Genomic DNA, 72,089 nt, shown 5'->3' on the forward strand with positions numbered 1-72,089 from the left:
AAACAGTAGTTGTGAAGCCCCTATCATAGAGCCACCAATGCGCAATGACTCACATTCAGTTTTGGCCCTCTACAGTTTCACATATCATTTGAATCATTAAGTTCAATTCTGTACATGTATGTTTGCACTTACTGTAGATGCTGAAAGGGCAGGAGAAGTTCGCTGTCATTTCAGATCATACAGCAAATGCTGTGCTGTCACTGTATTGATGTCAATCATACCTTGGTCAGCATTCTCTCCTTGAGTAAATGGATTGGGCAGGTAGGCTCACAATGTCACAAAATGCATCAGCATGTTTATTTATGCTTAGAGTGCAATATAAAGTACATTAAAAATGTATTTCATGACAGATGGCAGTCTGGTCAGTGGCCAATCGTGGACATGTATGGAAGGGATGGTAATGTCATTGATGTCACCTCTGTCTAAAACTGGATTATGATTGTTGTTCTTGTTATTGACTGTTATGTCACTGTACTCTTGTTATTGACTGTTTATGTCAAGGTAAACTGTAGATGTTTGTGAGACTGTTCTTTGAAATCTCAACCATCGTCAGCTGATCTGAAATTGATTATGGGCTGTTTGACACAGCTGTGGCAAAATATGTTAATCGCTTATACAGATGCATGTGGCCAGACACGCATTTCTCTGCACACACGTGGAGAAGTCGAGTTTTTGCATGACTAACATCTAGACTATGACAGTTGCTTTGGTAATTCTTTTTTCTGTCATAAGACATAAGCATGGCAAATCATGTCATTGCATGCACATTTTTCTGTCATCAGTATTGTGGTGATTTTGGTTCTATAGCAATTTATGGCAAATGGATCTAAGCATAAAATAGTTCTTATATGTGTCTTAAGGTTATGCGACTTTAAGACTTTTGTGCGTAGTGGTATAATTCTCATCCTGTGATGCAGTAACATCATGCCTCCATATGTTTGCAGAGGTTTTTTATTCTTTCTCGTTGGTACACTGATGCACTCTCCAAGCTACCATTCGGCCCTGAGGAGTTGTAAACTTTGAAAGTGGCATAGTGTTTTATGTGCTCTGGCGATGCCAGTGTTTTGGCGCTGATGTGAGAGTGACTCAGCAGCAAGTTGATTTCAGGTTACAAAAACTTCCAGTTCCTTGTGGTGAGATCACATTTTATTCTTAGGCCCGCGTCCCAAAATCGTTAAATATTTCAGGCACCTTAAGGGCTCGAGCTTGCAGCACAGAGAACAGACAGAGAGGAAGAGGGCAAGAGGAACAGCTGGAGGAGAGACACACGTAAACAAAAACATCAGCGGTTTGACAAACATGTGATGCTTGGATGTCTGAGAGCTTGAAAGCCCCTTGAACTTCAATGTCTTTGAGTACCTGGCTACATCCTGTCATTGCCTAAGTGATGGTGCTCCTGAGAAATATGATATCATCCCCTGCAGCCAACCAATTCAATTGCGACTAGCCGGTGGAGCCAAAATAAAGTTCTTTTAGAAAATATATGATAAATAAATAAATGAACAGGAGAAAAAGACAAATGTTTTTTCTGGTGGCAGACGAATCAGCTGTACTGAACGTCCTTGTCATGGTTTGATGGGAAGGATGGTTGGGTGTGTGTGTGGGGGGGGGGGTGTTGTTGTGGGTGGATCGGAGAGGATGGGCGGGTGGGTGGCATCAGAAGAGACCTCCTCCCTCCACCCCTCCCTGCACCCCTCCCTTCCCAGCCCTCTTAATTAGGTTAGCATGCTCCATGGCAGTCTGTGTGTTTACTGGATGAGGGAAGAGGAGCACAGCCTCACTCCTCTGTGGACTGTTAGCCTGCACGGATGCTGTGAGACGCCTCGCTCGCTCTCTCTCTCTCTCGCTCTCACTCTTACTCTCACTCACTCTCTCTTTCACACACACACACACACACACATACTCTCAGTCAGCTCTCTGAGACAATTTCCTGGTTCTGCGACACACACTCTCTCTCTCTCTCTCTCTCTCTGTACCGTTCACCGTGTGGTCGAGAAGTGAGGGGAAAGGGGAGATTTTGGCTCCTGAGATCTCCCTGGGAGAGGCTAGAGTGGGGTGGGAGAGCGTCTGAACTCAACTGCCGGCACAGGAGCCTCTGCAGCAGCAACAACAACAACAGCAGCAGCAGCAGCAGTAGCAGCAGTAGCATCAGCGCCGAGAAGAGTTTTTGTTTTTGTTTTTGGTCAGGACCGCGTCGGACGCCCATCCCCAGGACCTCCCACAGCAACGCAGGCGGACGAGGAAGTCCATAGAGGAGCGCCACCATGTGTGACTGCTTTCACCTGGCATTCCCCAACTGGCATGGGCCAGGCACGGGTGGGCATCTTTATCTTTCCCCCCTTCCCCCCTCTACTACTCCTCTCCCCTCTCACCTCCACCTTTTATATCCCTCTGTTTTAATCTGGCTATTTTTATCCATGACTCAGCAGACTCAGTGTGTGTGTGTGTGTGTGTGTGTGTGTGTGTGTGTGTGTGTGTGTGTGTGTGTGTGTCTGTGTCTGTGTGTGCCTGTGCCTGTGTCTGTGCATGTGTGACAGAGACAGAGAGGCAGAGAGAGAGAGAGAGAAAGAGGGAGAAAAGGAGGGGGACAAAAGGGGAGAGAGGAGAGAGAGGATGGTTGTTGCTAGGTGCGAGTGCCGATGCTCCGCTCTGCTCTGCACTGCTGTGAGCTATTGAGGATGAGGTGCACTTCACTTGCCGCCGCCTGCAGCGAGAGCTGGCCAGGCTGGGTGTGCCTGCAGTCTTGTGGGTGTGTCCAAAGCATGTAATGGGCAGGTCCTGCCAGTGCTGAAGGTGTGACGTTGGTGCAGTGTGTACGTGTGTATGTGTGTGCGTGTGTGTGTGTGTGTGTGTGTGTGTGTCTATGTGTGTGCGTGCCCCCAACATAACTGTTCAGCTGCGTCTGCGGAGTTTAAAAGTGTGATGGTCTGCACACCTATGCAAGGTGCAGCACACACAGTGTTCCTTTAACGGCCTGCCAGAGTGAGAAGGGTGTGAGTTTGTTTACTGTATGGCAGCCTGCAGTATGAAGGGTGGAGTCTGCAGTATGAAGGGTGGGGTGGGGTCTGCAGTGATTTTGTGGGGTGTGTCTGCAGTGCAGTGGGTGTGCTCCGTAGTTGGGTGGGTGTGGTTGCGGAGGGAGTTATGGGGCCCATGACCAGGCCAGTACTCTGACAGGACTGTGGTGGCTCAATTTTTTTTTTTTTTAAATCTTAAATGTAACATTATAAGAACAATGATAAAGCCCTTCAGACATTTGCATGAAAACAGATATAGATGATGCTCTTGAAATTCTAAATTTAACACAGATTTATTTCCAATACTAACACAAACATTGTTTTCAATGCATGCCCTGCTTTCAGAGATTTTCAGAATTACTGTAAATCAAACTTCTGGGCAATTACTTTTGTTCCCTTTTCCACTTTTTGTTCCACTTTTGTTGCTCTGTGAAATTGTTAGGCTATAGTACAGGGAGACACTTGTAGAATAAACTAAACAGGAATTTCCATCACAAAGGCATTTAAGAACATGTTGCTATTCTGCTGCAGAGTAAAGCTCATTTTCTCAGACATTCAGAACCGACCACAAGCATAAGCCACTGTGCAATTGCTTTTGTTCCCGTCTAGATCCAGTATCTGGAGTCATTGTTAGGCTGTCAGAGCGGACCATGGGCGAGGAGGAATACTGTGTGGTGTTTACGTGTTTGACGTGATTCTGTTATGCTCAGTTTAAAAAAAAAAAAGAAAGAAAAGGAAAATTATCTTCAAGAGTCAATGGCATTCTCACCTCCGCTCTCCCCATGGCCAAACACTCAATGTTGTTTTTCCTCAGCTTGAGTTGCCTTTTGTCCCAGACAGAGCTCATGAGACATGAGGTGACATTCAAATCCAATAGAGTTTCAAACCCAAACGACCCTGAGTGACCCCAGCCTAGAGTAACATTCCTCAAAATTCTGGGAAAGAACATCATTGTCCCCCTTGATAGGCATCGTTTGGCAGCAAAATAAAACGTTTCTTTAAGTGTCTGTGCCTTAAATAAGCAAACAGCTGCTCTTGGTAGCTCTTTTTCTTCTGTTGTGCACATTACAAGTCTGTCATTGTATTTTCCAATGACTTATTCAGTCTCTGGGTGCATACTTGACTGAAGCTAATGCCGAATTAAGGGCAACTCAGTTCCTTTTATTATTATTCAGAGGAAATTTATCTTTAAAATAGCCAGCCCAGAGCAAATGAAGTCTTTGAAACACGGCTCTTATTTGAATAGCTGTCTGCACCGTACAGAGACTTGCTCTGTCAGGCGAGGCATCCTTATTCACGTCTGGCTGTTTGACATTAGCTCAAGGTTAGAGGGAGTGGAGCTGGGACACTGCCAGGGAAATGCCATCGACATTTACAGACATCCAATCAGGATATGCAGGGCGACGACCTGAAGGGTGATACCTTAACAAAACAGCAAAATAAACCTGTGAAACCCTATGACCTATAAAGAAATTAATTTAATTGATTTGTAATATTCTAAAAACTAGGCTACAAATTCTGTAAACATTTATTTACATGTAAAGACCATACAGATAAAACTGTAATTACAACTAACAGCAAACTTGGTCATAAACATTACCTGTTCTTAGTGGTTGAAATGAGGCCATTTAAAAAAGTCTGATTACATTATAGGTCCCAAAATGCCTCTAGTCTCCAGTCCTACACAAACTCAAATGGATGCCTCATGAAAAATTAATGACAGGAGCTCTGCCTTCCCTGTGGTTCTGCTAAAAGTCTAACTCCCAGATGTTATTCAGCATGTGAAATTTTATTCAGATAGCTAGAAAATGCTAGTGAAAAAAAACCCTTCAACCCTGAATCTCAGTCTGAAGTCTGATCCTCCAAAAAAATTGTCTGATCCTCGATTTCCAACCCTGTAATGATGTTGCTAGCACTTTATTTTCCGTGCTGCCAATTAATGTTCCCTAAATGATTGGAAGCATGAGGAATGTCAGTCCCATGTTCCTATAATCCGTCTGAAAATCCAATTCTGTTTTTTTTTTCCATCCCCCCCCCCCCCCCCCACTCCCCCCCCATTGCAAAACTCAATTATATTTTGGATACAAACAAGCCCTGGCTAGAGGGGTGACAGAGACTCGAGTGTGCTCTTATCAATACAGGCTGCAATCAAGGTTACTGGTTCCCCCGTACTCACCGAAAAGCTGATTAACCGTATTACCTCAGATAGTGCGTGGGTCAGTGGGCCCTCCCAGATGGTCAAAGAGGCAGCCAAACAAGCTGTAATGTATGTAATCTCGGTCATGGGTATGCTGGTTAGTCACATTCACAAACGGTTCAGGCAAACCAAGGAGAAGGGGAGGTGTGTGGATGGGGGATCTTTCCTGGAAAAACAAACCTTTTTTTATTGATTGTGTGAAGTTTCAGTTGTGACTGATCAAAGCTTTTTTTCAATCTATCTAGCACTTTTTATCTTTGAGTATGTGCAGACCAATTAGGACAGTGAATTTAGCTCAAGAGGGGACTTAAATTCTGTAAGGGTCCTTAACCAAGTCTTGGGGCAAAACTTCAATGCAAATCTCATTTTCAACTATTACACAGGCCCAGTTAGATCATTCAACGTTAGATGTGTGAGGATGATTTCTGATTTCTTGACTTTTCAAAGCAACTTAAGTCAGTTAAGCTATTTGGCTTTCAAGACAGGAGGACCCAGTGTGGTGGTAACCTTGGCGGTTATTGTGGCTGAATTGGGATGTCTACTTTGCAGGTAGAGCAATATGTTCATTGAATTAAGTTATCAGCCACCTAAGACTGGATAATTACAAGGTTGACCCAAGGAGGGATTGAAGTAAAACTACATTGCAGGACAGTGTGTGGAGCCAGTGATGGGGAATTGAGTGTGTAGGGAGTGTGCTCGTCTGACTACAATGGTGCAGAATTTGATCATCATGAGTCATAATCGATTTATCAGTAGCAGGTCCACCTGCATCAGAGGACACAAAGGCATACTCGAACACACAAATATACACGCTCATTTACACACTACACACACACAAGCATAAAACATGCACACATGCACACACACACACACACACACACACACACACACACACACCTCCAAGCCAATTTGGATATGTTAATGTGGATACACACACACACACACACACAGGCGTGCGCGCATGCATACAGATAGAAAGTGAAAAAGACTTAGATGAAACACACTTTCACATACAAGTATAAGAGTTTCTATTTTGTAATGGACATGATCGATACTGTACCCATTGTTGAGACTAAAGTGATAGCTATACCATGTATAAATAATGAAATACTGGAAGACCTTGGCATATATCAGGGTACTGGTTCTCAAGAGAATATGACATGCCGTAAGCTCCATACAACAGTGCAGTGGAAGATTTCATCCTTTCCAGTATTAGGGATGCGAACACAAGCTAAGTTATCCCATAACATCATCATGATTTGGGCTCCAATACCTCTCCCTCAGACTCTCTCTGCCACCCTCGATCCTCTAAGTAGGCTACATTTGGGAAATACAAAGTCGTTATCAACCCTTTTTGCAGCACCCTGATGGTAAATATTTGATGAGGGAGTACCTTCCCTGTGAATAGCATTTTGCACTTCAAGAGGATTTTTCAGCCCTTGCGAAACTAATCCACATGTTTCATATGTCTATATGTAATAGATTTTGCATGTTAGTCTAAGGACACCTAGTGAGCCTGTGAACTGTAGAGAAGGAACTTACTCTGTGAAAACAGTTGTGGTCAAGTGTTTTTTTTTTTTTTTGCTTGATAATTCAATTCCACAGGAATTTCTTTGAGGGAAAGGCTGAAAGTGTGTGATAATGAATGCACATATGGAGTCAGTAGACACACACACACACACACACACACACACACACACACATACAAGACAATATATGGGGGTTTTTTTATACATATGGCAGGGGTTGTTAATCTTGACATTTGAAAGACCAGTGCCAGCTTAGCCACATTTGTTGTTGATGCTGGTGCATGTCAGCCACACACACTGAAGTGCAAGCAAAGAGAAAATATGAATGTTGCAAAGAATTTGGAGAACTTGTCTGGTCGCAGTGCAATATTCATGATGGATAGTGGATGTTGATAGATAACTAGGTTGATGACAGCAAACAATGCAACACAAATACAACATTTATTTATTTCATTATTAAGTAGTCTTTTCCAAACCTTTCACAAAGTCACTTTTGTTCCCCTTTTCATGCAGACTGACACCGAAATGAGACACACTGGGAAACTCTGGTGTTTACATATTTGTATATCTAGCTTGGGTGAAGAAAGTAGAATGAGGTATAAAACAAGCAACACAAATATGTGTGTGTGTGTGTGTGTGTGTGTGTGTGTGTGTGTGTGTGTGTGTGTCAGCTTGAATCAGTGGTGTAGTCCAGTTAGCTGTAGTGGATATACTGTGATGTAGTAGCTGTAGTGGTATACTGTGATCAACCCCAAATGTTAATATCCTTGCCTATTTTAAGTGGGTATACTGAGATGGTGATACCTTTTAAGTGGGTATTCTGCATAGTCCTGCGTATCACGTAGACTACACCACTGGCTTGGATGGGAACCCAGCGTGTGGGTGAGGGAATGTGAAAGCAGCCTTATATGTCTAACAGAGGGCAGGCCCATTCTGGCTCCTCCTGGTCTAAAACACAGGCAAGCTGTTCAATGCTAGACAGGACAGCCTTGCAACTGTACTGTATCTTTGTAGTGCATGCACTCGTGTGTGTGTGTGTGTGTGTGTGTGTGTGTGTCAGAGACAGGTAACTAGGACAGGGAACACCGACAGACACACAGGTAGAGCAGATCGTCAGCAGGTGAGCAGCTCTCTCTCTCTCTTATCTGTGTCATTCCACTGGTTTCATACAGTACTTGTGAGGGCAGGCTGTAGCTGCAGTTGCACCTGGATGGTGAGGTCTTCATAACTTACTTTCATACTGTCTCTGGCTTGAGGTGGCATTCTATATCTGGAGTCCTGTCACCGATATCTGTCTGATAATTTGGTCATTTCGTTGTATATGTAAAAAAATATTACATGATATGAAATGTGACAAATGATATGGCATACTGTAATACATGGCATTTCCGTATATTTGTGTATGAAAGTGATTCATATATCAATGTACTTTAGAGTGGAATAAGTAATTTGCTGAATTTATCAAGCACTAACTCAAGCCTCTAGATGTTACTGAAAACACAACCCATTCTTGTGCAACAGAGATTATGCTTGTCTGATCTCTACTTTTTTGCATGTGTGGAAAGCACTGCATTATGTTTCTGACTGTGATACCACTTCAAGCAGTCTTTGTGCCAACTCAATATGCACACATAGTTTTTCATTCAAAATCGAAATAGGAAAAGTGATCAGAAATAGGATATAGGACAAGTGTTTTTGTTTGTTTGTTTGTTTTTTGTAGCCTTAAAGCTTTGTGTTTGGTTAAATGCTGACACTTGGGTCTTGCTGTTTGGTGATTGATGGGCAAGTGAGTGGAGGTGTTGACTCAACTGGACTACTGTGCAGTTCAACACACATTTCTCTGCGTCCAAGGACTTGAACCTCTGCCTTAACCAATCACAACTAAGGGAGACACACCCTTTCTATGGGAAGCAAGCACACACAAAAGGATCCCATATATCATCACACATACAGTTTGGATGTACTGGTGCAGTGTACATACATACAGTACACACAGAAGGTGGAACATCTTCTTGGTCCTTTTGTGCCATACTGCATGTCAGAAGCAAACATATAGCTTTCGTGTCCATAGTGCTGTAAGTCAGGCCAGCCATATAGTGTCTGTGATGACTAACCAGGATGTTTGCTAAAGGGGAGCATATCGCTTGATTTGTTTAAAGTGCTCTATAGGTTTGCAATGTTTTGCTTAGATATGTCAGTTACAGAAAATTAACAGGCTGAGATTATGCAGGTATTTGTTACAGATTTTGTGGCACTGTACATGTTTCTAGCTGTTTCAATTGATTTTGTGTTTTCAACATACATTTTTAATCTGTCAATGTCAATATTCAGTAGCAAGGTGCACAGTATAGTTCAATTTGGCCTTCAAAGGATATACCTGCAGTCTTCCACAAACACGAAGCACAGCACATAACCCCAATCAATAATGTGTAATGCACCATAATGTATCTGCATACTCTGCAGACTAGTCCCTGGATATTGGCTGAATGACAAGAGACTGCTTAGTGTGACAACTGACACGTCTGCTTAGATTTATTTTAAAAAATAAATCTTTTGCTCATAGTACATATTGTTAGTGCACTCAAGCATTTTGACGCTCAGCCATTTCTTAATATTTCATTGATGTATCATGGCATTTCTTTAGATCATCAGCTGTAAGATATATAACTTAAATCTGTTTATTAAATATTGTATTGTAAAAAAGGCCATCCTTAGCCTAATCTGTAACCTGCTCACATCTGCTATTGTTGCAGGATAACATTTAGATAGACCAAAAAAGCTCCTTTACTTAATTTTAAGTCGAGTCCTCCTGAAAGAGGAGTTGAAACTTCTGCCAAGAGCCAGAAACACTAACTGGAAAATGTCTTTGTTTTGAAGATTGTTGTCACAGTCTTAAGGACGGCCTCGGCATGTTGCATTCTTCTTCAGTCACACCGGGTCACTTCCTATGTTAGCTAACAATAAACACGAGCAATCTGAGTGACTGCTGAATGGAAACCCACAGCTAGCCACAGACTCGTGTGGTCAGAGTTTTATGGTCAGGGTGGTGAATGCAAGGCGTCCAGAAAAGCATTGTTTTCATATGTACTCAAATGTGCATGGTGTGTGTGTGTGTGTGTGTGTGTGTGTGTGTGTGTGTGTGTGTGTGTGCGTACACACATACAGTACATTCTCTTTCTTTCATGGTCACCCATAAAAACACTATTTATGAGGAAGTTGAATCTGTGGCAAGATTTCAAGTGAGATATGGATTAAAGTGGTAATAATACTAACAGGTATCAGCACCAATCATCTGATAATTCAGCGTTTCCCTGGCAGCAGGGCTGAGGGTATCCTACTCTCCCCCCTTGTTTCTTCCTTCTAAGTCACGTTGTGTTTGAGCGCCAGCCATCAAATCTATATGGCAATTGTGATGCATATTCATTTAGGGATTTTACCAAGCGTTTTACAGTTAAACATATATTACATTCCAATTACATTTTCAACCTGTTGACAGATACATTTACAGCTTGTATGTGAATTGAAAGTACTCACATAAAAAACACCCATCAAAGTATCTTATCTATGGTACGATTCTGTCTTATTTTTCCTTAGAGAAATGATTGATAAAAGTGATTCAATCACTGTGTATACTGTATAGTACAAGGATGCTGCAAGCTGAATTTGAGTGTGTTCTAAGTACATGTTTTAAATATAGACCAACTGACAAGTGATATTGGATCTAAAAAATAGAATTGCTTTTATATTCTGCTGTGTTATTTGGAGAAGAACATGATTTTGTTAAGAGAAACTTATCTCCCTCAACTGATATCAATAACATGGAATCAAATATGGCACCACACTCTTTCTGTCTGCCTGAGACAGCTAAGGCCTCCCTGTATGCAGTAAGATGATGGGGGTCGATCGATACGCAGATTCACTTTACAGGCAGCTCCGGAAACAGGCAGACAGGCAGACCCTCTGGGAGCTCTTTCCAGGAAGAGTCTCCCACCTCGAATGATCTCATGCTGCCTTGCACTGTTTTTTTTGCCGACACTACCAAAGGCAGACAAAATCATGCCCTTAGGAAATTATACTCTTAATATGCCTTCTGACATTATTTTATAAGGCTGCCAACATAATTCAGCCTCTATTGTGAAAAAGAAAGCAGAGACGTTGACTTCACCAGTATAAATCCTTGGCAATGCAAATGTTTAGCTTTCCCAATGACCATGTTATTCTAATCATCTGTGTGACTGCAGAGTAAATGTCTGTGCATTGACTGATAATGGATTTCTTTGACATTGTTTTGACCAGGGGCTGGGAGAAGGCTGAGAGGACCAGAGCGAGAAACTGAAGATGATTCAGTGAGCTAACTGCATACAGCTTATTAAGGACAAACATTTCTACAAAAAGTACATACGTACATACAGTATTTTATCAACCTGGACCCCTTAACCTACTTGAACCCTCTGTAATGCCTTAACCCAAATTACATGCTTCACCATCATAGACTGGTCACCATGCTATAATTGTATGATATTTGCTATCATGTCATCTTAGGTGGCTACTATGGATATTATCATAGATTGATGCTATTAGCACAGATCTAGGCTGATATAACATTGTCAAAATGATCATGACAATTACCAAACATAACAACATAACATGGTTGTATCACTAGACATAATTCCGTGATCAAGAGATCAAGATATTCAGGGACTTAGTCCCATTGTTCATGTTGTCAGTCACTACTTATATTTGCCATGTTTTTCCTGTGCACCATGAGGTATGTGAGGAGCCAACCGAGTTTGTAGAGGGGGAGAGGCCACGCCCACAGGGATCCTCCCCAGTAGAGGAGTTTCCAGCAGCAGAGTACATTGAGAAACAGGTAGGAGCTCATTTTTACATTTCCAATTTTTACATTTCCAGCTTACTTTTGTCTTTGTAAGTATAATACCATTTACAATATGAATTAATCACTTGTCAAAAATCAAAGGTGAAGTTTGAGGATATGAATTCACAAGGACAAAAGTCACTCAACTCAATAAGCAAATGCACCCACTTACAATAGACAAATGTACACTTACACTCTTACTGTGGGTAAAAATTCTGAATCTATCAGTCATTGTGAACCGAAAGACATGAATGCTTTAAAGACCCGGAATAAGGGGATTAAATGCATACTTGAGATGGTTTTGTTGTCTTTTGAAAGGGTGAAGACAACTTCTATGACCCTCTCCACAAGACTGGGAGTGGCAAAAAAGGAAAGAAGGTCGGTTTTGGGTCCCTGTTTGACAAACGCTCCTCTGGGAAAATGAGCCAGATGGAGGTAAGGAAGGAAAAACTGAAGTAACAGTGTTGTCAAACTCTATTCTCTTTTCTTCAAATGGCTTAAATGGTTTTGTGCTTGGACCCCAAAGACCTAAGAAAATATCTGGTTTCAATTCATCAGGAGGAAAATCAAATGGTGAAATAAAATGTGTCTCACCAGCATAATACATCAGTTATAATACAGGCCAGTAGCAATTCGGTTATTAAATGATGATGTAATAATGGGATAATAAATCTCTCTCCGGGTCCAACGGCTCATTTTTCTCCATAGAAAGTATGTTAAGTATGCTATTCAGAGAAGCCTTCAAGAAAATTGTCATTCTACTACTCACTTGTTGCCTCAACCTAAAACAGTCCTATTTTTATGGCAGTTACCCTTGACATTACCCTTGATTGTATCATCTGGCTGCACAGTTACATTAATTAACTTTGTTAAAGTTCAGCAATTTTGTTTTACTCTTACTAAAACAGAGGTGATGTTGACAATGTTTACAAGTTGTGAAAACCAGCTGGTTGCACTAGTAAACGTATTGTGATGAAAAAGCTGTTGGACCTGTGACGTTTGCTGTGATGGTAGGATGAAAAAGATTCTCTCTTCACTATTTTTGTTGTTATTGGAGCTTCAGAATGGGGAGTCTGAAGTGCTTGTGAAAACAGCAAAGGAGGCCTGTGCTGAGGGCTTGGTTGTCAGAGGAGGAGGGAAGGATGGAATCTTCATTAAGGAAGTGAAGCCTGACTCACCAGCTTCAAAGCACCTTCGGGTTAAAGAGGGTAGGCAGCAATTAGGAATTTACTGGATATGCTTTTGTACAGCGCAAATTACTTTTACTTTCTATGTGTACAATGTTTCCCATGTCAATGATACTAAACAACTCCCATCTTTTCCAGGGGATCAGATCTTAAGTGCTACAGTTTACTTCGACAATGTGTCCTATGAAGATGCCCTTCAGATTCTTGAGCATGCCCAGGCTTATAAAATGGAGTTCTGCCTGAGACGCAAACCACCAGAACCCACAGTCCAGGAGGATGCAGAAGCAGCACGACCAGAGGTAACCATCGTAAATGGCTTAATTTAATTTAAATCTAATCACAGTATTATTTAAGAATGTATTGACACTACACTACCTGAATAAACCAATTGGTACTTCACAACATAAGTTATCTTCATGTCTCACAGGGTGCAGAAGGCTCTCCAAAAATGAGAGGACGCAAGACAAAGCGACAAGAGGCCAGAATCTCATGGCCAAAATTTCCATCCTTCAGCAAAGGCCGCAAGGGGTTTAAGAGGTCTCATAGTACATCTGAAGCAGAGGAGCAGAGGAAACTGGAAATGAGCCCTACAACAAGTGATACCGAATCACCAGTCAAATCTCCACTGAAATCCCCCGATGGAAAAGAAAAGAAGAAGAAGAGACTCAAACTGAAGGTCAAGATGAAGGGACTCAGAAGCAAGTCAGTGGAACATCCAACGAGAGACGATGAAGAGCCAACACTGGAGAATCTGGGTGGTGTGGAGAACGAAGTGGAGCAAAGCAGCACAGACATACAGTCTCCTGAAAAAATGCAACTACTAGGTGAACCTCAGGTTGTCGAGCAGGAGGATGCCGAAAGCCAAGAGTCCACTAAAGCCAGAGATGAATACACATTCCCAAGCTTAACAGGTCCTGAAATGGAGACAGGCTCACATAGAGTAGACCTAATCACCTTGGATAAAGCCCTGAAGACGACTGATATTTCAGATGCTCTTGCTGAGGGCAGTCCAAAAGAGATAAGCTCGGAAAGCGTAAAGACTGAAAGGTCTGAGCTAAGAGTAAACATCCAGGGGAAAGATCTAATGGATACTGTAAAAGAGAGCCAGACTAGATCATCTCCAGTGAGCCTAAAGGACCAATCAACTAGCATCAGGACCTCAGATTCATCCACCCATGACAACATTGTAATCAGTCCTAGTGTGATGTCCCACACAGATTTCAGTGATTATCAGTCGGATATCAACATCAAGACTCAGACAACAACCCAAGGAACAACAGAAAAAAGCATGGGACATGGAGAGATGGATATGAGTATGCCAAAAGTAGATGTTTCACTTGACATGTCAGATATAGGTTTGCTACGGAAATCTCCAAGAATTGGAGGTGAAAAGCAGTGGAAAGATAGAACAATCAACATTCCAGAGCCCGAGAGCTATGGGATCCGAACCAGAGGTCCTTTGGCAGATATGGCAACAACAAAGTCAACATTTGATGCAATAAATGGACTCCAGTTTACTTCTGACGGAGCTAGTGCTAGTAGCGCCCTAAAACCAGACAGTGATTTGACATTTAAAACTGTAGTTTCCCAACCTAAATCAAGCACACTAGATGTATGTACTGATGAGAGTAAGGATGGCACAGTAGACATTAAAGTTCCAAGAGCTTCTGAGATACCAATGGAAATAAGCATTGATAGAGTTTTAGCAGATGTCAGTACCACCGAGGGTAAAATCAAAGCAGAGTTCAAACTGCCAAAAGTTGACATCTCTGACTCAAATCTCTCTGACCCAATAAAGATGACAAAAGTGGATGATAATAGACTTCAACTTCCAAATCGGGAGGAACTGGAAATTCCAGGTATGGAGGATGCAACCTCAGCTGCAGCACTTCAAATTAAGGGGATGAAATTACCACAGATAGAGGAGAGAGATGATACCAAACTAACTGATGAGATACGGGCCAAAAGAACGGAAATTGAATTCAATCTTGAGGATGTGAAAGCACTTGTTGCTAAAATACCAACTTTCAAATTGCCAAGAATCGACATGTCAGGAATTTATACACACAGAGAAATCACACCTGATTCAGATAAGATACTAGCAACAGCTGAAACATCTCCTCCTGAACTCTCAGAAGCAAAGACAGAGGTGAGCCTCAAATTGCCTGATGATACAGTGGAAGCAGTAATGACACCTTTAATTGAAATGAAGCACCAAGATACAACAATCAAGCTGCCAAAAGTTGAAATGCCACCTTTTGATGACCATGAACCAATAACTGTGACTCGCATCGAAGACTCAAAACCAAAGGCAAGATCTATTATAGCTGAACTGAAGAGCATGACTGTGGAGGGTGAATCAGCTGAAATTAGATATAAGCTACCAAAACGTGAGGACATAGAAATTCCAGGAATGGAGGCAATCGTGAAAACAAGTGTTCAAACGCCAGATGTCAAGTCTGGTTTGGAGATCCAGGAAATTCAGAAACCTGATACTTCTCTGTCCCATTCAACTGACAGAAAAATTCAAATACCTTTCGCCTCAGCTGCTGATATTGACATAAAAGGTACAACTCTTATAAGTGATGGAAAAACAGAGACTCTTCCCACTGACAGGAAAGATCGTGAGAAGAAAACAAAGAAAACAAAGAAATCCAAGCCCAGTTTTGGAATTACAAAACCTGACATTCGCTTCCCTGATACTGGAATTGATTTACCACAAAAAAACACAACATCCCAAAAATTAGATGACAGCCAAGTCAAAGTAGACACCAAAATGTTCTCTGCTGGTGATGAAGTTGGAATTGGTATTAAAGATCTGTCAATTAAGGAAGAAATAGAAACTTCAAAAGTGAAGGGGGAAGGTCAAATTTATATACCGGAGGTAAATATTCCTACTGCAGACATAAAGATTCATGGAATTGGAATCTCTCTTCCAAAAGTAAAAGGAACTACAACAGTTGTTATGGATACAGGCAAAACAGACATCACTATATCACCACCTGAGCCTAAGGTACTGACTCCAAGTACAGAATGCCAAGTAACCATTCCAGAGGTGGAAGATGTTAGACAATCAATTGATGTTAAAAGTGCTGTTGGGGAAAATGATGTCCCTGAGAGTGAGACCAAGGAAATGGACATCAAATTAAAGAAAAGGAAAATATCATTCCCAAAATTCAGCTTCTCCAGAACTGAAGCTAAAGCAGAGGAAGTGGGCATTACCTCCCCAAAAGTTGATGTAAGTTTGCCAGAGACAAGTTTTGACACAAAAGACACAGAAATAGATGGCCCAGCCCCTGAAAGTGAAACTACACTGAAAGATAAAAATATCACTGGCTCCCCAACTAAATTCAAACTCCCCACGCTTAAATTCCCCAAATTTGCAATGTCTCCCCAAAAGGTCCTCCCCGAATCCACAGTATCTACAGAATCTGCAATAAAAACCTATGAAGACGAAATTTTGGAGGTAAAATTGCCAGAACACAAGCTTCAAGTGTCAGGGAAGCTACCCACTGTTGACCTGCATACGACTCCAAGTGCAGACACTGCAGTCCCGTATACAGTAAGTGAGATAGAGGGACCCAAGCTTTCATCAACTGAAATAAAAGGACCTAAACTGAATTTGAGCATCGACCAGCCAGAAGTGGAAATACCATCTATGAATATATTGACAACCCAAACAAAAGATGAACTTACGACAGAAAAGTTTGAAGGACTATCGGTTGAGGGAAAGATAGAGCCACCAGAAATGGAAATAAAGGTGCAAGATGGAAAAAGTTTCAAACTGCCTAAATTTGGAATCTCAGTACCCAAAATGAAAGGGCCTGACATGGATTTAAATGTACCAAAGGCAGACGCTGATATTTCACTTCCGGAAGGGAAAGTAGATATTGAACAATCAGATGTTCATATCCCCTCTGTGAAAGCAGCTATTGATATGCCAAAGGTAGATGTTGAGCTGCCATCATTTGATCTGAAAGGTGGAAGTGCAGACACAGATATCTCTGTTGGGGTTGAGGCCAAGGTGAGTGACACAAAACTGAAGAAAAGACGGATTTCATTTCCAAAATTCAGTTTTTCTCGATCTGAATCAAAGGGGTCCGATGTGGATGTTGGACCTCCAAAAGTAGACATCACTACTGCAAGTGTGGATGCAAAAGACTCAGATACAGATATTAAAACACTTGAAGGTGAAGCAGCACCAAAGGATAAAAGTATCAGCAGTTCACCAACAAAATTCAAACTGCCCACACTTAAATTCCCTAAATTTGGGATGTCCCCCACAAAAGTTCAAACAGAAGGGATGGATGCAAATGTTGTTAAAACTATAGCTGAGGAAGAAATTCTGGAAGTTACTGTTCAAGAACATGATCTATCCATATCTGGAGTACCCACAAAGGAACTCCACCTCTCTTCAAGTGGAAATGTTGACATCTCTACTGCTGATGTGGAGGCAAGAACAGATGTACCAGAGATCAAAATGGAGTCACATGAGCTGGATCCTAGAACCGCTGAAGGAAATAAGTTCAAAATGCCCAAATTTGGAATCTCACTACCAAAAGTCAAAGGGCCTGAAATAAGCATGAGTGTATCAAAACCTGATGATGGTGTTTCTGTGTCAAAGGAAAACTCAGAAATCCAATCTGAAATTAAAACACCATCTCTTGAAGCAGAGACAGATACTGGTCATTTAGAAAGTAAAGAAACTGATATCAAATTTACGATGCCAAAGATGTCATTTCCAAAATTTGGACTTGCAAAATCAGAGATCAAGGCAACTGAAACTGGTGTACCACAGCTAGACATTTCTCTGTCAGATGGAGAAGTGAAGATCAAAGAGGATTCAATACCACAGGCTAGTTTAGAAATCACTTCAACCAGCGCTGAGCAGAAAATTGGTGCTAAAGAGCCAGATTTGGATATTAAACTCCCAGATGTAGAACTAAAGGATAGTGCAACCCTGTCAAGTTCACCAAGCAAATTCAAACTTCCTACTTTCAAAATGCCAAAAATTGGGGTTGGAGTCACAAAACAAAAAGCTGATACAGCAGACATAACTGCTGATATTAAATCTCCAGAAGTAAAGTTATCTAGGGTAGAGGATGAAATAACTATGCCTGTGTCATCAGAAGTAACTGCCCCATCTATTGATTTATCCCTGTCAGCCAAGACGCCAGGAATATTGATGGACAAGCATGATATTAAGGTGTCATTACCAAAGATTACAAATGAAGTTGAAGGTTCCCAGATATCAAGCAACTTGAATTTACCGTCAATGAGCCTGACTGCTTCAAAAACAAACATTGATATTACAGGAACAGAAAGGACCTCTGGTGTGTCTGGTGAAGCCACTATCTCTACATCTGGAAAACTGCCTTCTTTTGACACCCCCAGGCCCAGTGTGGACATTGTCCACTCTTCAGCAGATGTTGCATTGAAAGGGTCAGATGTGACAATGGTGTCAAGTGATGTGCCTCCTCTAGATGGGAAAGAGGTCAAACTTCCCAAAGTTGAAGGGCTAGCAGTTGAGGGTGATGCCGAGGTACCTGAAATTAATATTAAAGGTCCTGATGGAACCCCATTCAAAATGCCAACATTTGGAATTACCTTACCCAAAGTGAAATTACCTGACATGAGTATGAGTGCATCAAAACCAGATGTTGACGTCTCTGTACCAGAGGGGAAGATTGATGTTAAAATCCCAGATTCTGAAATCACAGCCCCCACTATTGACACAGAACTGCCACAAGCAGAAGCTAAACTTAAAAAACGAAGGATATCATTCCCAAAATTTGGATTCTCGAAACCAGACATTAAAGCTCCAGAAATTGATGTCACTCTTCCAAAGGTTGATGTGTCTCTTCCAGAGGGCGAGGTCAAGGAGACAAAAGCTGCTGATAAGGTTCCAGAAGATATTGAATCAAAAGATGGTACTGGAATGGGATCTCCAACAAAATTCAAACTCCCTACATTCAAACTACCCAAGATTGGTGTTTCAGCATCTAAAGGGGTGGCAGAAGTTCCAGAAGTGGATAGTAATGTAAAAACACCCCAGGCAAGCCTACCAGAAACTGAATTGAATGTTTCAGGAAAAGTTCCAGCTTTTGATGGCGAAGGATCAGGTGTGGAGTTGGAGGTACCCTCAACAGATGTGGCTGTAGCTACAAAAGGACCAGAGGCAAAGGGAAACATAGCCTTAACTTTAACCAAACTTGAAGGTCCTGAAGTCCATGTTAGTGTCCCAAAATCAGATTTGGATGTTTCTCTACCTCAAGGAAAAGTAGAGATGCCTGGAGTAGATTCCAAAGGTCTCGATTTGAAAATGAAGAGACCAAGTTTTTCATTCCCAAAATTTGGATTTTCAAAAGCAGAAGTAAAGGCTCCAGATGTTGACATCCCAGAAGCAAAAGTAGAAGTTACACAGCCAGATCTTGATGTTAAGGTTCCAGAGGGAGAGGCTCAGTTGAAAGATATCAATGTTACTTCACCAACAAAATTCAAACTTCCCACAATGAAATTCCCTAAGATTGGAGTTTCTGCACCCAAGGGAACAGCTGAGATCCCTACTGTTGATGTTGATGTCAATGCACCTGAAGTCAGTCTGAACCAAGCTGAACTAACAATTTCAGGAGATATGCCAGAATTTGATGTTAAAGCCCAAGGGATAGATATTAAGGCTTCAGCCACTGACACAGCTATGAGAGTATCTGACACTGAGGGCCAAGGGACCAAGTTGAAGCTTCCAAAATTTGGAATATCTTTACCAAGCGTGAAAGGTCCTGAAGTAGATGTGAGTGTCTCTAAGACAGATTTGGATGTTTCCTTTCCGAAAGGCACAACAGACATTGAACCTCCACTTGCTGAAGATTTACCTGATCTTAATCTGAAAGACACTGACATAAAAGCAAAGAAACCAGGTTTTTCATTTCCCAAATTTGGATTCTCAAAGCCTGAAGTTAAAGGCACAGAACTTGATGCCAGTCTTTTGAAAGCTGAGGAGAAAGAAATAGAAATTCATGGTAAGATCCCAGAGGGAAGCATGGAAGTTAAAGATTCCAAGAGTATCGATGTAAAAATGAAGAGACCAAGTTTTTCATTCCCTAAATTTGGATTGTCAAAACCAGACGTTAAAGCTTCTGATATCGATGTCAGTGTCCCAGAAGTTGACATGTCTCTACCAGAGGGAAAAGTAGAGCTCAAAGAGCCAGAGATTGATGTTGAAATCCCAGAGGGAGATGTTCAGGGTGCGAATATTCACACTTCACCATCAAAATTCAAACTCCCAACATTCAAATTGCCCAAGATTGGAGTTTCAGCACCTAAAGGGGCAGTACAGGCACCTGAACTAGACATTGATGTTAAGGCACCTGAAGTCAGTTTACCAGATGCCGAGCTTAAAGTTTCAGCGGATTTTCCAGAGGTAGATATCAAAGGTCAAAAAGTAAATACAGACACAGAAGGACCTGAGGTTGACGGACAGGGAAGCAAGTTCAAACTTCCAAATTTTGGAATCTCTTTACCAAAAGGGAAAGCTCCTGAGTTTGATGTGAGCGTCTCAAAACCTGATTTGGATGTCTCGTTGCCTGAGGGAAAAGTAGATGTTGATGCTCCATTACCTGAGGTGAAGGCTGAGATATCTGGAGTTGATTCCAAGGCAATTGATGTAAAAGCTAAGAGGCCAAGCTTTTCTTTCCCAAAGTTTGGATGGTCAAAACCGGATGTTAAAGCTCCCACCATTGATCATGTCAATCTCCCAGAAATAGATACATCTCTACCCGAGGGGAAAGTAGAAATCAAAGGGCCAGAGATTGATGCTAAGATATCAGAGAGAGATGCTCAATATAAAGATACAAATATTCAAACTTCACCAACAAAATTCAAAATCCCAACATTGAAATTCCCTAAAACTGGAGTTGCAACACCAAAAGGGTTGGCTGAAGCACCAGGTCTAGATATTGATGTAAAGGGACCAGAGATCATTCTGCCAGATGCTGAGCTTAACATTTCAGGGAAAATACCAGAGGTTGACATCAAAGGCCAACACGTGGATGCAAAACTTCCCTCCGTAGATGTCAGTGCAAGCACAGAGGGACATGAGTTTGATGGACAAGGAAGCAAGATCAAACTTCCAACATTTGGAATCACAGGAGCAAGTGTCACAGAACCTAATTTGGATGTCTCTGTGCCTGAGGGAAAAGTCAATGTTGATGTTTCACTACCTGAAGGGAAGGTTGAGATACCTGCAGTTGATGTGAAAATGAAGAGGCCTAGTTTTTCATTCCCGAAGTTTGGATTCTCAAAATCAGATGTTAAAGCTGCTGAAATAGATGCAAATATCCCAGAAGTTGACATGTCTCTACCAGAGGGGGAAATGGAAATCAAAGGCCCAGAGATTGAAGCTCAGATTCCAGAGGGAGATATTCAACATAAGGACACAACTATCCATGCCTCACCAACAAAATTCAAGCTCCCAACATTCAAATTGCCCAAGATAGGAGTTTCAGCTACAAAAGGTTCTGTAGAAGCACCTAGAATAGATATCGATGTGAAGGCACCTGAGGTCAGTTTACCAGATGCTGAGCTTAAAGTTTCAGGGAATGTTCCAGAGGTGGATCTGAAAAATGAAAATATTGATGCACAAGCTCCATCAATAGATGTGAAAATGAAGAGGCCTAGTTTTTCATTCCCAAAGTTTGGATTGTCAAAACCAGACATTAAATCTACAGAAATGGATACAAGTCATCCAAAAGTTGATATTTCACTACCAGAGGGAAAAGTGGAAGTCAAGGAAACTGAGCTTAATTTGAAGATTGCAGAGGGAGACATTCAACTGAAAGATACAAGTACAATCACTTCACCAACAAAATTCAAACTTCCTACATTCAAATTTCCTAAGATTGGAGTTTCAGCACCAAAGGGTGAGGTAGATGTTGATGTGAACGCACCTGAAGTCAGTGGAACAGATGCTGAACTGAAAGTGTCAATGGAAGTTCCAACTGCTGATATTAAAGGCCAGCCAGTGGATGTACAGGTTGAAGGGCATGACATTGAAGGACAAGGAGGCAAATTCAGACTTCCAAAATTTGGAATCACTTCACCAAAAGTGAAAGATCCTGAAATGGATGTAAGTGTTTCAAAATCAGACTTGGACCCTTCCATTCCAGAGGGAAAAATTGATGTTGAAGCACCATCAGCTGAAGTGAAGGCAGAAATACCCAAAGGTCTTGATGTAAAATCAAAGAGACCAAGCTTTTCATTTCCCAAATTTGGTCTGTCAAAACAAGATGTGAAGGCTCCAGATGTTGATGTCACTCTTCCAGAAGCAGATGTTTCTCTTCCTGAAGGAGCCATAGAGATCAAGGACCCTGGAGCAGGTGTTCAAGTTTCTGAGGGTGACATTGAACTGAAAGATGCAAACATTTCTGGGTCACCATCAAAATTTAAACTCCCCACAATTAAATTTCCTAAATTTGGTGTTACAGATGCTAGTGTTAAAGGACCAGATATCAATGTGCCAGATTCCGAGGGGAAAGGAGGACCATTGTCTGTTGCTATTACAGGCCCAAGTGTAGCTATCAAAACCACAACAGCTGATGTGGACATGAAGACAAAGGAGGTTGATGTGGAGGGACAAGAAAGCAAGTTTAAACTTCCAAAATTTGGAATGGGATTACCTAGAGTGAAAGGCCCTGAGGCCAATGTAACAAAGACCGGTGCTGACATTACTTTACCAGAGGGGGCAATAGAAGTGAAAGTGGCTAGTACTGAGGTGGAGAGTTCTTCAGCTACAGCAAAAGTAGACTTACCAGCAGTGGATTCAAAGGGGATTGATGTCACTGTAAGAAAACCAAGCTTTTCATTTCCTAGGTTTGGGTTTTCAAAATCAGATAGGACCTCTGAAGTAGATAGCTCCCTACAAAAAGCAGACATTTCTCTGTCAGAGGGAAATGTGGATGTTAAAGAAGACAAACCTGACAGTGAACTTGAGGATGAAATGAAGGCAGCAGCTGTCAGTGGATCACCATCAAAATTTAAACTTCCCACAATCAAATTCCCCAAATTTGGAGTAACAGTTCCAAAAGTGGAGTCACATGATACAGATTTGCAGGTGAGAGTGAAAGATATACCAGACAATGAACTGCAAGTTTCAGGGAAGCCTGTTTCGATTGATATTAAAGTAACAGGTACACAAGGACAAGACACAGATGTTGATGGGCAGACAGTGGGGACAGATGAACATGGGAGTAAATTCAAATTACCCAAATTTGGGGTATCACTCCCTAAGGCCAAAGGCTCTGAAATACCAAAGCCAGAGGGGGACATTTCTCTACCAGAAGGTAAAGTGTACATGGAAAGAGATGTTGAGGATTCATCAATTGGAACAAGAGTAGATGTGCCAGAGGTTGATGTGACTGCAAGGAAACCTAGCTTCTCTTTCCCCAAATTTAGTTTTTCTAAATCAGAGGTTAAATCTTTTGTGACTGATGGAAAGACCCCACAAGATGATGTTTCAAAGCCAGAGAGTATTGCTGAGATACAAGATGTTACATTAGATGTTAAAAGTCCAGATGGAGAAACTGCTGTATCCTCCCCCACAAAATTCAAACTACCAACATTTAAACTACCTACATTTGGAGGGGCTGCATTAAAGGGTGCTGGGGAAGTTACTGTTGATCCCTCTCTGCTACAAGGAACAGCTGAAGTCAAATCTGTTGATGCAGACATCAAGGCTCCTGCATCTGAAGTGACAGTAGACTCGACCAACAGTGATCTTAATGTTGAAGCTAAGGAGGTTAAGAGAAGAATATCATTTCCTAAATTTGGTTTTTCCAAAACAGTGGTTAAAGCCCCTGAGGTTGATGTGACACTACCTAGTGCAGATGTTACTTTACCCGAGGGAAGTGTAGAACCAGAAGTAAATGTGAAGGTCCAAGAAACAGAACCCAAAGGCGAGGCTGTTGTCGGGGGGTCTCCAAGTAAATTCAAACTCCCAACTATCAAACTGCCCAAATTTGGTGCCACTACCCAAATACCTAACATTGAGGCTGAAGTTACAGTTCCTGAGATAGACAGTTCATCAGTGATGATCAGTGCTGAGACTGACGTTCCAGCAGTTGAAGGAACAGTTGCCCCAGATAATGACGTTTCAACACAGTCAGGTGACATCAAAGTTTTAAGCTCACCAAGCAAATTTAAATTACCTACTTTCAAAATGCCAAGGCTTAGCCTTTCAAAGGCCAAATCTGAAGAAGATTCTGTGACACCCACTGAGGTCAAACCCCAGGAGGACCCTCTGGAAGGAGACAAAGAGAATACACAGGTAACAGACAAATCACCTAAGTTCACTTTACCAACAATTCAGGATGTTCTGCGGGGCTTTGATGTTGAATTCCATGTCCCCACATTAGATGAAACAGATGAGCCAAAAGGAGGAGCCTCTCAACCAGGTGAAGGAGAACTGAAGCCAGCTGCTAGTGTGGTGGAACAAGATGTGAAAGCATCCACAGAGGCATCAAAGGAGAGCGATTCAGGCATTCTTCACGCATCAAAAGATAGTGAGTCAGTGGCAAAGACCAATGGGACTGTAAGAGAGGTTGTTAAGGAAGAACAGAAATTAGAGCTTCAGACAGAAAAGAAATCACAGGATACCAAGGACCCAGATCCAAGCCCTGAAAAAGGAAGCTGGTTTAAATTCCCTAAATTTCCCTCGCCAACCAAATCTGTTAAACTTCTTACAGAGAAAGAAAGCATAAAACCTAGTGAGGAACATGACCAAAACACTGAAAGTGACAATTTGGAGAATGAGCTCAGTATAACATCTTCAGTGAGGTCATCTGATGCCTTTGCTGATGAAAGCTCTGCGCCAACAACAGAACAGATTGCACCATCACTGGCTTCACCAACAAAAGTGACAGTAAAATATGCTGAGTCAATCTCCCCTGGCACAGGGGATGTAACAGCTAAAATTATTACCTCTACTGCCAGGACTGAGCTTATATCTATGGAGCCTGATCTTCCAGAGAAGGTTAACATTTCCTTCTCCTCTGACAGTTCATCTATGGACACACTAAAGCAAGAGTCTGGTGCAATCCATATCATCACATCAAATGTACAAGCCATACCAGACACACAGAAAGCAACAATTCTGAGTCATACTGTTCAGTCCCTGCCTGTTGAACAAGTTATCATTAAAACCACTTCTACACCATGGTCAGTGAAGGAATCCAGTACGTTGCAAGAGGATAGCATAGTGGTTGAGAAGCACGTGATCAAGGAGATATCAGGTGAGAACACGGAGACAGTGATCATAACGCAAAAGACTTGCATGCTTGAAGCTGACTCTGGGGAGCCCATCAGCCAGGCAGCAGCTTCGTCCTCTCAAACGTTACGAGACATAGTGCATAAAGAAAAAATGCATTTTTTTGAAAGTAGGGAGATGCCATGGCCAGCAGACAGTATTGCTGTGAGCAATGTAACCACAGAGACACGTGTAATCAAACACTCCACTGAGGAACATCCTGGGAAATGATCTGAAGAGGTCTGCATTTGTGCACCAGTTCAGAAGATATTACTGATATTACTTTCCATACTTGTTTTCCAGTTGACTTACATGAGCATACACAGGCCTATTACACATACTGTAAAGGTGTGCAGCTTTAATTTATTAACAAATAAAATTTGTTGTCTTTGTTGAGAGCAAATCATGTCACACGTGAGTGTTCATCCACTGCCAAAAGCTGTAGTAGAATCTATGAGATTGAAAAGATAGACTGTTGTCTTTTTAATGTGCATTACTAGTGGGTGTGATTCTCTAACTTAACACAATTTACAATGATTACTCAGAAACCATTATACTGTATATCAATGATATGCACTCTTTATTAAAATATAGATTTAAGTTGTAGAAACAATGATACAGTATAATACAATCCATATGGCTATATTGAATGTTGCTGAACTTTGTTGGCTTAAAAAGAAGATACTAAATACTAGAGCAAATATCACTTGGGTTTAAAAAAAGACTTTAGATATATCTGGAAAAAATATTTTAAAGCCAGAGTAGAAAGCCTCTGATTTTTCAACATAATGTAAAATATAATGGCGATATATTTGATGTAAATACATTTTGTTTTATTAACGTTTGCAAATATCTTTACTGCAGCTGATATTATTTTTACCCTGGCTCAAATTATGCAGCATATTTACAAGATGAGGTTTAATAAAGTTGTGATGTATATGCCATGTAGTTGTGATTTCTTTCAAAACATTATTTGTATATTCTGTAATCATTACAGTCACATCTCATTGCCCTACAATGTCATAACAAACACTATTACAGTACAATTGTGCTGTTAGAACACAACAGTAATCATTAGCGCTTTCAGCAAGTTTACTCAATGACAAATCACTATGAACTGCTACATGACTGTGAACTATGATATGATGCTGCAACTTATCCGGGCCTAACAGATGACGTAACTAAAGGCATTGAAAAAAAGTGAAATCCACATCTTTAAGTATACGCTCATGGGAAGGTGAGTGTGTTTAAGTGTAAGCAATGAAACTCAAAATGCAAGGAAACTCAAAATACTTAGGATTTTATTTCACACCAGAGTAAAAACATTTTACAGGTCTTTCAACTGTCGGAGCAAACGGAAGCATTCTCTCTTTGGTGTTAGCTCATTCTCAGTAATGTCATGATGCATCACACGTGCACTCACAACACCTTCAGTATTATTGCCAGAACAGTGATGATCTGACTCACAACTGTCCATTGCTGAATCCAATGCAGATGAACAATTAGTAAACATCAAAGAAGCAGAAACTTCTCCAACCTTCCACTGACTAGACACAAACTCCTCTGAATTAGAAGCAATATATTCTGGGTCAGTTGTTCTCTCTGTCTTGCAGAATGACGGTAACCATTGAGGGCTTTGATCATAATGCTTTGATACAACTTTTTTCTGTACGTGTTTACGATAGAACACTGAGGAAAAATGCGATAGTCTCCTTTGACATGACAGACGTATGTGCCTCTTTTTCCTTTTGGTCAGTCTCTTGGTATGCTCATCACTACTAAATACTAGGGTCTTTGTTTTTCTACTAGACAAACTGTTTTCTGGTTCATCTATGATTTCTTTGGGACTGCGGGATGCACCTAAAGCCTGTTGTGTTTTGCATGGGTGTGGTGCACTGGGCAAAGACATTGATTTAGAAGTGAGTGAGTCACAGCATAAGGGAAGTGTTGGTGAAGATGGCTTAGTAGTCTGGGTAGGATCCAGTTGTCCTAGTGATTGAATTTCTGCAAAAAGGTTGCTGTGTGTTGTGGGGATAGCTTTGGTATCAGACCCTGGGGAACCATCACAGTTGACATTTAAGGAGACAGATTTTACATCATCAACAGTCTCCTCCATGGGATTTTGGTCTGTTTCATCACTGGAAACCAAGTCAGATCTATTGGATGAACGTATATCCAGCTGATCAGAGGACAACCAGCAATCATCTCTCATGTCTATTACTGCATTCTCTTCTTCTGTCACAGATAAATCTGCTCTGATATTGTGAGTCACTGTCATTATAACTTTATCAGTAAAACTCTGTGGTGCAGCCTCATCAAGAGCAGCCTTGATATTGCCAGGAGATTCAGCCTTAGGTTTGTGAGGACTGTTAGCACTATCTAATTCACTCTGATCTACAAGTTCACCAAGCACCATTTTGGCCTCATTCAGATCCTCAATCACATCTAACGTTTCTTTAGAGAGGAATGTTTTTACATCCACAGCTTTACAATTCTCCTCAAGTGCCATTTTCAATCCAGAGCATGATGTTGATGATAATGGTGTAGCTTCGAGCTGCAGCCAATGTGGTGGTGCTGAGACAACATTCCGCTCTGAAGTTGGATACAGTGATATCGGTAAACTGCCATTTGTTACACATACAGCCTTAGGGGTTGAACAAGGAAGAGAAGGTGCATTTAAATTGAAAGTTTCAGTGACACTGATCTGTACCAAACTGTCCGTCTTATTCTTCCCTTTATCAAGAGTGTCCAGTATAAGACTTAGTGGACTGTTGTCTGATGAACTGGACTCCTCATTGTAGCTGACTGTTCCAGAGTTTTCAAATAATCCTGGATCCTGTGTTTCAACATTTGAATGCAAACTGTTATCTGTTATAGACACAGCCTTGGGACTTGAACAAAGAGGAGAAGTGACATTTAAAGTGAGAGTTTTAGTGTCAGTGATCAGTCTCAAACTGTCCTTTTCAGGACTGGTCTCTTCAAGGGATGCTGAAGCACTCTCTTCACTTTCATCTTGTCTGGTAGAGTCTATCCTGACCACCTCGTATGTGCCACCAAGGTCAGCTTCACTTCCTTCATCAACAGAGTCCAGTATCAAACTGCTCAGTGTGCTTTTCTCTTCCAGGGAAACATGCACAGTGTCATCACGTGCATTGTCTGTGAGTGTGTCAGAATGATGAACTTCATTGCCTTCAATAACAGAGTCTAGTGTAAGATTGTGTAGACTATGGTTGTCTGATAAGCTAGACTCTGAATTGCTATTGGGTGTTCCACAAATCTCCAGTGGAGGGCCTGAGAAAGAGATACTCGTTTTACTCCTCTGACTGCCGACATCTGTGGTTTTCTGCAGTGGTTCTCCAATCTGAGCATCATTTTTCATTATACAGACAGTGTTGGCTTTTGAAGGAGGGACAACTCCTTGGTCTAAGTCGTATTGAAGTGTCCGTGCACTTTGTCTCCTCTTCATAACTGACTTAGAGAATGGAGAGGAAAAGCATTTATATTTTTGAGGCAACCCTGGAGTCTTCTCACTGTGCCGTTTTGAATAAATTGGTTTGTTGGTAGATTTTCTAGAGAGATGAACATTGGGACTATTGCACCCATTTACGCTGCCATTATTTTTCTTCCCTTTGAGGTGGAACCCAAATGATTTCTGTGGTAACTTTGTTTTAAAATGATCAGGACTCCAATAATCTTCATCAGTAGACAGTTCTTGAAACTGGAGGTGGGCGTCACATTCAGTTTCCCCCCCACTCCTCTGCACTTCATCAACAATGTGAAACTTTTCCAGTTCTGCCTCCAGATCTTCACTGCTTTTGTCACTGGAGTTCAGCGTAAGGTCGTATGGAATGCTTATGTCTAATGAATTATTTGCTGCCGTATTGTGGACACGTCTATTTTCCAATACACTGTCATATCCAGCAGCGTGTTCTGAAAGTATGTCATCTGAATTGTGTTGATCAAAGGATGAGGTACCACCTTTTCCTTCACACTTCTCTGTTTGTGGGGCTTCACTATCACCATCAGGGCATACACCTGAAACCTGTGGTGTTTCCACTATGTGTGGTGTACTTGGCACATACATGGACTCAGCACTAAGTGACTGATCACATGGAAAGACAACAGGTGATAGGAATAATGAAAGTGGTGTAAAGATCTGGGTAGGGCTCAACAATTCTCTTGATTGAACCTCTAAAGAAATGTCATAGTTTATTGTGGGTTGTGGGTCTTGTCTAGAAGTCTTGGCATCACCCAGCTCTTGTCCTGGATCCTGTGTTTCCACATCTGAGGGCAAACTGATATCTGTTATAGACACAGCCTTGGGGCTTGAACAAAGAGGAACATTTAAAGTGAGAGTTTTAGTGTCAGTGATCAGTGTCAAACTGTCCTGTTTAGGGCTGGTCTCTTCAAGGGATGCTGAAGTACTCTCATCACTTTCATCTTGTCTGGTAGAGTCTAACCTGGCCACCTCATATGTGTCACCAAGGTCAGCTTCACTTCCTTCATCAACAGGGTCTAGTGTAAGACTGGGTGTATGGTGGCTGTTTGATGAAATAGACTCTTCATTGCAGTTCACTGTTCCAGAGTTTCCAGATGCACTGCTAATTCTGAAAACATCAGCTGAACCCCTGTCATCTGAATTGTGTGACTCTCTGAATAAAGCAGAATCACCCCTTTCACTCTTCTCTGTTTGAGGAGCTACAGCATTACTGCCAACACCTACACCTGCAACCTGTGGGAGTTCCTCCATGCCTGGTGTACTGGGCACAGACATGCATCCAGGTGTAAGTGAGTATTCACACAAGGTGAAAGTTTGCCAATTTGGTGGTGATAACGTGGGGGCCTGGTAAGGACGTTCTTGTTTTGGTGTATGGACTTCTCTTAAAGGGTCATAATATCTTTCAGGTGATGAGCAAGCTTTTGATCTAGGGTTGTGGGTCACACTAAGCTTTAGTGTTGACTCCTGTGTCTTTACCTCTAAACATACAGCAACATCTGTTGCAGCCAGAAGCTCTGGGCCTGGGGAAGTGTGTCCATGTGAATTTGAAGTCATAGTTCTACTGGCATCAACATTTGTGGCGGTTTGGTTCAGTGTACTTTTCTCTTCCAGGGAAACAAGCACAGTGTCATCACGTGCATTGTCTGTGAGTGAGACAGACTGATGAACTTCATTGCCTTCAATAACAGAGTCTGGTGTAAGATTGTGTAGACTGTGGTTGTCTGATAAGCTAGACTCTGAATTGCTATTGGGTGTTCCACAGGTCTCCAGTGGAGGGCTAGAGACAGAGATGTTCATTTCACTCCTCTCACTGCCGACATCTGTGGTTTCCTGCAGTGGTTCTCCAATCTGAGCTTCATTTTCCATCATACGGACAGTGTTGGCTTTTGAAAGAGGGACAGCTCCTTGATGTAAGTCGTACTGAAGTGTCTGTGCACTATGTCTCCTCTTCATAATTGAATTAGAGAATGGAGAGCATATATATTTTTGAGGCAACCCTGGAGTCTTCTCACTGTGCCGTTTTAAATAAATTGGTTTGTTGGCAGATTTTCTAGAGAGATGAACATTGGGACTATTCCACCCATTTCCGCTGCCATCATTGTTCTTCCCTTTGAGGTGGAACCCAAATGATTTTTGTGGTATCTTTGTTTTAAAATGATCAGGACTCCAATAATCTTCATCAGCAGACACTTCTTGAAACTGGAGGTGGGCATCACATTCAGTTTCCCCCCTACTCCTCTGCACTTCATCAACAATGTGAAACTTTTCGAATTCTGCCCCCAGATCTTCACTTCTGCTGTTATCACTGGAGTTCAGTGAAAGGTTGAGTGGAATGCTTATGTCTGTTAAGTTATTCACTGCAGTATTGTGGACATGTTTGTTTTCCAATAGACTGTCATGTCCAGCAGTGTGTTCTGAAAGTATGTCATCTGAATTGTGTTGATCGCTGGATGAGGTACCACCTTTTCCTTCACACTTCTCTGTTTGTGGGGCTTCACTATCACCATCAGGGCATACACCTGAAACCTGTGGTGTTTCCACTATGTGTGGAGTACTTGGCACATACATGGACTCAGCACTAAGTGACTGATCACATGGAAAGACAACAGGTGATGGGAATAATGAAAGTGGTGTAAGGATCTGGGTAGGGCTCAACAATTCTCTTGATTGAGCCTCTGCAGAAATGTCATAGGTTCTTATGGGTGGTGGTTCTTGGCTAGAAGTCTTGGCATCACCCAGCTCTTGTCCTGGAACCTCTATTTCCACATCTGAAGGCAGACTGTTATCTGTTATAGACACAGCCTTGGGGCTTGAACAAAGAGGAACATTTAAAGTGAGAGTTTTAGTGTCAGTGATCAGTGTCAAACTGTCCTGTTTAGGGCTGGTCTCTTCAAGGGATGCTGAAGTACTCTCATCACTTTCATCTTGTCTGGTAGAGTCTAACCTGGCCACCTCATATGTGTCACCAAGGTCAGCTTCACTTCCTTCATCAACAGGGTCTAGTGTAAGACTGGGTGTATGGTGGCTGTTTGATGAAATAGACTCTTCATTGCAGTTCACTGTTCCAGAGTTTCCAGATGCACTGCTAATTCTGAAAACATCAGCTGAACCACTGTCATCTGAACTGTGTGACTCTTTCAATAAAGCAGAATCACCCCTTTCACTCTTCTCTGTTTGAGGAGCTACAGCATTACTGCCAACACCTACACCTGCAACCTGTGGGAATTCCTCCATGCCTGGTGTACTGGGCACAGACATGCATCCAGGTGTAAGTGAGTATTCACACAAGGTGAAAGTTTGCCAATTTGGTGGTGATAACGTGGGGGCCTGGTAAGGACGTTCTTCTTGTTTTGGTGTATGGACTTCTCTTAAAGGGTCATAATATCTTTCAGGTGATGAGCAAGCTTTTGATCTAGGGTTGTGGGTCACACTAAGCTTTAGTGTTGACTCCTGTGCCTTTACCTCTAAACATATAGCAACATCTGTTGCAGCCAGAAGCTCTGGGCCTGGGGAAGTGTGTCCATGTGAATTTGAAGTCATAGTTCTACTGGCATCAACATTTGTGGCAGTTTGGTTCAGTGTGCTTTTCTCTTCCAGGGAAACAAGCACAGTGTCATCACGTGCATTGTCTGTGAGTGAGACAGACTGATGAACTTCATTGCCTTCAATAACAGAGTCTGGTGTAAGATTGTGTAGACTGTGGTTGTCTGATAAGCTAGACTCTGAATTGCTATTGGGTGTTCCGCAGGTCTCCAGTGGAGGGCTAGAGACAGACATGTTCATTTCACTCCTCTCACTGCCGACATCTGTGGTTTTCTGCAGTGGTTCTCCAATCTGAGCTTCATTTTCCATCATACGGACAGTGTTGGCTTTTGAAAGAGGGACAGCTCCTTGGTGTAAGTCGGACTGAAGTGTCTGTGCACTATGTCTCCTCTTCATAACTGAATTAGAGAATGGAGAGCATATATATTTTTGAGGCAACCCTGGAGTCTTCTCACTGTGCCGTTTTAAATAAATTGGTTTGTTGGCAGATTTTCTAGAGAGATGAACATTGGGACTATTCCACCCATTTCCGCTGCCATCACTGTTCTTCCCTTTGAGGTGGAACCCAAATGATTTGTGTGGTAACTTTGTTTTAAAATGATCAGGACTCCAATAATCTTCATCAGTAGACACTTCTTGAAACTGGAGGTGGGCGTCACATTCAGTTTCCCCCCTACTCCTCTGCACTTCATCAACAATGTGAAACTTTTCCAGTTCTGCCTCCAGGTCTTCACTTCTGTTGTTATCACTGGAGTTCAGTGAAAGGTTGAGTGGAATGCTTATGTCTGTTAAGTTAATCCCTGCAGTATTGTGGACATGTTTGTTTTCCAATAGACTGTCATGTCCAGCAGCGTGTTCTGAAAGTATGTCATCTGAATTGTGTTGATCGCTGGATGAGGTACCACCTTTTCCTTCACACTTCTCTGTTTGTGGGGCGTCACTATCACCATCAGGGCCTACAGCTGAAACCTGTGGTGTTTCCACTATGTGTGGTGTACTTGGCACATACATGGACTCAGCACTAAGTGACTGATCACATGGAAAGACAACAGGTGATGGGAATAATGAAAGTGGTGTAAGGATCTGGGTAGGGCTCAACAATTCTCTTGATTGAGCCTCTGCAGAAATGTCATAGGTTCTTATGGGTGGTGGTTCTTGGCTAGAAGTCTTGGCATCACCCAGCTCTTGTCCTGGATCCTCTATTTCCACATCTGAAGGCAGACTGTTATCTGTTATAGACACAGCCTTGGGGCTTGAACAAAGAGGAACATTTAAAGTGAGAGTTTTAGTGTCAGTGATCAGTGTCAAACTGTCCTGTTTAGGGCTGGTCTCTTCAAGGGATGGTGAAGTACTCTCATCACTTTCATCTTGTCTGGTAGAGTCTAACCTGGCCACCTCATATGTGTCACCAAGGTCAGCTTCACTTCCTTCATCAACAGGGTCTAGTGTAAGACTGGGTGTATGGTGGCTGTTTGATGAAGTAGACTCTTCATTGCAGTTCACTGTTCCAGAGTTTCCAGATGCACTGCTAATTCTGAAAACATCAGCTGAACCACTGTCATCTGAACTGTGTGACTCTTTGAATAAAGCAGAATCACCCCTTTCACTCTTCTCTGTTTGAGGAGCTACAGCATTACTGCCAACACCTACACCTGCAACCTGTGGGAATTCCTCCATGCCTGGTGTACTGGGCACAGACATGCATCCAGGTGTAAGTGAGTATTCACACAAGGTGAAAGTTTGCCAATTTGGTGGTGATAACGTGGGGGCCCAGTAAAGACTTTTTTCTTGATTTGGTGTATGAACTGCTCTTAAAGGGTCATAATATCTTTCAGGTGATGAGCAAGCTTTTAATCTAGGGTTGTGGGTCACACTAAGCTTTAGTGTTGACTCCTGTGCCTTTACCTCTAAACATATAGCACCATCTGTTGCAGCCAGAAGCTCAGGGCCTGGGGAAGTGTGTCCATGTGAATTTGAATTTATAGCTCTACTATCATCAATATTTGTGACCGTGTGGTTTAGTGTGCTTTTCTCTTCCAGGGACACAATGTCATCACGTGCATTGTCTGTGAGTGAGTCAGAATGATGAACTTGTGTAAGATTGTGTGAACTGTGGTTGTCTGATAAGCTAGACTCTGAGTTGCTGTTGGGTGTTCCACAGGTCTCCAGTGGAGGGCTAGTGACAGATGTACTCGTTTCACTCTTCTCACTGCCGACATCTGTGGTTTCTTCAAGGGATGCTGCAGTACTCTCATCACTTTCATCTTGTCTGGTAGAGTCTAACCTGGTCACCTCGTATGTGTCACCAAGGTCAGCTTCACTTCCTTCATCAACAGAGTCTAGTATGAGACTGGGTGTATGGTGGCTGTTCGATGAAATAGACTCTTCATTGTAGTTGACTGTTCCAGAGTTTCCAGATGCACTGCCAATTCTGAAAACATCATCTGGATCCCTGTCATCTGAATTGTTTGACTCTCTGAATAAAGCAGAATCACCCCTTCCACTCTTGTCTGTTTGAGGATCTACACATGCAACACCTGCAACCTGTGGGAATTCCTCCATGCCTGGTGTACTGGGCACAGACATGCATCCAGGTGTAAGTGAGTAATCACACAAGGAGAAAGGCTGCAGATGTGGTGATGATAATGACTTCAGGGTCTGGTAAGTACTTTCTTCTTCTTTTGGTGTATGGACTTCGCTTAAAGGGTCATAATACCTTTCAGGTGATGAGCAAGTTTTTGATCTAGGGTTGTGGGCCACACTAAGCTTTAGTGTTGACTCCTGTGATTTTACCTCTAAACATGTAGCAGCATCATCTATTGCAGCCAGATGCTCAGGGCCTGGGGAAGTGTGTCCATGTGTATTTGAGGTCATAGTTATTTTACCCTCTCGGGACACAAGCACAATGTCATCACTTGTATTATCTATGAGTGAGTCAGGATGAGCACTCTTCTCATTGGCATCATCTATAGTTTTCTGTAGTGGCTCTCCAATCTGAGCATCACTTTCCATCATACAAACAGCGTTGTCCTTTAAAAGAAGAAGTGATCCTTGGTCTACATCATACTGAAGTGCCTGTGTGCTATGGGGATCAATATTTCTGCCTTCATCAACAGAGTCCAATTTAAAATAGTTTCCTGGAACATTTTTATCTCCGAAAATACTTTCTGGAGTCATATGTTTTAACTCATCTGGATCACTGGATATCATGAAGTTGCCTGTTTTATCCTTTTCCTTTGGGGGGTCTTTGGGATCACTACATACATCTGGAATTTGTGGCAATTTCGCCATACATAATGTGCTGGGCAGAGAAGCGATTTCAGAGTTGAATGAGTTGTTGCCTGGTAATGGTGCTGATCTAGGAGTTTGCACAACAGTCAGATCTGATCTTTGATCCTTTGATTTAACAGCTGAATGCAAACTGGCACCTGTAGACACTGCCTTGGGGCTTGTGAAATGGATACTAAGTACATTTAAAGAGATGTCTACAATGCCAGCATTCTTTGTCACACTGTCTTTTGAAGGACTATCTGTGTCAGAACTGTCAGGATGTACTTCACCTTTGTCCTTAGAGTGCCTTGTACAAGTTTGTTGACTATTGTTGTCTGCAAAACTAGACTTTGACTTGTTATTTGATGTTCCAGAATTTCCGCCCACACTGTCATCTGCGAAAGTAGTTTCTAGAAGTAAAACATCTGCATTTTCTGGATCTCTTAGGGGTGAATTAGAGTTGCTCGTTTCACCTCTATCTGCTTCACTGCCTTCGGGATCTGAATCATACTGAAGTGGACATGCTTTGGCTCTCTTTTTCTGGACTGTAGTAGAGAATGGAGAGGAAGAGTATTTACATTCCCGAGGCAACCCTGGAGTCTTCTCATGGTGAAGTTTTGAATAAACTGGCTTGACAACAGATTCTCTGGAGATTTTTTTTTTTCCTTTTTGATGTCCACCCTGTGATTTCTCTGGATGATGTCTATGTGCATCAACAAATGCTTTTTGATAGTTGAGGTGGGCCTCACCATCAATCTCATCTTTACTTCTCTGAACTTCGTCAGCAATGTGCAGCTTTTCCATTTCTGCCTCTAAGTCCTCGCCATGACTGGCCTTAAGGAGCTGGCCATGATCAGAAATCCCACAAATGCTGCCAGAGATCTGTTCTCCTAACTGCTTCCCAAGGATTTCCTCAGTACTAAGCCGTTTAAAATTTTGATGTTCCAGCTGTAACTGGGTGGCAGAGTATTGAGTCTCTCCAAGACTGCTAAGCTCCATTAACTCTGAACGAGTGAAGTGTCTCAAAGGATTCTGGTCATCCCCAACTGCATGTCGAGCCAATAAGCCTTTGAATAGCTGCCTACGGTATATTTTCTCTTCCACTGTCCCACAAGTGATCAAACGGTAGACTTCTACCTCTCTCCTTTGTCCAATTCTGTGTACCCGATCTACTGCCTGGGCATCTATTGATTGATTCCAGGAAGGTTCCATGATAATGACACGATCAGCGGTTGTCAGGTTTAAGCCCTCCGCCCCAACTTGAACTGTGAGCAAAAGGATGCTATGGGATCCATTCTGGAAGGACTTAAGCAACATCATACGTCGGTGGAGTACAACAGTTCCATCCATGGACAAAACAGTTCTTTGCCCCCAGTCTGTTTGCATAAGAGTCTGCATGGCAATTTCGAGTGTTTTGACATATTGAAAAAACACCAGAATCTTATGTCCTTCAGAATAAAGTTTCCTCAGCAAAGCAATCAATATGGCAAGTTTTCCAGAATGTGTGGTTTTGGATTCAGCAGAATTCAAATCATGTCCATCAAACTGTCTGGAGCAACAACAGATCTTCCGCAAATTGTGTAAAAGCAAAAGGTTTGAGGGGGCATCAGGTGCCTCATTAACTGATAATTGGTGACGGTAAATGGCCTCCTGCTCAGGCGTAAGCTTGATCCAGAGCACAAACTCACGTTTGTCTGGTAGCTTTGGCAACTGGTCTTTAGTACGCCTGAGCCAGACTGGTTTTATTGTCTTTTTCAGACATTCCATCAGTTCCTGAGCCAGGGCCCTTTCATCTGCCATTGCATCAGCCTCCCGCCCTCGAGTTATCGGGTTCTCAAAATTCTTTCTGAATGTTTGGTATGTTCCTAACAGGCATGTCTCAGAAATAATAGACAACAGGTTCCACAGTTCCTTGAGATTGTTCTGGATTGGTGTGCCAGTAAGAAGAATCCGAATATGGGCTTGTACTGACAATGCCACTTTGTAGGTCTTTGTCTTTTCATTTTTGAGTTTGTGCGCTTCATCAAATACCACGAAATCCCAGCAATATGGACTAGAACGCAAATATGACAGTTCTTTTTCATGCCTGACAACTGTGTTGTATGTGGTGATAAGTATCCCTCCTGCTCTTTTCACTTTGCTCAGGTTTTTGTCTTGGCACTGCTCTGATTGATGGTATTTCAAGCATTCCATCGAAGGGGCCCAGTCCTGTATCTTGCTAGCCCAATCATCTAATAAACTTGCAGGCACTACTAACAGTATGCTTGGGATCTTTTTGTCCAAACGAGCAACACTGGCCAAAAATGAGATGACTTGAATAGATTTTCCAAGACCCATTTCATCTGCTAAAATAACACCCTTCCTGCCCTCTCTGTATGCATTGTGAAAGAACTCAATACCTTCAATCTGGTATGGATACAGTCTACTTTTGAGACATTCACTAATTTGTAGCTGTTCGCCAGGAGAGTGTTGAACTTCTTTCTCTATCTTATCTGGTAGATTATGTTGATCATCCATGGTTTCCATTATTCAATAACTGTAGAAAGAGAAGGAACATAACAGTTACCAATTGAAAGTGGTATGACAATGAATAATTACTGCGATCACAGGCATAGGAAGGGGCCTCTTGCCGAGCCCATTGGTGGACTAGGACTGGATTTGACCACACAGAGTAAGACTTTTCAAGAGCCTGATTTAACTGCCAAACAGTTCCCAAATGAGGCTACAAAACAAGGATTGTTCCATTCCAGTGGCTTTATACATTGGTGCGGAATTAATGATTTCGCCTAGAACTGTAAAACACTAAGGGCCCTAATTGATGGCAAAAAATATGTTTCAAACAAAACAGCCAGCTAGCTCACCCTTCCCTCCTGTGCAATTGAAACTGACATGAATGCACATCTCATCAGTGATTGGCTGGAACAGTTTGTTACGTTACAGGGTCCAGACTCGACCAGGCTGTTTTTGTTGCCGTTTTTGGAGCCAAGGCTGTCTACACAGACCTCGGCAGCTAGTGGATTGTGAGGAGATGCTTGCTATATGTGACAGTTTTAGCTTAGAAACCATGTAACATTGCTAAGAGAACCTTTAAAAACACATACCATAATTATTGCCATTTTCCACTTTAGTCACACATTTCTTTTTTCCACATACAGTATTTCCATGCCTGATGCCCTGCGAGTTGACAGCATAGCCTACCATGTCCAAAATGTAACTAATGTCCACAGGGGCAGTGAACATTTCTTGAAAAATGATATATATATATATAATTTGACCTCTGAACTGCGCTACATTCTGGGGGCATATTCGTGAGGCCCCATGTTCATGCCCCCAGAGTGTAGCTCTGTAACTGCCTGGCTGCTTTAGGCTGCAAGGTAAAAAAATCCCCTCTTAGTATGAATGTGTCCATGGATGGGACGTGACATTGAGACGTGTTACTGGCATGAAATTCAAAATGTGCTCATATTTTTCATAAAATAGTCAAATTTCTCTCCTTCCACAGTTGACATGTTCTCTCCTTCCACAGTTGAACTGTTCTCAATTAAATATAGGGCTGACGTGATTTTTGAATCATATTACTTTTTAATTCACATTTTTCAAAGTGTCCCAACTTTTTTCGGGTATTCGGGTTGTAAATAAATAGGCAGTGCTCATGATAATTTAGTGTCCCAGTGCATAAATAAGGCAATTATCCTAATTCCTCTCCTCTGCCTTTAGACAGATGTATGTGCATGAAAACTGCATGGTAAACCATACATTACACATCCCATAGCCTACACATATTGATCCAAATACATAGGGTGCTTACAGTTAGTTGTAACAATTATAGAGTTTGATTCCAGAATAATCTTTGTTAGCAAAAAAAGTACAAAGAAGTATGGGTCATGAATCAGATAAATAATTTCTTTCCCCTGACACATGTATATGTGTACATACTCTACATCAGTGTGGTTGATCTCTTTCATACGTGTTCATTGATGTTATCACACCATCTGCTGGTCTGGCATGATACTACATCTTAAGTGGAGTGCACTTTACACACCAGTAAGATTTTCTTGGACCCCTATTTTCACAGATATTTTCCAAATAACAGTGGTGAATAATTCTAAGTAGGCTATACAAGATGTGGCCTTAGTTCAATTACTTGAATATTGAACATTCAATTGAATGAATATCTGTATTTTCATTTGTTCAGTGAAAAGTGACTTTACGGGTGACAATACAATACAATCATGACATTTTGGCCACAGTATAGTAATTTACGATAAAGTTGGTATTACAATTTAATTCTGCCATATATTGTGATTCATATTTTACATCTGGTATACGATACTGTGAATCTCCAAAGTAATTTTGGTAACTTGGTTCTAAACGTAAACCTTTCCTTTCTACTATGAGGAAAGGGAAGAATGACCATCTTACAGACTTCAAAATGTCCACAGAGCAATGCTATTAGAGCTGAGGTACGGTTATGTATAAAAAAATAAATAAATAGATATTAACATAATAAGCCTAATTAACAGACAGAGACATATGTGACTTCTATTCTGTTGTGCTATATGCAACTGTCTATGCTGCACACTCCCAATCAACATGACTTCTAACCTTGGTTGAAGGATTACAGAGGGTTTAATTATTTTAATATAATAAAATGACAATATTCTGGGTAATATGTACTATCAACAGTTAGTGCTATTTTTCACAGTAGAATCCACATTTGAAAGCCTGGCCATGTTAGACTATCAGTTGTAGTTGCCAGTTTGTGTGGCTAGTTATTTCTGGTGGCTGAGGGAAATGTAAACGTTATATGTTGTATAATAATTTTAAGCAGTATCATTGCGGAAAAGCCTACAAAAGTGACTGATATAAAACAAATGTGTATACCATAAGTTATGGTGTCCTGTGCTCCATTATGGTTTTCAGTTGCAGTGTAAAGCTTGACCTTTGTCAGGACCGGAGAGTTGCAGAGAAGCTGTAATGACAATAATGTACATTTATGTGTAAATGTGCAACAATAATGGGATCCATACAATTTTTTAAGACATTGAGTGATTCCAAGTAAAACAGGCAACTGAGCTGAGTGACCCTACAGATGATAGCATCTTATACGGGGCAAAGTGTAAAAATAGTTTTAAAGACTGGTGTAATTTTTCTGAATGTCATGTTGCCCAAAATTGATCACACTTGTTGCAAATAATGTGATACTCCCAATATAACTAGTTCAGACTGCAGACAGGTTGGTGAACAGTGTAGATTCATTAGGCTGGGTGAACCCTGGGTGGGTGAACTTAAGCGACGCGAAGTGCAGTAGAAACAAAGCGCAGTCTCCCCAGAAATCAGGTGGTGAAAATCAGACTACAGATTCATATCAACAACGAGGCAATATGCATAGTGAGACATTTAGAATACATTGTAGGCTGTGATACTTCTATTTACTGTACTGAAATATCGACTGACAAAGATTTATTTCTTACTTTATTTACAGTAAATATTGAATCCACTGAGTCGTGAAATCTTATTTGATGCTTTTTGATTTTTGTTTTGTTTTGTTTTTTTGATGCAAAATGCATTTACTGTGCTGTAAACAATGAACATTTCTCCTGGAGCATTATTCCCTGCCTAAACACTGTTTTCTATTTTATAATGTAGTGTGTAATGACTGCTCAGTAGTATTTTTTTAATTATTATTTTTACTACAGCAGGGGAAATAAGTATTGAACATGTAATCATTTTATCATTAAGTAAACTTCCAGTGAAGCTATTCACATACATTTTTCACCAGACATTAGTATTAACTTGAGTAATCCACAGATAAAAGTCCATAAGAGATATAACGCTTACGGAAATTAACCATGGTTTACTATGACAAAATAACCATGGTTTTTAGGTTTAATGTTTTTGTGGGTAACATGATTTATCACTGATGCACGATATTGAATTTTAGCCGATATCTGATATACAAATATTTACAAGCTCATTTTGGCCAATTACTGATACCAATGCATACCGTACCTCTGATTTTCATTTATTGAAAAGTATTTCCTGTACTACAATTAACCTGTTATTGTGATCTTGTAGGCCACACTTGCCATAGATACGGGACATTAAAACTGCATGAAGACATGTTGGCAGTATAGGCTAAAGGTTCATATCTGCAGATACCGATATTGGGCCGATGTTGTCGTCCTTTAAGGGAAGGGTACAAGAATTATCATAAATTCATGCATGAATTAGTTAAATTAAATTAAATTAATTACATTACATTAATGAAACAAAATAGCCTACCTTTGAACAAAAAAACAATGATAAACTGTAGCTTACTTCACAACATCAGTTGCTCCTGTTGAATGGAGATGCGCATCTTCTTGAAAACTTCTTAAGAATGGGCAAGATGGCAGAAAGGAGCCACACCTCAGAAGTCTTGTAAAATCCTGTACATCATTGTACAACAATACAAAAACAGGAGGGGAATGTAAAAAAAAGAAATTCAAGTCAATCATCTTCACATTAATTCACATTTAGAGCCAAAGACTAGCCTACAGTAAATATTTGCTAGATCTTAAATGGACTGTTATGACATTGCTTAAGTCAATGGGTTTAAAGTGGTGTGCCGAAGCAATGGTGTGTCATGAGGCAAAGTGAGGTGTGCCGTGCACATTTTTAGGAACCCAATGTGCTTTTGTACAGTCTCATAAAATAGGATAGAGGCGTATTTTTAAATGTATCAATGCAGGTGTAACTCGATGGACTGATGTGGGCATGATGTAATGGGACCAGTGCTGTTAGGGAGCCAGCACACTCAGACAGGAAGTGTCTTGGCCATTTTGGCACGTTGGGCACCTCTGTGCCTATGAAGACAACGGTGCCGCCACCCTAGGTCTCCTTTGTGTTCTGTGGGTAAGGTGGATGGCGCAGTTGATTTTGTTTGTTTGTTTGTCGTGTTGTGCCGTCTTTGTGTGACTTAAGTAATCGACTTCAAGTGATAGCACACGTTCCTGACAATCTCTGTTAACTGTGGATGTTTTGTGCTTGCTCTGAGTAACTTAGAGCTCATAATAAGTAGATGGTAGCCAAACCTATCAGTCTGTGTTTGAGTTTGTCATTAATGCGCTTGACTCTGGTTTTTGTGCATGTCCTTTGAAAATGATCTGACAAACAATTTCTGAATACCCTAACTTGTGCTGTCTGCCCGTCTCCACAAATGCGCCCTTACCACAAAACAGCGGTTTGAGCGTCTGCTGTCATTCACCGGGTTGGTTGTTGCACATGATCAGCACGTTACGATAAATAATGATTTATTGGTGTTTAAGAATTGTTGTTATTTGGCAAACAATATATTCGGTGTCAGAGTGAAGATGTAGGCCTAGAGCAGAATACTGAGCGGTAGATAATCGAAGCGTATAACGCCCATTCGGGAAAAAAACCAACCGCACTGAGCCTTTTGTGCAAGTAGCCTAATTGCCATGTAACATTAATGTGGAAAATATTGGCTGAGCATTGTTTTCTGGTGTTCAAATAGTGTCCATTTTTGTATCTTTCTTGCATCCCTACTTTAAAACTAGTTTGCTTAATAGGCTGAGGAGGTGTGTTGTGATATTTTATCAGTTGTGTATGTGTCCTGCCACAGAAAAAGTTTGGGGAACACTGGCCTAGGCTATTTCTTTAAGTTAAGTTTAAACGCTTTGATGAGTAGCGTTTCTTGTGCAACTTCATGTCGAATCTTCGAGTCATTTCGTTAATACAAATTAAAACAAGAGCAACCAACCACAGCTTGACAATTATGGAACCTAAATTGTCGGGATAAATTAATTTTAGTCTTACCTTTCTTTCATAGGCTGCTACCTCCGTTTGATGCGATGACAGATAACAAAGGTGAGAACACAAACATCGCTGTCTCTGATTTATAGGCTAAAGGCCCAGTTTGTTACAAGCAGCCTAACGGTTTGTGGGCGTCGGCTTCCAATTGGGTGTCTTAGCTAAATTTAAAACAGCGAGAGAGAGAGAGAGAGAGAGAGAGAGAGAGAGAGAGAGAGAGAGAGAGAGAGAGAGAGAGAGAGAGAGAGAGAGAGAGAGAGAGAGAGAGAGAGAGAAGGTACAGTAGGCTATTGCAAATCACGAATCGAAACTATTTTTTCTACAGATGTCATCTTCACAAAAAGCCAAATAGGCTTTGTGACAAACTAGGTCAACATGAGTTTTAGTCAACCAAATAGTTTGGGACTTTCCTGCTATTGCCACACAACACACGCCCAAAGCGTGCCCATCTGAACGTCTCTAACCGATGTTCTTGAGTGGGAGTGTCAGGGATTTCCACAGACAGCTCCAGTGCTCCAGGCTGTAACTGTACACATGCCACACAAAAGCAAATCCTTTATTTGAACCTATCTGGTGAGTCTGAGCTTTTTTTTTTAAGGGAGCCCTGGAACAACATACAAGGAGCATCAGTCAAAGAAAGCAAGACAGTAATTAAGTAAACAGGCAAGCTCATTATATAAATAAAAATGCACAGAGCATAGCTTAGAAAACCTTTTTGATACTGCTCAAGTGAATTTCTCAGTTTAGAGAGGTTGGTTTGACTTGTGAAGCTTGTTTGACTTGTGGGGCTTGTTTGAGGGATGTAGGCTGTGTCTCACCAAAAAAAATCACACTGCTATAAAAAGTCACACTGCTTTTTATAATTAAAAAGCCTTCAATTTAGGTGGGCTTACGCATTGGTCTGTGTTTGATCTAGGGAAAACATGCAAAGGAACAGTCCAATATTGTCAGACTGTCACGCAGGGGATGGGATGTGTTGTCCTTTAGAGATGATAGCTTATCCATTATTCTGTTTTCCCACCACCTCCACAGGGTTGGAAAGGGAGCTGGACAGAGCTGACCTCACAACCTGTCCTATTGAGTCTCTTCTTCTCACCTTTCGAAATGCCTTATATTAGTAATCATAACAGATTTTCTGTTTATTTAGGGGTTTATTTTCATGGGGGGTGTCAATGGAAAGAGGAGGGATTTCATTTCCCTCTTGGTTCGGCTGAAACACGCCCCATAATTACAGCCCAATGGAGAAGTATCAAACTCAAATTCAAAAAGAAGCAGAAAGCGAGTAAACCGTTGTCGGAGGAACATTTGGAAAGAGGAAACCGATTGAGGAGTGGCATATGCTAAAGCTATAAATGGAGTTCTGTAGCGAAACCTGCAAGCAAAAAAATTAGAGAAGATGAAGAAATGGCTAAAACGGCATAGTTTGTCTTTAACATCACTGTGAAGACCTGCCACATCAGTGGCAACATAAAAATCACATTTTCTGTATCCATAATACAGTAGATTCACACTTGCTTGCTTATGACAATTTAGCTTAATTTAAATTCATACAAAGCTGCCTCTGTAGAATACACTGTATTTGACACCAATGAATTTGAAAACATGTAACATGAACTCTGACATTTTATTTTAAATTAAGAAAATTGTGGGTTCCAGGCAGTATGTTCTGCCAATTCAAGGTTTAAACCAGTTATAGCTAGACTATACATAAACCAAACAACGCAAACAAGCTTCATACATCTCAATCATATATTGTGATAGTTTAAATCAAATCAAACATCTTCACACACATAACATAAATAGCAAATTCATTTAACAACTGAGGAAATGATCTGTTCACAGAATAATCCAAATGACAATAAAAAATAAAGAGACACTGTATATTTTAGAAAAGAGAATGTCTGTATGAGTTTCAGAAGGAGAGTGAATTATTGGTATACTGGCGGAAGGGGAATGTGAACTTGGAGAGGTGAGCATTACCAGTGGGAGACCGGCCAAGGGAACTGGAGAGTAGGCCTATGACTTGGAACCAGGGATTTCAGCAACACCCCGACAAGAGAAAGGAGGTCTTGTCATGCTGCTGATCCAGTCCTATGCACAACACAAAGCAGTTTGAGCCGGTCCTATTCTGGGGTGCGTTGCAACCAACAAAGTTGCTAACTTGGTTTTGGGAAACGCGCCCCAGTTTCATAGTGATTCCTCCCACGGATTAATCCACAAACATGCAATCCAGAAGAATTCAGTGTAATTTGTCTTCAGTGTGTACTCTTTCAAATGTTCGTCCACCCTCGGCAACCATTCTTTCCGATAGCGCTTCTGTGTGCGTGAGTTAACACTTTCAGTTTCATTTTATGTTGCCAGCTGGCTGGTTTCAAGGTCATTTCTCCTTCTAAAATTGAGAAACAGAATAGAATAGCATGGTTAAACATAACAACAATGCAATGCAAATACATATTATAGATATTATAAAATAACAAATAAACTGCACTTAACTTTAAAATGACAACTTCAGGCACAACTAAGGTTGACATAGAGAACATAAACAGACTGAAGACTGGTATAGAAGATCTTACCTTATCTTTTGTATCTCCATTGCTTGAACCTGCATAAACAGAATTGAATTTTAAAACAATTTCATTTTAAACGTCAGAATTATGTAGGCATTATTAAATTCTCCTTTATATTTTGTAACTAGCTTTTTCCGTACTTTTTCAAAAGTTTAATCTTTAAAAAGCTGCACCTGCAGAACCCTGCAGGTCCTTTTCTGACTTTGTAGAAATGGAACAACTGACTCAAGCCTGCCTTTGTTAGAGCAGGAATTGAAATACCTGTAGAGCTGAACATCCAACTAAACACCTTTATTAGACCATAAAGGCCCAAGGCAACAGCAACCATCACCATAGACTCCTCAATAGATGGGGCACTGACACCTACCACACACAATAAAAGTAGAGGTCTGAGTGTTGCTTTGATGCATAACAATTACTTTTCTTGGTCCCAAAACTCTCTAAAAGGTTTAAGCTCTTTCGAACACCTTAGGATGATTGAAACGGAGTGAAAAAAAAAATGATAGGAACTAACCAACAAATAGCATCTTTTGGCTTTTGGCTTTACAATGAAAAGCTATACTGTATATATCTATCTACAGTATACAGTATACAGTATGTATATATATATATATATATATATATGGGTCATTCCACATCAATTCAACCAGGACCTGAACATGGGCAAAACACACCGTTGAGATCAACATACTTCGTATAGCATTGATGTCCATATGTAGTGTGGAAAATAAAAATGGAAGATTTGCATAAGATAAATATTGTCCCGAAACTGTCTGTGACTTGGAAAGTATTGGTCTAATATAAGTCATTTTACAGTGTGTCTGGGTAACATAGGTACACCTGCTTTTTTTCAGAATTTTTTTCAGAGACCTCAGTGCCTGGGCCCTAGTTGATTTGACATGGAATGATCCATATATGATTACAATATGCATTCCCATGGATTGACTTAAAGGTCTCATTCCAATTTTCACTCCTGTATCTTTCCTAAACAAGTACTAATGTAGTAACATCACCCACCAATAACATTGAGGGTCACTTTGGCCTTCCTGGTGCCCCCTGTGTGTTTGGCCACACAGGTAACCTCCCCACCACGGCCCAGTCCCAGCCTGGATGAGTCCAGCTCCAGACGACTGCTCTGGCTGTATGTGCCGTCCGAGGCCTGCTTGTGGCCAGACATACTGCCCTGGCCCAGAGACCGTGACTGGCCGTCAGCCCCAACAAACTCCCAGCCCAGCTCCAGCGAGAGGGGAACGAAGCCTGAAGCCTCGCACTGCATTGACACCGCCTGGCCTGACAGGATGAGAGGGAGCGGGGAGGGAAAGATGGAGAGGGAAGGGGGCTCTATGTTTGGGTAGGACAGAGAGGAGGAAGAGATAATCCGAGAGAGACAGAATGATATTATTTGATGCGTAAAATAAACGACTGGTGCTTTCATCAGATTGCTGTGATCAAAAACTAGCCTGAGGTTGCCATCCTCACCTACGACCTCCAGGTCAATTGATACCTGTGCCAGCAGGTTTGGCAGGTAAACAGTGCAGATGTAGGTGCCCGAGTGGCGCACTTGTGCTTCCTCCAGGATCAGTGATGCATTTCCTGTCTCATGCAGGGCACTGAAGTCCAGCACTGCGTCCGTCTCGGCGGTGTCAGCCAGCCGGTCATTCTTGCCATCGTATGCCAAGACCAGGCGGCCTTCTCCGTGGAACTGGTAGCGCCAATCCACAGAGAAGCCCAAGCCAGCGAGCGGAGAGGAGGGATTCACCCAGAAGCCGCAGTCCAGCATCACCTGCTCACCCAGACGAGAGCGAACAGCTGCAGTTCTACTGCTGATGCTGAGGATGACTGCGGGAGGAATAGAAAAGAGACAGGAAGAGACACAGACAATGTTGTACGTGGTTTTATATACAGTGAACCTGTCACTAACTTTGGTCAATTCATTTACTTTGATGGTGTCATAGGCAATGCATTGCAGTGAAGCACAGCATCTACCTTGAGGTTCTTTGGATCCCGAGGGTGCACGCATGATGGCGGACATTACCAACTGCCCATCTGATCCTTGTGCAGCCACTGAAAACCAATCAGCTTGCAGGTGAATGGGGCTTTGGCCGGATTCAGTGAGCGAAGTAGCCCAGCTGACCAAGGATGGTTGAGGTAAGAACGGGTTAATTTCACACTGTGTCTTTTTCACAGAGCCCTCTGCTGGGTGGAGGGGAGCACGGCAGAAAGTAGCAGCAGGGTCTGAGGAAGAAAGGATACGATATGATGATCTAATAATCAGAAGCCTAGTAAAATGTGTAATTTGTTTGCAGTTCTTATGCAGGAAATGCAGTGGATTTTGGACATGAAAATAATACCACTATACTGCAATGTGTAGCCAATAGCCATACTTCAAAAAACGGCAATATAGTTAACTCAAGATATCAACTTGAAGTACCCAATATCCACACCAGTCAGGTAACGTGATCAGGAAAGAGATGGCCTTATAGTTAGTCAAGCTTTTCGAGCAGTTTCCAAGGCGCGCGCGCGCACACACACGCACACACACGCACACACACACACACACACACACACACACACACACACACACACACACACACACACACACACACACACACACACACACACACACACACACACACACACTCACCAGTGACATAGTAGACCCTCGTAAGGTCTATGTCTGCAGGGGGGCTTAACTGCGTGATGCTGTCATCACCGGAGTCCGTTCTGATATACATGACAGACTTCTCCTGCGTTACTGGTGCAGAGAAGCCCCCTCTCCCGGGCTTCTCCTGGACAAACCAGCACTCCATCACGGGACAATTATCAGACGACGCTGTAACAAGAAAAGATACTTCATGTCTACTAAAACACTGGAATGAATTACAAAATGCACCACAAATAGTAGGCTAGGCGAACCTCAACAGGGTTTTTTAATTTAAAGCCGGCTATAGCCTACTTCAGTCGGTGTTTGTGCATGTTTTCAGTAGGCTATCGTAGCTGGGCGTCTGAAGCTCAAAGCATTATAAATAGCCTACAATTCAGAGCAGCGCGAAACATTCAGTCATAACGTCTTACCACGTATGAAGGATGACGTCAATGTGATACATACGATCTTATAAATCGTTGCATAACCGTTCATATTTCTTTCTTTAATATACAAGCTCTTAAGACCTAGAGAATACAATAGCACACGACAGTGTAATCTAAAACAGTGTTAAATATACGAATTGGACTCTACCGGACTTCCGCAAAAATGCTGGCGCTTTTAGTTTCATTTTAGGATATCAAACTGCCATGCGCGTCAGAATGGTAAAATAAAAAAAAATATATATAAAAAAAACACTAGGGGGAGCGCTTGATAAATGTAGGCTGGGTAAACCCAGCCAGATCTTCCAGCGATTTGGATTTTCGCCTTGCAGCTCAGGCTGGAAACCTGCATAGCTATTGGTGGACACAGCTCCTTATGGGCTACTACATGTGTTTTAGATCGCCATGATAGGGCCCTAAATCACAAAACTAAATAGACTTCAACCCTTGTGATTCAAACAGTCTTTTGTTTTGTTAATTTTGTGAGGGTGTGTGTGGGGATGAGCACACACACACACACACACACACACACACACACACACACACACACACACACACACACACACACACAAACACACACACACACACACGTATTTGGTACATTGCTAAAGACACAGAAGTCAGTATTTTCATCCTCCCTGCTCACACAGTCAAAAGCTCTCTGCAGTTGTCTTCTTAACCCTTTGTGCTCTGTGCAGCCAACCTCCGCAATATATCCTCACAACGATGATGTCAAATAGTCAGATTCACTTAACCAGATTTGTTGAGCTTTGTGTTTAAGCTCTAAAGGTTTTTTACATGGTTTGGGACACACCTTCAGGGACACATGGGTACATGGATGTGACAAAACATTATGACCATTATGTTCATTGTGGGGACACAATGAGGGATTGTTATGTTGTGTTCTGCTTGGGAACCCTTGGTCTGGCATTCATGTGGCTCACACAGTGGCTGTTAATCTGACTCTGCAATCCGCTCATTTTCATTTCACATGCTATCCTCCATGAGTCATCCTGCAAAAAAGGTTTGAGGAACATTGTTGAAAAATTCAAGGTGTTGCCTTGGCCCAGAATTCTCCATTTTAATCTGAGCATTTGTGGGATGTCGTAAACAATTGCGGTTGTACCTGAAATTTACATGATTTAAAAGACCTGCTTCATCTTGGTGCTAAACATGATAGGCAGGGCACGGTCCAAAGTTTGTCTCCAGATGGAGGACCTGTAGCCTACACTAAGTAGGTGGCAATGTTGTAGCTCACTGAGCATAGATAACTTACATAATTTACTTTTCAAACATCAATGTACAGGAAATAAGATTGGAGTCCCCAAGCGTTATGACCACTTAAATGGCATATAGTTATTAGCTGATGTCATGCACATCACACACTTGCTAAAGGAACCCAGGAAGAAACGGCACCAACACAAAAGGTCTTTGTCACTATAAAGTCATCTTTGGTTGGAAAGAATAAAGTGTGCTGTTCAATAAATTGTTAGTCCAACACTTTCTTCACACAATTGAAAGCTACCCTGCAGTAAAGCAACAAGCTACAACCCGATTTTCATCTAAACGAGTCGTCTACTACAGGCATTGATAAACATTAGCCCCTATGAGCAGAGGGGTATTTCACAAAAGCAGAATTAAGACATCCAAGATAAGGGGTAAAGCCAGAGGGGTATTTCACAAAACCTAGATAAGGGATTAAGCCGGGATTTTTTGGTTATCCTGGATGAATTTACCCTGCACTCGGTTTCACAAAAGAGATCCTACATAAGTTGCCATGGGAATTTATTCTCTGAAGCTAGCCTGCTCCCGACCAGGCTAACAGCCAAGATAAGTTCATTCTAATGGTAATTACATTATCTGATTGGTTCAGCTAGCTGTCATTCAAATCAGACCTGCATGCGATTTTTGAAAGAGCTGTATTCCATTTATATACTATTTGCTACGTGCATTTACTCGCAAAACACAACAGAATGTCTGCCCAATACCATTTAGATATCATTTAAATTATGGTGGCCTTATAATTAATTACAAAATCGTTGTTTGCATCTTTTTTTGACTGACGTTTGATGAATAGCCTACTGTAGTAGTTGATTGGAAGTGGAGGGGACATATTTCGATGGTGTTTTCAACTAATTTGGTTTAAAGACAGAATAAAGACATATAGTCATACTTTGTGCATCTTTGCGGAGGCAAGTGCTTTCTTAATGACGTTGCGTGCCGAGACTAGGAAGCTCTCACACGTGGGTGCATATGTTAGTCCGGGAGCCAAATGCCATAATTTAGGTGAACCTGGCTTTGTCGGTTAAAGTTTTTTTTTTTGCAGAATCTAGTAGACTAGGGGTACCTCTTTAAGATTTAAGAGGGTGCCCGGTGATATCCCTTGGGCAATTTCATATATTAAGCCTTTCTTGTCCAATGTGTTGACTATAAGGCGGATATACTACAGGTGAATAGGGTAAAAAAATTAACAAGCAGATATCACTATGAAACTTCACCAGTTGATTACTTAGATCAATATGAAAAATAAATGTATTACAAGTTTTCTGAAATTTAATGTTTGAATATGCAAATTAGGTATGATGTAATTAAATATGCGCTGATTTGCATAAACGTAAAAAGATCAAATCTGAACATTGGACAAAGCCAGCTTAAATTGTTTTCTTTTCATTTTGTTGACATAAGAGATGAAAAGTATTTTAGAGAGGGAATTATGGATATCTCATTTAGTTATTCAGTAAATCAGAAAATACTATACCAGCCTTTTAAAAATCCATTTTCGCCATGTTTTTTGGAATAAAATGTCATGTAAATCAGGCTAAGAATCATATATCAACAAACCCCTCTGCAAAATCCTTCTAAACATGGTTAGGTATAAGACTGAAAAGTTTGGTGTATGTAGATGCTTGTGAAGTGGAGATTTTGTTCTCCGAGTGAGAGAGGAAACTCATCCATATCCGCCTTATATTCAACACATTGGACAAGAAAGGCTTAATATACGAAATTGCCCAAGGGATATCACCGGGCACCCTCTTAAATCTTAAAGAGGTACCCCTAGTCTACTAGATTCTGCAAAAAAAAAAACTTTAACCGACAAAGCCAGGTCTGACCCCATGGCTCCCTGACTATGTGGCAAAGTGGATGGTTTGCTATATTTTGACACATGTCGACTACGCCACCTGAGGCCCTTCCCCTCAGAATATGAATTATTTGAAACTGAATTAAAGGGATAATCCGGAGTGAAATGCACTTTAGATCAATTTTTCGGACTATTGGGAGTACATACGTTGAGTTGACACCAAAATCATGTCATTCGGATGTATTTTGAGAAAGTTCGAGCTCACCGTTTTTAGCCAAAACTCGTTAGCCTGGAAGTGACTCGGGCATGTCTTTCGCCGCTACAAAACGCTATTTTTATACCTCTTCTACTGTTCCAAACAACACTACACTTACGTGGTAGTGAGTAGAGGGTCCCTAAAGCCAAACCGAAGTATCCCCACGTCTTTATGTGGTCGGATAGAGAGTCCAGAATAAATTTAATCGAGTCAGTACCTTTCCGGAAATGTCGCAGCTGCAGCTAGCAACGTTTTAACAACACTTTATTAACATTTCCGGAAAGGTACGGACTCGATTAAATTAATTCTGGACTCTCTATCCGACCACATAAAGACGTGGGGATACTTCGGTTTGGCTTTAGGGATCCTCTACTCACTACCACGTAAGTGTAGTGTTGTTTGGAACAGTAGAAGAGGTATAAAAATAGCGTTTTGTAGCGGCGAAAGGACATGCCCGAGTCACTTCCAGGCTAACGAGTTTTGGCTAAAAACGGTGGGCTCGAACTTTCTCAAAATACATCCGAATGACATGATTTTGGTGTCAACTCAATGTACTCCCAATAGTCCGAAAAATTGATCCAAAGTGCATTTCACTCCGGATTATCCCTTTAAGGTATTACAAACTACCAGGCAACACAGGTTCGGGGTCACAGAAAACCAGAGAGGCGTGTGTCCAAAAATAAACTCTTATTTATTCACATTAAAACATAAGGAGTTAGTTCTCTCCAGTGTGGGTTCGCTCAAGTCAGTATTATTCTCCAGTGTGGATTCGCTAAACAGCAGTAGTACTCTCCAGAGTGAGTTCGCTAAAGTCAGTATGGTTCTCCAGTGTGGATTCGTTAAACAGCAGTAGTAGCCTACTCTCCAGAGTGAGTTCGCTAAAGTCAGTATGGTGGCTATTCAGGGAATGAGACACTCGTGAATACACAGCACTACAATGCACAGCACTCAGTTGTCACAGCAAACAGTGTAATCATCACAATCACTCACGCAGGCTTATGGTGACAAATCATGACACGCAGTGCAACAAGCTAAGGAATTAGCCTCCATAACCGAACTGAATTCGTAGTCACTCGTGAGCAGTGGTGGACAGTAACGAAGTACATGTAATTCGTTACAGTACTTAAGTAGCATATTGATGTATCTGTACTTTACTTAAGTATTTATATTTGGTGAGACTTTGTACTTTGACTTTACTACATTTTTAAGTGAAAATTCGTACTTTTACTCCGTTATATTTATGAAAACCCTCTCGTTCCATTTTTTGCCAAAATGGTTAACATTACTGCAACTAACACTCTTCTTAGAGAACGTTTACATTTACAATGTCAATATCAATGTTACATAGAGATGAAAGCCTACTCTTTGAAATCTCTATTGCAGCAAATCTAATTTACGCGTTTGTTACTCATAACATAATTGGGAACGTGTGAGCATGCATGAAAGGGAGAGAGTGCATAGAGCTCCCCAGTCCCGCCCACAGCCTTGTCCGGAAGTAAAAATCCAATACAATTTCTCCATTGACAATTGGAGAATAAGCCATAACATCGTAACCGTCCATGGTAGACTTAAAACCAGCTACGATGTGACTAAGCGATTATACCTGCTCATATAGATGTCAAAAGTTAATGGGGGCATCAACCTTGTTTTGAGAAAACAATGCTTTATTCACGATTTAACGAGAGAGTACTACACTACCCGACACCCTAACGTGTAAAACTGGTGAAAGCAGAGCCTTTGATTGGTAGAGATCGCCGTTGCCATGGCAATGCCAAACAAACTGTACTCAGCTTTTCCCGCGCCTATCGTCCAGCTTCTTCTCGCTGGAACTTCAAAACTTAAAATGGCTGCAGGGCTGATCAGGACCGATGTGTGGTCTTCCGAAAAATAACGGTTTCTCATCTTGAAGGTTGAATTTACTCAATGGAAACGGTAGGAAGTAATCATCTTCTTTTCTCAGATTAATATGGAACCATGTTAAACTATCTTTAGGCTGCAAATGTTGGAAATGTGTGTACGTTTGCAAAGCATCCTGGGATTTGAGTTCTCTATCTCGGAATTTAAGATATGTACACAGTCTTGTACCTTTCGCTTTTTTTACATTTTCTGTTCATTTTTTCACTCGAAATTATAAGTTATATGCTTATGAGTCACATCGTAGCTGGTTAGCCTAAGGCATGGTCTAAAACTCTTTATATCCGAATTTTTCCAGAAGTCAATGGGAGAAATGAATGAGAATTTTACTTCCGGACAAGCACCTCTCTCGGAGGAGGGGCGGGACTGGGGAGCTCTATTGATAACTGATATCTCCGCTTTATAAAGGGCAGCCGGCAAGTCTTAAAGTGACAGTGTACCATTTATAAATTAATCAAACAGCATCATAGTTCTTAACAAATGTATTTTCTACAACAAAATTACGTTGTCATTATTATCATAATGGGGGGGGGGGGCTAAGGACACCAATTCTCTTTGTGATTGAAGAATGTATCGTAAATAAATAAATGTTCTTCCTAAATGCTAGGGGGAAGGAAGTATTTGAGCCCCTATGTAACCCTATGGGAATTTAACACAGGGGCAGGTAGATTTTTATTTTTAAAGGACAGCTATTTCATGGATCCAGGATATATGCATCCTGATAAATTCCCTTTTCCCATTCCCTTGGTCGTTGGAATTAAAATAGCCCCACATCATCATACCCTTCACCACAACTAGAGATTGGCATGGTGCTTTTTCCAGTATAGGCCTGCATTGAGCTCAATGAGCATCAAACAGGCAGGCTAATAGGCCTACTGGAAAAACTACCATGGCAATCTGTTTGTTTGCAGTTTGATTTTTACTAATTTTTTGAATTAAGGCATTAAGATCAATTGTCAAATGATGATTTTATATTTCTTTTTTTAGGCAACTACAGCATGGTATCAAATACATGTTCTCCCCACTGTAGATAGCTTCTAAGCAAATAGAGAAATGTAAGAAACTATTTGAAGAGTGGCATTAGTAGTTCACCTTATATACCGGTAAGCTGATTTTAGCAGGAGCTTTGATGTGGAAATGATAAATTATAATTATAATTAAGCCATTAGAACCATAATTCATTGAAGTACTTTTACTTTTAATACTTAAGTATATGTGAAGGCAAATACTTTTATACTTCTACTTAAGTGAAAATTCAAAGTGGGTACTTTCACTTTTACTCAAGTAATATTTGACACAAGGTATCTATACTTTCACTTAAGTACATAATCAATGTACTTCGTCCACCACTGCTCGTGAGCAAACAGCAGCACACCTGTCGTCACTTCAGTTAATCAATGAGGGCTGACTTCGTGGTGGCTAAACACAGCCGACTCACAAACGGAATGAAACAAACACAAACACAAAACAGAACTAAACAAAACAGCAGCGTTCGTCGGAACTGGGACCAAGACGCCTTGATGTTGCCGTTCCCTGTTACGCCCGACATCTGCGCTCAGATGTGGTCAGTCATAAGGCCCGTGCTCAGCGACTAGCTGCACTCCGAGAAGTCGGCGGACCCACGGAACCGGCCAGAGGAGAAGCCCATACGGGGAACGGTGAAGGCTGGAGTCTGGCTAACAATGTAGCTAGGACGTCAGCCTTCAAAACAAAAGCTAAAACTTTAAAAAGAGGCTCCCACGTACTGATTGGCTCACCTCCAATTGCCCAGAGCCACTCAGAAGGGCACTGCTAAGTTAATTAAAAGGGGCATGGACCTAGTCCTGCTACATTCTACCCGGGCTTCTTGAATCGTCGCCCCGACGATTAACCTAAAATAAGATGCACACTGCACACCTTGGAGAAGGGGGGGGGGGGGGACCAGGAAGGCAACACCACCAGGCCCCGCTAATGGCTGTCGCTCTCATGGCGACCCATGACCCAAAGGCGTAGGTGGGGAGCTACCCTGGCTACAACGCTGCATTGAGCCACACGCTGTACAAAATTTGGGAGGGGGAAAGGAGGAGAGGGGGTACCAGGAAGGCAACAACACCAGGCCCCGCTAATGGCTGTCGCCCTCATGGCGACCCATGACCCAAAGGCGTAGGTGGGGAGCTACCCTGGCTACAGCGCTGCATCGAGCTACACGCTGTACAAACTTGGGAGAGGGAAGGGAGGAGAGGGGGTACCAGGAAGGCAACAACACCAGGCCCCGCTAATGGCTGTCGCCCTCATGGCGACCCATGACCCAAAGGCGTAGGTGGGGAGCTACCCTGGCTACAGCGCTGCATCGAGCTACACGCTGTACAAACTTGGGAGGGGGAAGGGAGGAGAGGGGGTACCAGGAAGGCAACAACACCAGGCCCCGCTAATGGCTGTCGCCCTCATGGCGACCCATGACCCAAAGGCGTAGGTGGGGAGCTACCCTGGCTACAGCGCTGCATTGAGCTACACGCCGTACAAAACGGGAAGGGGGGGTAGGAGGAGAAAGGGCACCAGGAAGGCAACGGGGGGGGGGGGGGTGGACGGACGGACAGGGACACACAACCCAACCGAAGCTGGCCATGCACCTAGCCTACCTGACTCCTTCTTGGTCCCACAAACAGCTGCTGTTTTGTCTGAGATAATAAAAAAATAAAGATAACCAATAGTAATACGACAAAGCAAAGACAAGGTTACAAAAGACTGAAAAACACTGGAACACACGTCTCTGGCTTTACTATGTGATCCTCTGCCAACTACGCCAAATGTGGCAAAGTGGATGGTTTGCTATATTTTGACACATGTCGACTACGCCACCTGAGGCCCTTCCCCTCAGAATATGAATTATTTGAAACTAAATTAAGGTATTACAAACTACCAGGCAACACAGGTTCGGGGTCACAGAAAACCAGAGAGGCGTGTGTCCAAAAATAAACTCTTATTTTTTCACATTAAAACATAAGGAGTTAGTTCTCTCCAGTGTGGGTTCGCTCAAGTCAGTATTATTCTCCAGTGTGGATTCGCTAAACAGCAGTAGTACTCTCCAGAGTGAGTTCGCTAAAGTCAGTATGGTTCTCCAGTGTGGATTCGCTAAACAGCAGTAGTAGCCTACTCTCCAGAGTGAGTTCGCTAAAGTCAGTATGGTGGCTATTCAGGGAATGAGACACTCGTGAATACACAGCACTACAATGCACAGCACTCAGTTGTCACATACGTAAATTTGCATTCAGTTGGTCTGACACACCTACTCCCGCTATGTAACAGAAATAATCATGATTCCCCATCCAAAAAAGTAAAACTTTACCTCGTTGTTGTCTATATCAAAAGCGGTTGTTAACTTTGTGTGCAAGACGCTATTTTTTGCGTCTTTTTTATTCCAACCGTGAGTTATTTGGGGGAGAAACGAGAACGCGCACACATCCCGAATAACTTACACCTGGCTTGACATAGACGCTCCTGTTCATCCTGGATTGGCGTTAGTGAAACGAGTTTAGCAAGGATGACTAGAGAACGCTATGTCAAACCTGGCTTTATCGATTATCTTGGATGTCTTAATTCTGCTTTTGTGAAATACGCCTCTGGCTTTATCGATTATCTTGGATGTCTTAATTCTGCTTTTGTGAAATACCCCTCAGATTTGACATAGCGTTGTCATCCTTACAAAACTCGTTTCACTAACGCCAATCCAGGATGAATGGGAGCGACTATGTCAAACCAGGTGTAAGTTATTCGGGATGTGTGCGCATTCTCGTTTCTCCCCCAAATAACTCAGGGTTGGAATAAAAAAGCGGTGAAAAAAAGCGTCTTGCAAACAAAGGGAACATCCGGTTTTGATAGTCTAGACTAACAACGAGGTAAAGTTGTACTTTGTTGGATTGGGAATCTTGATTATTTCTGTTGCATAGCTGGAGTAGGTGTGGCAGACCAACTAAATGCAAATGTACGCACGCACCCACGTGTGAGAGCTTCCTTCTTTCGGCAGGCAACGTCATTACCGTCATTATTTGCCACCGCAAAGACGCACAAAGTATGACAATATATATCTTTATTTTGTCTTAAAACCGAATTAGTTTTAAACACCTTCGAAAAATGTCCCCTCCACTTCCAATCAACTACTACAGTAGGCTATTCAAAACGTCTGTCAAAGCAAACAACGAGTACACTGCAAAAAATGGCTTGTCTAATAAAATCTAACCAAGTGTTTTAATCTTATATCAAGGCAAAAAAACTCATTTGTATTGTTTTCAGTACGAAAACACTTACCTAGTGCTTTCTTTTGATATAATTTCACTTAATTTAAGAAAAAATTGTCTTATTTTAAGTCAATTCTTCCTGAAAATAAGAAAAAATTATCTGCCAGTGCAGTAAGTAAATTTGTCGTAAAACAAGCAAATTTATCTGCCAGTGCAGTAAGTCAATTTATCTTGATAAGACTCCTTAAAATAAGTCAAAATCTCCTTAAATTAAGTGAAATTATCTTTTGAGAGAGCACTAGGTAAGTATTTTCATACTTAAAACAATACAAAATAGATTATTTACCTTAATATAAGATAATTACACTTGGTTAGATTTCATTTTTTGCAGTGCTATGTTATTAATTAAGGCCACCATAATTTAAATGATATCCATATAGTATTGGACAGACATTCTGTTGTGTTTTGCGAGTAAATGCAGGTGGCAAATAGTATATAAATAGAATACAGCTCTTAAAAAAATCGCATGGAGGTCTGATTTGAATGACATCTAAACTGAACCAATCAGATCATGTAATTACCATTAGAATTAACTTAGCTTGGCAGTTAGCCTGGTCGGAACCAGGCTAGCTTCAGAGAATAAATTCCCATGGCAACTTATGTAGCATCTCTTTTGTGAAACCAAGTCAAGGGTAAATTCATCCAGGATGACAAAAAAATCCCGGTTTAATCCCTTATCTCGGTTTTGTGAAATACCCCTCAGTTTGAGAGCTCCTATGAGCTCTCAGAACTCTATAGGCAGCACTGGGCTGAATAAGTGTGAATAAACATTTATCAATGTTTTTCCTAATACAAATTCAATAGAATAAGGCCAAAACAGATTTTCCCAAACTAAGGTTTGTTTTATATTCTAGGCATATTTATGGCACATGTATGGTTGTATGGCCAGCAAGAGACCATGGATTCGAAAAGTGATTTTGGTGGCACTCTTTACAAGTGAGAGACAAAAGACTATGAAACATTTTGTAAAAAAAAATAAATAAAAAGATGTTACACAGATCATGAAATATTGACAGCAGCTGTGGGCAATTAAAGGCAATTAGAGTGGTTGTTCTGGTGAACATTAACTAGAACTTGAGTTCACTCTCAAAGCTGTGGCCACTGAGGGGCATCGGTCAGAATGTGCACACCAAGATGTTCTTCCAACAGGTTTATTGAAGAATAAAATATACATATATGATTGTCTGTGTGTGTGTGTGTGTGTGTGTGTGTGTGTGTGTGTGTGTGTGTGTGTGTGTGTGTGTGTGTGTAGTGTGTGTGTGTGTGTGTGTGTGTGTGTGTGTGTGTTTCTGCAGGAGACAACAAGAGAGAGGCAATAATCAGCCATCTGCTAAATACCATTAACACAAGCTAAAACATGAGCTACATGAAGCCTACACGTGTCTATCGCATGTCACAATAGTGGCCTAGCTTAGCTGAACATAGCATGACCTAGACACATTAAGGCCGTGTTCACACGAGGAGGCAGGCATGGACTGGCCATAGGGCATACCGGGCAATGCCCGGTGGGCCGACGCATATATTTGGGCCGAGGCTGTCAATTTAATAATAATAAAAAAATGATTAGGCTCATTTATAGCGTACGGCCACAACGGTAGCGAATCGCGGCCCATTGGTTGACTGCCTTAATGGACATTGGGCTAGTCCAATGAAAGCTCAGGGCCCTCCCCATATCCCTCCCGGCCTCATCTCCCTCTTGACTGGAGTTCGACCGGAGTTTGAGACCGTCCGTATATGAAAATGTACGAAGACAAACCACAAAAGCGCAAGGGGGGCGCAGAGAAGTTGCGAGATAAAAGGCAAAAGCCTACATGTGGATGCAGCAAAAATGTGCTAAAATTACATAGCCTAAATGTTTGCCACCACAAGTTCAAACAGGGCCGTCGACATATAGTAGTGCAGAAGCAGCACCGAGTGCTGGCTTCAGAGAAAGGCACATGCGAGTGTGCAACAGAGTTAGACAGAGGAAGGAGTAGCTATTCAAATTGATTCGGAGGAGGAGGAAGAGGTGAGAGACGTGACCCAGCAGGGACAGATTGAGGAGGGTCAGAATAGCTACTGTGAGGCAGGTAAGAAGTAGCCGAAATGTTGGCTGAACTTTTTGGACGCACAACGAACAATTAAAAGTTTGAAATCTGCGACTGCTTCTTCCCCTTGCTTCTTTTAGATGTATTAACCTGCCTACTATGTAGGATTCAGCACCCAGTTAAGCAAAACAAAATTGTATAGTGTGAGCGCGTCTTTTTGGTTTCTGTGTAGGCCTACCCCTCTCGCATGCATTTGAATTGCGATACCCATTAAATTAACGAGTTGTCGGCTCGCCATCAACCTTCTGAAATCTTAAGACAGTCACGATTGGTCGAAATTGTTGTCAATCTTGACGCAGTACAACAAGCAAACTATCACATTTCTTTGCGACAAGCAGACACCCATACACACAGACATGCAGTCAGACGCATGGAATGAAACAGGAATGGTGATAGCCCATGGAATTAACAATGAAAATGTTTTGGGATGTGTATAGGCTACATCTTCACTAAATAGTATCAAGGTGAATTGTTGGCTAAAACTGTGCAAATGCTCAACATAAATTATAGCAGGTTTTATTTAGTGAAGCACTTAATAGCATGAGTTTTGTGCACAACCTCATCCTTGCTGATTTAAAGGTCACTCTAGTGTGTGTGTGTGTGTGTGTGTGTGTGTGTGTGTGTGTGTGTGAGAGAGAGAGAGAGAGTATAATAATAATTAATATATTTTTAGAAAGGGTAGGCTAGCCTACTCGCTTCCATGCAGGCTACTGTGGTTTACTTAAATATTTTTTACAAACAAAACAGTGTGCACATATGTTTTATCGTGTAAATTATCATGGTGGGCCACTATGGCCAAAAATGCCCGGGCCGTTTTTTGGTCCCAGTCCAGCCCTGCGAGGAGGTGTTTTCACCGGTTGCGGGTTGATGTTTTACATTAAATTCCTATGATACAGAGAGGTTTTTTTTAGGGCTGGGACTCGATTAAAAAAAATAATCTAATTAATTAGAGGCTTTGTAATTAATTAATCGAAATTAATCGCATTTTAATTGTATATAAATATATGACCTGAGAACAGTGAGAGGTATTTTTTTTCCACATGGATTTTTAGTATAGCCTACTATTGGATAATGACTGAATACCTAGGCCTAAGCTTAAGCAACAAAAATATTTTTTATTAATAAGTCCAACAGACCAGTGCAATTTTTGCCATAAAGTGTAGCAATACCATATTTAGAAATAGTACATTTTCAGAAATTCATGTAGCCTATAGATAGGTAGACCTTCTGTAAACTATATTGTGATATCCTGTTAATTGTGTCACCTGTTACCTTGAGTTGAGTTCATGAAATTGTTGTGTCCCTTTAAGGGGAACTGGGGGGCGGAGTTTACGTGTGTGCGTGTGTGCGTGTGTGCTTGTATGCGGTTCTGAGTGTGAAGTTTCTTTTAGGTCTATGAAAGTTGGACATGGAATTAGGTGCGGTGGATTACTGTTATAAGCGTGAGTTGTGGCTGTAACAGCAACTCGGAAACCTCTGAGCAAATAAAGCTCAGAGGTTTCCCTCAAGTGTCTGGAGTATCACAATACTTTGTCCACGCTAGCAGCTAGCTGCTTTATGTTTTGCACTGAGGTGATACCTGCGGTGATACGTCCTTGTTGCATAGGTTGCACACAACCATGCTCTTATCTACGCTTCCATCCATCCGTTCGTTTTTTGTAACAACATTTCCCATCCACGGGGCCAACCAACGCGGTCACATCAGCTTCTTTGTTCATGTTCACTGTGCCACTGTGGTTTGTTTTGTCTGAACCGAACTCATGCGCGTTACTTGGTGCTCCAGTATAATCGGTCCGTCTGAAACTCATCCAGTGAGAAACGTTCCGCGGTGCAAAAATAAATAGGCATACGATTAAAATGCGTCAATTTTTTTAACGCATTAATGTTTGTGTAATTAATTAATCGTAATTAACGCGCTAAAGTCCCGGCCCTAGTTTTTTTTAAAAAAAGGTCCTAGGCGCTTTTTAAACCACCGCCACCGGCGTTTTTTTCCACCTACCCTGGGTGGTTTTCAAGTTGAGAAATGTCTACTCTCCAAGAAAAAACACCCCGCGTCAAGTGGTTTTTTGACAGCTGACCAATGAACGAGAGTTTGCGTCATAGTGAAACTTTATTGAAAGTTATTTTTTCAGAAATAAAATAGCGACCAAAACAAAGAAAAAATATGCCAGCCGAACAACTAGTTGTTCTTGTGAGTGAACATGTAGAGCTATACGACATGACCAACAAGTTATACCACAACATTTACCGTAAGGAGACCATCTGGAGGTCGATTGGTGGGATTTTGGGCCATAATTGTAAAAATTAATTTTCAGTTTTCATCTGCTCACCTGGCAAGCTAAGCTAACCAGTAGCAATGAACGTAACGGTACTTGTGCTCTAGAACGGCAGTTGTCATGGGAATTCAAATTAACGTTCGGTGCTGTTTTGGGGGAATAAAAAAAACCCTGTCGGCTTTTTATCTTTTGAAAAAACACAGAGGTCAGGTGTTTTATGTAAATAAAAACCTCCTAGTGTGAACACGACCTAACACTACTGATAGACCTGAAGCTAAAACAGAAGTTAACAGAAGTACAGCATACTCTTAGTACACATCTCACGTAGATATATAGAATAAAGGCTAAGGCACCATTTAACATTCAAACGGAAATGTAACCTAACATCTCTGAGTGGCTAGGTCCACACCTTACTATAAACAACTAGATGTACCGCAAAGCGATACACAATATGACCGCCGCTCAGTCTTGCACATTCTCTCCGCAAATATCAATCACGCTTTTGTTTCCATCGCCTACTCCATCCCCTATTGCAACTTTTATGTATGTAAATGAGTGTGTGCATGTGTGCGCTTGCTTTTGTGTATGAGTGCTTCTCTGTCTATGAGTGTGTGTGTGTGTGTGTGTGTGTGTGTCTGCTTGTGTGTGTGTTTTATGTGTTTCTATGTGTATATGTTCACTGTGTTCTCTGCAGTCACTGTCACTCCAATATCAGATCACACACACACCCGCAGGCACACACTCACATACACACACACACATATGCAGGCACACACTCAAACACACGCACACACACAGATACACCCACACAGATAACACAGAACACAAACAGACACAGAGAGAGAGAGAGAAAGAAAGATAACACACACAGAATACACACAGAACATGCACATACACACATATACACACATGCAAACACACAGACGGGCACACAGAAACGCACCCATACACACACACACAGGCTATAGTACATTACACACACACTCACTTCTCAGCTCCGGTGGTCTCACAAAACGTACTCAAAGATGTGGGTGTGTGTGTGTGTGTGTGTGTGTGTGTGTGTGAGGTGTGTGTGTGTGTACTGTGCATCTGTGTATGTGTGTGTGTGTGTGTGTGTGTGCATGCGTGTGGGCGTATTTGTGCATGTGTTATGTACATGTGTGTGCTGGTGCATGTGAGTGTAGGTATGTGTCTGTGTGTGTGTATTTATGTGTGTGTGTGTGTGTTTGTTTGTGTATGTGCCTGTGCTTGTCTGTGTTTGTGTGTGTGTGTGTGTGTGTGTGTGTGTGTGTGTGTGTGTGTGTGTGTGTGTGTGTGTGTATGTGTGTATGACCGTAGCATCCAGCACCCAGAGCAACCATTCTCTTTTAAAACTTATATATTTGGAAACTAGTTCATTAAATGTTTCCAATGGTGTCACTTATATGTTTCTAGGAGGACAAAAACTAGCAGAGATAGTGATGTGTGTTTGGAATAGTTTTTCAAATCCCCAGCGAGGGATTTAGACTCCAGAGGGTTAACACCACCATCTACAGGCCGATGGGTATACAGTCCTGAATGTACACATAAATCCATTTATTTTATAGCCCCCCATTGATGAAATTCCACAAAACTTGGCATATTCCCAGGGGGTGTCAGGTTAATCATACACATGAAATTTGGTGTAGTTCATAACATCTCATCTGCAGATAGGGGCAATTAAAGCAATATTACATTGCATTTTCAATTTTTACCATGGGGGTTCAAATCACAAATTACTGGTTATGAGCTAAGTTGATGCAAGCTCTTGAGACCAACATACAATAAACATTTTGTCATCCTCGGTGACACGGTTCAGGTAGTTATATAGGAAAAACTGTCATTTTTGGGCTTCGGGCGGGGGTGGGGTGACCCCCGGGGACGAAACAAAAATTTTCCACAGAAGTCTACTGGGGCTATATGCCCACCAAGTTTCATGTGCTCCGGTGTTACGGTGTCCCGGGAATCGTTGACGAAAAATGACGGGAAAAAAGAATTAAAAAAAAAAAAAAAAAAAAAAACTTTGACAACAACTATATGACCGCTTCGCTAGCTCCGCTAGCGGCGGTCATAATTACCTCGCGGTAAAACACACCTGCGAATCGCGTGCCTCACGCTTATACAAAGTTTCTAAATGCTTAATACACTACACAGAACAGAATACAGATACTCACTTGTTTCTGAACGCACACAAAGTAAGAAATACACATTGAAACACTATATAACAGCTAATTATCTAAACACTCTGGTCTGAGGCTGGTAGGCCTAGACATGGGGTTTTGCTAGATTTGAAAAAACATACAAATGCTAAATTTAACTATGCACTACGTTTTATTAAGAGAAATGAAAACAGAATGAGAGCAGACTCGCTTGCCAGAAAACTACAGAACAACAACGCTAATGACTTTTGGAAGGAGGCTAGAGTAATGAATAACAACAAATCACCCCTACCATCAGACATTGAGGGTGTTAGTAGCCCAGAAAAAATAGCTGAGCTCTGGCGTGAGCACTACCATAACCTCTTTAATTGTGTTAAAAGTAACCCAGTTACAATCAATGCTGAACATAACGTCCCAACAGATATGACAGTTAGGGCAGTAGATATTCTTGATGCCATTAACATGTTGGATAACAACAAAGCCTGTGGCATGGACTGCATTACTGCAGAGCATCTAAAAAATGCAAGCCATAAACTCTTCCATCTGCCCCAGGGATGAGACTTGTGACGTGGCCAAGTGGCCACAGGGATCTTGGCAGCTGGGGGTCCACCACCATGACAATGGTCCCCAGTTGCAGCTGTGAGGTAACGTTGTGCCACTTAGAGCGGGTCTGAAGAGCCGAGAGGTATCGCTGAATGAAATGAGTCCAGAACTGGTCAGCTAGTATCTGGGCATGTCTCCAATGGCGGCGACTCAGCAGCTCTGATTCAGAGTACATTGCCTGTGGCAGTGAAGGGTCCCGCCGCCCCATGAGGAGCAGGTTGGGAGTCACTGGATCCATGTCAGCAACATCTGTGGACACATAGCCAAGAGGCTTGGAGTTTAGGACTCCCTCGACCTCTATCAATACTGTCCGCAGGACTTCTTCTGGGACAGGCTGGGGCTGGATGGTGGCGTACAACGCCGCCTTCACAGATCTCACTTCTCTTTCCCAGACACCCCCAAAGTGTGGTGTGGCTGGGGGGTTGAACTGAAAACGAATCTGGTACTTGGCTAGATGATCCTGGAGAGTGGGGTGCATTGACTTGAAGGCCTCCTGCAGCTCACGCTCACCTCCACGGAAGTTAGTCCCCTGATCTGACAGGAGCTCTGCTGGCTTGCCTCTCCTGGCAATGAATCTGACATCAGGAAAGAATCGGTGTCAAGACTACATAGGACGTCCAGGTGCACCGCCCGAGTTGTTAGGCACTTAAACAAGATGCCCCATCTCTTCTCGTGACGCAAGCCTACTTTCACTGTGAATGGCCCAAAGCAGTCCATGCCAGTGGAGAAGAAGGGGGGTTTCATCAGCCTCAGTCTCGCTGGAGGGAGGTCTGCCATTTTGGGCACAGCTGGGTTTGCTCTCCATTTCTGGCAGTCTGGGCAAGAGCGCTGATGCCTCTAGACTGCTTCACGGCCTTGCAGAATCCAATATTTACGGCGCAGCTCTGCAAGCAGCCGCTCTGCTCCAGGATGGTGCAGGCTCTTGTCTGTGGCCTGAATGATGAGCTGGGTGATTTTGTGTCGGGGGTCCAGGACCACTGGGTGGATAGCATCCAGGTCCAGCTGGTCGGTACGACGTAGCCTCCCTCCGACACGAATGAGCCTCATTGTCTCATCATACTCCGGGGCAAGGCAGCAAAGCCTACTAGTGGCAGACACAAATTTCCCAGCTTTCAGGAGGGTAAGCTCCTCAGGAAAGCCGTCCTGCTGGGCTGTGCTGAGCACTTCTCTTTCTGCTTCCCGATAGTCATCCGCAGACAGACTGGCCTGGTCTGCCGCCGCCGCCCCGTGACAGGCCCTAGCTACAGCCTCTGTGAGCTCCTCCAAAGAGGAGAACTGGGCGGCATCAGGCAGCACTGAGGTTGAGGCGGTTGTGGAAAAACAGCAGACTGTGGATTTTCTCAGCTCTGTCTCTCCCACCGAAGGCTGTGTAGGCCCTCTGTCCAGCCAGCTCCGGTGGACGGCCCGGGTGCCGGACAGAGCGACGGGGTGGCTCGGGAGGGCGGCCGCGCCGCAGGGCAGAGCGTCGGGGCGGCTCAGGAGGGCGGCCAGGGTGCCGCAGGGCTGAGCGTCGGGGCGGCCCGGGACTCAAGGGCGCTGGAGAGCGCGGGGACTCGGGGCTCAAGGGCGCTGGAGAGCGTGGGGACTCGGGGCTCAAGGGCGCTAGAGAGCGCGGGGACTCGGGGCTCAAGGGCGCTAGAGAGCGCGGGGCTGGAACCGGCGGAGCAGAGCGTGGAGCTGGAACCGGCGGCACTGGAGAGCGCGGGGCTGGAACCGGCGGAGCAGAGCGTTGGGCTGGAACCGGCGGCACTTGAGAGCGTGGAGCTGGAACTGGCGGCACTGGAGAGCGTGGAGCTGGAACAGGAGGCGCTGGAGAACGTGGGGCCGGGACGGGAGGAGCCAGGGCTGGGGAACACTCGTCCTCAGTGGACCCTTCGTCCTCAGTGGACCACTCGTCCTCAGTGGACCACTCGTCCTCCGTCGCCCACTCGTCCTCTGTCAGGGGGACCGTCCTCCTCCAGCGGTACTTGGGAGGTCGCCAGATTGCCAGTCGCGATCCCCGAAAGGGATCCCAGGGATCCCCCTCGGGGCTGGCAAAGCTGACGTCCTCCCAAGGCTGCTCCCAAGGAGCATCGGAGTCAAAGTCAATAAAACTGCCCGCTGGGTCTTTCAATGGCTTGGTCATTCTGTCAGGGTTGCGACACAGACAGGACCCAAATGCGAGGCAGGACTCAAAACTCACTCAGAAACGTAGACTTTTACTTGGAACCACAAACATACACAACCGTGACGTACAACAATGACCAAGCAAAGCACCAAACAAAACCAAGACCTTAAATACAACACTAACAAGGGGTAACAAGACACAGGTGAACTTAACAAGGGACTAATAATTGGACACAGGTGAGGGGCGGAGACAAGAACAAACCAGAGCACATGGAGGGTAAACTCAGGAGCACATGGAACAGGACACAGGAAGTAAACAAAGCAAACAGGAAGACACAAGACGCTACAAACTAAAAGTACAAAAAACCCAAAAACCAAACCCCAAACCGTGACACCGACTGGAGCCAGGTGAGGACTGTGGTTGAGTCAGTCCAGAGGACGACATCATGGATTGGCACTGTCAACTCTTTCTGTAACAGTGAGGCCAGCTGAGCAGCCGTGAGTGCAGCACATAACTCGAGCCTCAGCATCGACAGCTGCTTCTTTGGGGTGCTGCTACTCTGGACCTTGCAGACAAGAAAGACACCTCAACACAACCATCGGGGCTCTCTGCTCGTACAGATGGTACGGGTTGAGAATGCTCCTTTCTTTCCCGCACATCGGGACTCCCGAAGCATCGGGAAAACTGCAACCGCAAGGGGGCAACATAGACCGCCCTAATAATATGAAGGTTCGGCTCATGGAAAAACCCGAGGACACCGCGCTGGTGACGAGCGGAGAAAAGAGACATGACGCTCGGCATGTTAGATTGCAATTGCAGAGTTTTCGAATGTTTACAGCCTACCTCACAGCTCTCTCACTCGACGTAGCCTATAACTCAGTCAGTCCAGCAGAGATGCCAGAGCAACGTTTTGGTCAATGGAGAGGGAGAGAAATGCTCCGCATATCCGTCTCATTTAATCATTAAAATGAAAGTGATGACTGGCGAAATTAATCAAACGACGTTTCAATAAACCATTGTTGAAATGAATGAAAATGGTTTTAGAAACCTATAGGCCTATCAGAAGGAAATAGCCTTCAATTCAACCTGAAATAGGCTACTCGAAAGGCAACCTTAGATTAATTCATGAATTCATTAGGCTACGGTTACAAGACCGCATTTCCGTGAATAGGCTATTATTGTCAATGTCAAGGCGAAGACGAAAGAGATGGACAAGATGGACATTTTGGCTACATTTACATGCTAGGAATACTTAGAAATGTGTATAGGCTATTTTAAAACGGAGGCATGTTCATTTTAACCGGCGACGCTGGGTAGCCTACATGTACCCAGCACTTGTTATCACAGATTTTGTCCCCACCACTTTTGACGACTGAAAATAAAATGTATTTAACAGAAATCTCTTTAATACATGCCTATGCTTGTCACTTTACTTATAATAGGCTACATGCATGGAGAAGATCGCGCATTTTGTAACATTGTAACAATGGATGGTCAGATATGCGATGGGGCAGTGAGGGTGATTCATTGTAACCATCGACTAGGAGGCCTAGCTCCGCAATATAAGTTTCTAGCAACGTATCGTATGCATGGTCATGTTGATTCAGAGATAGGCATAGACTAGGCCTACCATAGGCTGCTGGGCGTCAAGCTATATGACAGCATTTTATCATGTGGTGAATTAATAACTAACGTCAGTTTAACATGTCAGAACTTTTGATCGGCGTTTCAAGTCCATCACGCGAATAAAGCCTAACGGTATTAACAATCGAGCTTTGGCGTAACTGGTTGGAGCATGTGCAAGGTACGCCAGCGATCGGGGTTCGAAACCCACTCGAAGAACCTCTCCGGAACTCATCAAGATAAAAGTTATCGTTTAATTAAAAAATGAAAGATTTTCTGTTTTGTGATTTTTTTTTATGTTTGCGATGTGTGCTGAAAAGAAAAGTTAATAGCCTATGTGAATTCGTGGTTCAGCGCACACTCACGCACATTTTTACATTGACATAGTGTCGGGCTCAGGTGTCTGTCGAGAGAGAAGAGGGAGAGGCAGTCGTCCTCAGTGCCACATATAGGTAGGCTATAATGTAGTGAACTGGTTAGACGAGTGTGGGGGAGGGGGCATGATCGCACAAGACAATTGCTCTTCATGAAATGGATCTCACATACGGCTGTCGATTTTTAAATGTAGCCTAGGCCTACTACACCACTTGCGAAATCGGACGTGGCACATAGCCTAATTATTAGGCTACTGGATTTAATATAGCAAATCCATGGACTTTGTTCATCCTATATATACAATAAGTATAAAATCCGACAATCCAAAACGATAACGAGATCTCCCAGAAACGAAAAACAAGTTTGTTGAGTAGCCTAGTCCTTCCAACAATCTCAGCTTTTGCGTTTGATAGATAAAAGGCATCCTGTCCTGCTGTATTCCAATGAGAAAAAAAAACCATCCAAATAGGGTCACGGTAATGCAGAATGCATGAATCTCTCTCTCTCTCTTTCTCTCTCTCTCTATATATATATAGACCTGGCTTTTTACCAAATGGCGAACCTCGAAAATTATTTAGGATATAGAGCCGTGTCCATTACGCACAACAGTTATTTTTTAGGCTATTGTTTTATTTGAGTGTTTTTGTCTACCATGGCAAACATAGTTGAAACGTTCGCTCTAAACTTATGTATTGTTTTAAGAGAATATGCCAATGATAATGGCACTTTGTAAAAACAACAAATTCTTAGGATTTGTCCTCTCACCTGCAGCAGGCCCATTCAAAAGCCCATCCACCTCATTTGCATTTGAAAGAGCCAATCACTAAAGTGACACATTTAGTCTGGAAAAAGTAGCAGGCTAGCCTACTTTATGATTTTTTTTTACCCCTCTAATAAATTGCCTATAGGCCTAATATGGAGGAAGGGCTGCCTAACTGTTCCCCCTAAGAGTTTTTTCATAAGATAAAATGTTTACGCTATTTAAGTTTAGGATTTGGTAGACAAGACAACCTCGGAAAAGTTCTTCAGATAAACATTTTTTTATTGAATTAAAGGAAAGAAAATGTATCACCGGGGTTTCGGGGCTTGCGAAGGCATTCGTTGATCTTATCGATGCAGTCCTTGCGGCCACTTCACCCCATCGTAGGAAACTTTCTGTTTAGTGTTGACAACACAAAGGCCTTCACGTTGTGTGGCAGTGCTTGCTTGCCCTTCGATCCATCCCAGTTGGTGGTTTTGCACCTGTCCCTGAGTTATAGTCTATATCATGGGTCTTCAACCGGGGGTCAAGGCGTTCTGCGTGAATTCATTAATCCAACGTTCTCCGCGATGTCATACCATCAAAATGAAACGATAACGATAATCTTGTGTGTTTGTGTTTCCTTGTGTAAGACAAGTTATATTTACACAAGATGCAGAGGCTCTCTGTCTGTATCAGGTTGAGCAAATGAAGCTTTGCCTGAATTTAGCTGAATTTATACCACCAGAGAGGGTTAAAGCGGAGCTTCTCACACTTGAATATTAATTCGCCAATGTGAATGTAACGGTATACAGCAACGTTGTATCTAAGACAGCGGCAATATAAACGAAAATGATAGTAGCAGTGGTATAAACGGGATAATCAACTCCGCGCCGTGCGTTTATAGGAAAATAATGCACTGCAATAATGCCTGCAGCGTCGGGACCTTATTAACACTTAAAACGTGCATTATTTTCCTAGAAACGCACGGTGCGTCGATTATCCCTTACATATCCACCTTATTTGACCCTTGTGACATTCATTCTATTATAGGGCGAGTTTATACTATGTAAAGAATTATCAGAAACGAGTTGTATAAAGCAGTTACCCCCCTGTTAATAATAACTTATGTTTAGAATGTGTGCGTTCGTGCGTGTGCGTGCGCGTACGTGCATGCATGTAGACACTAATGACTGACGGTTCAAATGATAGGCATGATTTGAGGTGTGCCAGGTGTGGGGGTCCGTGCTCAGTCTCTCTCACAGCCAAGGGGTCCTTGGGCTGAAAAAGGTTGAAGACCGGTCTATAAGCGCTTATGCTCTAACCGCATAATAAAAGAAGCACCTGCATTCCACAGTTTATGGCAAGGCTATTAACACCTGTCACTGAGCTATGGACAAGCAGTTATGCTCAAAAATTATCATAATAACAGACACACCTAATTGTATGGCTCTATGTTTAAACACATAAAATTAGCAAGCATTTCCTCCCGATAGCAGCAACGTTTGCTTTCTTTTTCTGTCGGTCCGCGGTTGCTTGGTCAATTGCGCAGCAAATTATCAGATCACCGGACCTAATTTCACTCCATGTCTCGCGGACCAGCAGCAGTCTCCACGTTTCGCGGCCCATAGTTTGAGAAACGCTGCATTAAAGTGTCATTTGGTTGTAGGCTATATGTTTAGCGATTTCTTTGT

The 72,089-nt window shown here is 42.2% G+C and overlaps 3 protein-coding genes across 5 annotated transcripts; 1 reads left to right on the plus strand and 2 right to left on the minus strand.

Moving 5' to 3' along the window:
• The first annotated feature begins 12,039 nt into the window (after nucleotides 1-12,039).
• On the plus strand, nucleotides 12,040-26,042 carry LOC134067958 (neuroblast differentiation-associated protein AHNAK-like). Its single transcript, XM_062523451.1, has 8 exons — nucleotides 12,040-12,054; nucleotides 12,683-12,827; nucleotides 12,945-13,114; nucleotides 13,234-15,241; nucleotides 15,353-15,595; nucleotides 18,290-18,348; nucleotides 18,655-18,736; nucleotides 21,575-26,042. The coding sequence occupies exons 1-8, from the start codon at nucleotides 12,040-12,042 to the stop codon at nucleotides 25,333-25,335; spliced, it is 6,483 nt and encodes a 2,160-aa protein (XP_062379435.1). The 3' UTR covers nucleotides 25,336-26,042.
• A 345-nt stretch (nucleotides 26,043-26,387) lies between these two features.
• Nucleotides 26,388-43,309, minus strand: LOC134067487 (uncharacterized). Of its 2 annotated transcripts, XM_062522776.1 has the most exons (4): nucleotides 43,238-43,309; nucleotides 41,738-41,847; nucleotides 40,301-40,388; nucleotides 26,388-37,952 (listed from the first exon to the last, which is right to left on the minus strand). In XM_062522776.1, the coding sequence occupies exon 4, from the start codon at nucleotides 37,940-37,942 to the stop codon at nucleotides 26,432-26,434; it is 11,511 nt and encodes a 3,836-aa protein (XP_062378760.1). In that variant the 5' UTR covers nucleotides 37,943-37,952; nucleotides 40,301-40,388; nucleotides 41,738-41,847; nucleotides 43,238-43,309; the 3' UTR covers nucleotides 26,388-26,431. The 2 variants fall into 2 exon arrangements, with proteins under 2 accessions (XP_062378760.1, XP_062378761.1); XM_062522777.1 differs by lacking the exons at nucleotides 41,738-41,847; nucleotides 43,238-43,309 and adding an exon at nucleotides 41,702-41,732.
• A 1,527-nt stretch (nucleotides 43,310-44,836) lies between these two features.
• On the minus strand, nucleotides 44,837-49,050 carry LOC134067912 (tapasin-like). 2 transcript variants are annotated; one of them, XM_062523398.1, is made up of 8 exons: nucleotides 48,874-49,050; nucleotides 48,443-48,631; nucleotides 47,785-48,033; nucleotides 47,278-47,637; nucleotides 46,816-47,139; nucleotides 46,060-46,161; nucleotides 45,805-45,833; nucleotides 44,837-45,620 (listed from the first exon to the last, which is right to left on the minus strand). In XM_062523398.1, exons 1-8 carry the CDS (start codon nucleotides 48,935-48,937, stop codon nucleotides 45,609-45,611), a joined length of 1,329 nt encoding a protein of 442 aa, XP_062379382.1. In that variant the 5' UTR covers nucleotides 48,938-49,050; the 3' UTR covers nucleotides 44,837-45,608. The 2 variants fall into 2 exon arrangements, with proteins under 2 accessions (XP_062379382.1, XP_062379383.1); XM_062523399.1 differs by lacking the exon at nucleotides 46,060-46,161.
• Between the last annotated feature and the right edge of the window lie 23,039 nt (nucleotides 49,051-72,089).

Source organism: Sardina pilchardus, chromosome 20, assembly GCF_963854185.1.
Source record: "Sardina pilchardus chromosome 20, fSarPil1.1, whole genome shotgun sequence".
NCBI lineage: Eukaryota > Metazoa > Chordata > Actinopteri > Clupeiformes > Clupeidae > Sardina > Sardina pilchardus.

Bases quoted from the DNA above. Each gene is read 5' to 3' on its own strand.
- LOC134067487 (XM_062522776.1), bottom strand. From the start codon at position 37,942: ATGGAAACCATGGATGATCAACATAATCTACCAGATAAGATAGAGAAA.
- LOC134067912 (XM_062523398.1), bottom strand. From the start codon at position 48,937: ATGAACGGTTATGCAACGATTTATAAGATCGTATGTATCACATTGACG. The intron at 48,034-48,442 runs GTGAGTGTGTGT...TTTCTTCCTCAG, and splicing joins GAGGGTCTACTATGTCACTG to ACCCTGCTGCTACTTTCTGC. The intron at 46,162-46,815 runs GTGGGTGATGTT...TGTGTGTGGTAG, and splicing joins AGTGACCCTCAATGTTATTG to GTGTCAGTGCCCCATCTATT.
- LOC134067958 (XM_062523451.1), top strand. The intron at 13,115-13,233 runs GTAAATGGCTTA...CATGTCTCACAG, and splicing joins CACGACCAGAGGTAACCATC to GGTGCAGAAGGCTCTCCAAA. The intron at 18,737-21,574 runs GTACTGGAATGG...TTTCACTACCAG, and splicing joins AGATATTGAATCAAAAGATG to AGGGAAAAGTGGAAGTCAAG.